Below are 72,089 nucleotides of genomic sequence, written 5' to 3' on the forward strand. Positions count from 1 at the left end.
TAGAACCTTCTAGAAGAAAGGGTATTCTCATTGGTTTTAGTGAAACAATAAAATGATAAAGAGTCTACGTACTTGGATAGAAACAAATAGAACTAAGCTAAGATGTCATCTTTGAGGAGGACATTTCTTTCAGAAGAGCCAAAACCTCCAATGAACTAGATACATTTGATATATCTCCAGAAGAGACTCCTACTCCTGAGATTCAGAGGGAGTTCCCTGAAGAGACTTCAACTGAAACTAAAATACTTCTTGAGACTCGAGAAGAGAGTCTTGATCACTCTAAAAGGCCACTTTGGGCAAGAAAAATAATACAGGAAGGAGATGGATTCGCAGCCCCTTCAGGAACCTTCTGAGAAAGCAAGAGACCTAGAAAACTGACATATAATGCCTTCTTGTGTGAGAGCTTGAATCTTAAACCTTCTAGTACTTCTGAAGCACTTAAACATCAAGCTTGGAAGGATGCCATGGTGGAAGAATACCAGTCTATACTAAAAATAATGTTTGTGACATAGTTCCAAGACCTAAGGAAAAATTTGTGTGTCTTCAAAATAGCTCTTCAAGGTTAAGTATGCTACAAATGGCACATTGAAAAACATAATGCTCGTTTTGTGGCTAGAGGTTTTTGTCAAAAGGAAGGGATTAAATTTGAAGAAATTTTTACACCAATTGCCATGTACAATTTTGTCAGGGCTATAATAGCCATTACAACAACCAAATTTTGGAAAATCCATCAAATGGATGTAAAAATTGCTTTTCTTAATGGGAAAATCAAGGAAGAAGAATGCCTGGAGTAACTCAAAGGGTTTTTGACACATGATGTTGCCTCTTATGTATGTAAACTGAAGAAGGCTCTGTATGGAATCAAATAGGCTCCTTGAGCCTAGTATGAAAAGATTGAAAAATACCTTTTAAGTATTGGATTCACTAAGAATGTGGCTGATCCAAATCTCTATTTCAAGGTAACTAAACGTGATATGCTAATTCTAATTCTTCATGTTGATGATCTTCTTATTACATGGGAAGAACATCTCATTAATCAGTGTAAGAAAGATCTGGCTTCTGAATTTGAAATGGAGGATTTAGGAATTCTCCATTACTTTCTTGGTTTGGAAGTACATCAGAAGTCTAGTAATATCTTTCTACATCAAAAAAGGTATATTATTGATATTTTGAAAAGATTTGGAATGTGAGATTGTCAACCTATGTCTACACCTATGGAAAACAACATTCACAAGATAAAGAAAGCAAGTGCTAAATCTAGACTCGTTGGTCCCACCTTATATAGATAGATAATTGGGTCCTTGATGTATCTTGTAAATACTTAACCTGATATATGTTATGCAGTGAATGCATTAAGTTAGTTCATGTGTGAACCTCTTGAGGTTCATCTTATTGCTTTGAATCATATATTGAGGTATCTTCAAGGTACTATTGGGTATGAACTTAAATATGAGAATACCAGCTTGGAGTTACATGGATATACTAATTTTGATTGGGTTGGAAATGTAAAAGACCAAAAAAGCACATCAGGATGTTGCTTCAATTTAGGATCAACCATGATTTCTTGGATCTGTAGAAAGCAAGCTTCAGTTGCTCAAAGTTCTATTGAGGTAGAGTATATTGCAATAGTATGGGAGCTAGAGAAATAGTGTGGCTTCAGAAGTTGAATTTAACTTGTTTGGTGAACCTATGAAACCTACCACTGTTCACTGTGATAAATAAAGTTGCATCAAGTTATTTGTGAGTCCGATATTTCATGATAGATCTAAGCATATATAAATTCCTTGCCACTACGTAAGAGACATGGTGAAAATAAGAGCTATTCAATTAGAATATATGAATACAAAATATCAAACAACTCACATTCTCACCAAGGCTCTCCCTACAGTGAGAGTTGATCATTTTAGAAAGAAACTTGGCTTGATTGAAATGTAAGTTTATGAGATCAAGTCTCAACTTTAGATCTTTTGAATTAATTTCCCATATACATCTCCACATTCTCTAGGAAATTTCTAATTTGTATAGCATTCTTGAAAACTTTGTGTGTATGATTTTAATTGTATACGAATAGGAAATTAGGATGAGGTAATTGTAATGAAGTTGAAACTACCAAGGAATCAACTCTAGTATTTTTCTCTCTTAGTATGAACTCTGTAGAGAAGGTGTTAAATAACTCTAACTTAGGCCAAATACAACTTTGGTATTGTTTCAATTTTCCATTCCAAACAGTGAACTTATTTCAGACTTATTTAACTATTATCTATGCATCTTCTTTAACCACTAACAAGTTTATATCCTCATTCTAAGCTTCTTGTATTCCAAGTAACATAGCTTCATATTTTGTGGTGTTATTCTACTTTTGAACTCTAACTTGTAACAAAAAGGGCCCTATTCTACTTTAGGTGATATCAATGCTACCCCAACTTCAGAGCAAGAAGTTCCACAACTCCCATCAAATTTCATCATCCACAATTTTAACCTATCTCATTTTAGAATCATCATTATACATCATATAGTTCTTGAACTCGCATTCATCATTGATGGTTTGTGATTTAGGGTCACTAGACGAGAAAACAATATACTTTGCATCTAGGTTCATGCTCCAACCTAACTTAATATTTTCCCACAGGGATGGTAGCCTCTGACCAATCTAGTATGATTTCATTGCCCAAGTCCTTGCAAAAGGTTCTACTCAACAACATGCCATAATTAGCAGGTATATCAGCCCCTAGGACTATTATTTTTTTCCTCTTTTCTGCATAAGCCACCAATACAACTTGGGAATCTTTAATTTGTCCATGTGGTGGTACTTGTTTTTATCAGCCATTAAGTAATACTTACCATAAGTTTTAGTCCAAGTCAAACCTAGGGCTCTAGATCATAGAGAAGGCATTATATTGTCCGAAGCTCCTAAATATATAACACAACTTCTCAATTTGTTGCCATTCAAGAACAAAGATAGATAGAAATAGTTGGGTTTATTTTGGGACTCACTAGCTATGTCCTCTTGAAAAGCATTCACTTGGGAGGTGTTGAGGGTAGAAGGATCATCAAGAGGATTTGAATTAGTTCATAATTGAAAATAATTCAAGTTTATTGACCTTCAAACCACTAGAAGGTTTTGAGAACCATCTCCTTGTGCATGTTTAAAATATTCTCAAGTTCTCTAGGATTCACTTTTAAGTATTGTGTTGAGTCTTGAATCATAAAGGACCATAGAAATTCACAATTTCAAAAGGAGTAGAAGATTTAGACCTATTTTTTTCTTGCATCTCAAGAGGGTTTAGATTATTTTCATTAGATCTAATCGGTTCCTTCAACTTTTGAAAATGTCTTCCTAGGGAAGTACCTTGTGAAGCTTGTGGAGTTCTTTAACTTTTGGTAAGGACTAAGCACACGAGATTGTCTAGTGTTACCAACATATTACCACCCCTGTTTGAGTCTGACTCGTACTCAAGAAAATTAATCATAGAGTTTTCAATATGGTCTTGAGATTTTTCTTCCTTGGTCATTTGTCCTAACATGATTTTGGTGGCATTCATATCATGATATGTTAGCATGTTCAGACAAGTGTTGCCATCATGATCCATTATGTGGTAAAAAACACACATGTTACATCTATCGGGAGGTATTTCATTCAAGGGCTTCTGATTACTAAGGATAGTGACTATTTATTTTCTAGGATTATTAGCAAGATAATACTATCTTCTCTTGACATCTAGATATGGTTGTGGAAAGGAAGTAATTCCTTTGAGAAGTTGTCACTTTAAAGAAATCACATCGTTCACTAATCTTTGAACAACCAGGTTTGAAGGTGTGGAAGCTTGTACACCAGGGTTATGAACATACTTTCTCAATTTGCAAGAGGTGATTAAGCCATCTTCAAGTTCTACTACTTGTGTGCAAAGAACACTCAAGTTGGCTATTATATTTCTCCTTAAATTAAATCTAATGTTAGGTGGCATGGAATTCAGAAAAATGTAATTTTGATTCTCTAGAGTAGGCCCCTTGTTGATAGGAGGTTTGTTAATAATCTTATTATATTTGGAAACAAAATCCCTCATTGGTTCATGAATCTCTTTCTTTATAATGGTGATTTGAGCCAAAACATAAATCTCATCATCTGCACTTTTGAACTTTCCCTTAAAGACTATTCTCATAGACTTCCAATTAGTGATGGATTGGGTTATAAGATGGTAGAACTAGTCTATGGTGTTTTTTTTAAAGGTTGGTGCAAAAATCCTTATAGGTACATCTTCGTGTTGGATGTCCAATATTATAGTTGCAACATAAAATGCATTAAGATGTTCATCAACATAAACTTTTTCATCACCATTAAATTTAGGCAGTATATCCTTGGCTTCTTTTGGTAGAGGGTTATGCACATTTAAATTCAAAGGGCCTATTGCAACTCCCCATGGTTGAGCCATGGTAGGCAGAGGGAGAATTTTAATAGTGATAGGTAATATAATTCTATGTAAGATTAATGCTTGGTAGGTAGGTGATGTAGATTCCTTTGGGGAGACAAAGATATTCTCCTTTCCTTATGTATAGAGGTACAATTAGGGGCAAAAATCAACTTTTTCAATTCTTCAAAAATAGGATCTACAAATACTACTCTTCTTTAATATCAAGTGAAGGGTCTCGAATTCAATCTATTAGTTTAATTCTGCTTAATTCCCCTCAGGTTGTTGGTTCCTTTGGGAAACCAAAGCTTCTCTGGTTGGAAGTTTCTTTCCCACCTTAGTCTTTGCCTAGCTAACAAAATATTCAAATTTTCAACTAATTCTTTTTCTTGTTCAAGTACCTCACTCACCCTGCGATACTCATCAATATTTATTCTAAAGCTCCAAGCACAAGTATTCAACTAAATCACTATATCTTCTTGAGAGTCCTGAAAACTTAAATTCAACTGTAGCATTAGGAATATAAGTTCATGAGGCTTTACCTTTGTTACACATCATATACAAGGTAGTCCACAAGTTTGACTCCCCAGTAGAGTGACCAAAAAACTTTTGGCTAATAGTTTGTCTTCTTTCCTTATAATAGATTAATTTTAAAATAACTATATCTCCCTTTTTGGATGAATGAACCCGTAGCAACAACAATAGGGTGGTCTTAATGATCCTCTCTGAATTTTAAGTGGAAATGACTTTCAATAGATAAGATGTATTCCACAAACCCCCCAATGCACAAATTTTCAAAGGATCAATCTATTCAACATATAAACGATAAGTTTCACTCAAAGATCAAAGTTTTCATTGTTCATCATATATTCATATAGTATGAAAAGGCTAAAAAAAATCTATGCTATGGAATGTATCTGTTTAACTAAAAATCTTGGGAGAAGACTATTGAAGCCCTTGCCAATCAACTGATTGGCTATATATAGTCTTACATAACCTAAATTAAAAGAGATGGGTTAAACTTTAACCCATAGTTTATTTTAAAATATTTAAAATAAATTTGTAAAACCTATATAATTATCTTACAATACCTAACTTATTATACTCCTTAAACTACCCCAAAATTAATCCCTTTCTATCCACGTGCAAGTTATCACTAGGTTGTTTTTTTGGACTATGTGGGTTGAGTTGGTTGATGAGTGGCCTTTAATTCCACATAGTGCACCACAAACTATTAGATCGCCTATAAGTTGGGTATGTTGCTATGTGTTATACATTGTTTCCAAACTTCCCTTTATCTCTTAATTTTTGAGATTTTGGTAAGACGGTTGGGTAGATTACTAGAGAAGACACCCAATAAGCCTTCAATTTGTGCAAGCTTTACCATATCCTCTACAATAATGCTTTTTGATTATTTAACCCTGCCAACTTCCTACCTTAGATCCCACATAATCAATTCCTCATTTTGGTTCACTTCCTCATTCTTTGAAACATACAACACTAGATTGCACATGAGCTCTTCTACCAGCATCTTGATTATTTCATTCAGTTCCTTGATGAAGTTTGAGTATTCTTCCTTCCCTTATTTGATAATTGAGTTTCTCCAATCAATATATTCTCTATGCAAGTACAAATCATATAGTTGTCTACACTCTTCAAAAGTTTCTCAATAAGGAATTTAACAACACCATACCTTTGGACTTCTTGAGTCTAAGCAGTTACCTTGACTCACTTATTCTCTTCTTTTTCCCATATGGAGGCTTTTGTCTTTAGTTTAACTTGGGCAGAAGTCAATTCATAATAGATTTTCTTATATTTATCCGCATAAAAGAGGACTTGATAAATGAAATCATATATAATTCTTCTATACAAAAGCAAGTTGAAGAGTGATGAATGTGGTTATCTACCTAAGGCCTAGATTTTTTTTAAGGGGCATTATGGAATCTTAATGCACTTTTAGTGGATCACAAATTTTATGGAATATAAATCTATGAGTAACTCTTTGTGCTTAATCAAAGTTATGTAATGGCTAGTCAAAGGAACATGTATATTCCATATTTATCGATCAAATAATATTTCCCAAAATATATTACTATGGGATTTTTGTTGTTGTCTAGATTCAATATTTAGAACATGAAGTGCTCATTGCGGGGAGATATTTGAATGCTATCATGTTTATGGTCAATAAAAATGGATACCTTAGGTATTTAGGTTCAGTGCAAATCGACTTCTAAATTTTTTTTATTGGAAGTGGTTTATATGGAGTCTATTTCTCTCATGAGACTTTCATCTGAACAAACATTAAGAAAGGATTCTCTTATATAGATGAAATGTTAGATCATTTATTTTTACTTGGAAAAAGGCGAGAACTTCAAATGGTTTTTGAAGTGGAAATATTCCCTATTATAGGCTTTGATCACTACCTTATAGTGTTGAGATTTGAGGGACAATGTTCCAATTTAATGTCCATTCAAAATTGAAAAAAAAAATGGTTTAGCGATGATTTTATCAAAATTTTGGTATCCATACGGTGTTAAGAATATACCAATTGTATTGGTTTAAGGGCCTTCATTTTTTCCAAAAAAATGGAAGTTCCTAAAATGTCAAATTAAATAGTGGAATAGATCTCAATTTTAAGAATTTCAGATTTCCATAATCCATTTATAATACAATATTTATTTCTAGATTTGATTGTGTGAAAGATTTTTATCAATGTTTCGGATTACACTATGTGATCCACCATTAGGATGAGATAGCAAGAAATGTAGAGAAAGATAGAAATGGATCAATTTTATTTTTATCTTTCTCTGCATTTACTGCTATCTCATCTTGATGATAGATCATAGAGTGCGATCCAAAATGTTGATAAAATGATTGACACACAATCAAATCTAGAAATAAATAGTGTATTAGATCTCAATTTGATATTATCTTTGAACAAATATCAAGTATGAAAAAGAGTTGAAAACATTGAATAATAGAGCAATTCAATATGGTATGGTTAATGTGGAGTTCCATGAGGATATTTTTTAAAGCTAAGTATGTTGAGGTTCTTATAAGAGATTAAAAAAATTGGTGGTAGAAATCCAAAGAATGGTGGCTAAGGAAGAAGGTAGAAACACAATTTTTTTTCCATACTAGATATAATCTATAAGACCAATAAATAATTTTTCTTTGATTAATAATAGTTTTGGACAATAGATTAGGAAAGAGACAAATATTAATTTAGAATTTATTTTGTAGATTAATTTTTTTTCTAATAGTAGTGAGAGGCATTAGATCATGTAATTGTGTTATGAATGTCATGCCTATCGTTGTGAACGAGGAACACAATAAAAAACCACAAAAACCAATTAGTATCAGAGAAATAAAAGATATATTCTTTTAGATGGAAGGGGATAAATCCCATAATCTTAGTGATATTCTTCCAAAACTCTTGGATGTGTTTAGCAATGACCTTCAAGAAGAGGTTAAAGACTGAAGGAGAGAAGGCAAATTTCTTAGAAGTTTCAATAATCAAATATTTGATGACTTGAAGGCTATTTCATCATATAATACAATTTCAAAGGTAACTAACACATTAAAAGGAGATTTGTTTGTTTCCATGTCTAAAGAGAAGAGTGGTTTTACTTTATAAGTAAGGGATAAATTATTGTCCATGAGGCTATTTACTCAATTAGATGTTTAGACAGTGGAATAATATTTCAAATATTGGATATGAGAAAGTCATATGTTTAGGTAGACTTGGAATTACTTTTGAAGGTAGTGGAAACCTTTGGGCTTGATAGGCATTCAATCACTTGGGTTAAAAGTTGCTCACATAATCCCATTTTTTAAATACCGATAAATGGTGGTCCTTAAGGATTCTTCTAGGTTTTATGAGGTTTGCATCAAGTTAACCTTTGTCTCCATTTTTTTTCATTATTATAGATAAAGGTCTCAGATGTCTCACTAGTAGTAAGTGGAAAAAATACTTGTGGCTGAGGGTAAAGATTGCACCTGGAATCAAGTATTTTTATCATCTACAATTTGCTGGCGACACTCTACTAATGGGAGAAGCATATATGAGAGAAAAAATAGCATTAAAATCAACCTTGTGCACTTATTACTAGTACTACAAACAATCTATTTAGTGGGAGAAATAATATATTTTCTTCTTCAACACGTGTCTAGATAAATAAAGAGCAATCTCAAGGATCCTATAAGTAAAGATAGGAACCTTACCATATAAGTTTATTGGCATACCCCTATTTAAAGGGACAAGGAAGTCATTTGTCTATAATAATATTATGGATCAATGTAGGAAAAAGTTATAAGAGTGGAAGAGTAGATGGTTGTCTTCAATAGGGAAAAATCTAATGCTAAAATCTTTTGTTTATGCTATTCAATGTCATGCTTAAATCATCAAGGCTATAGGAATATGAATGAGAAGGCTTACGTGGAATGAAAGCTAAGATTAGGATAAAATCTCACTATTATTGTTGGAAAAACTATCAACACGAGGGGTAGGGGTCACAAGATTCAAGAATTGGTAGCTAATGAATAAAGCTATATGGACAAAGCTGATTTGGAATATGTACTAGAATCCAAGGAAAAAATGGGCAAAAAATCTTATAAAAGCGTATTTGGATATTCAAGAAAGACACATAATTTTAGCTCTTTAGAATTCTCTGAGTGGATTATCTATTTGGAATTTTATGTTTTCATGTAGATCACTAATCATGAATCATATATATTAGCTTATTGGAGATGATAAGAGGGCAATTTTTTGGTGCAACCCATCAGATGCACATAAAATATTGAGTGAAGATGTTATATATAGAGAAATATAATGAATATAGAGCATGATACAGGGAAACGGGGTTAAATCTTTCATGGAAATGAGATGAATGAATGGAGTGAATATTTGGGAGTGCAAATCACCATCTAGTTTATCTTTATCCAAAGAAGATCCAAGTATATTGGTTACAATTTCTAATAAGATACCTATTATATGCTTAGTGTAGAAAGATGATTTGGTTTGGTGTGGCTCTTAGAAGGGGCATTACTTGGTGAAACTTGAATGCTAAATTTTGGAAAATGCTACAAGGGAGGAAGCATGGATAACCAATCTTTATTGGAATATTGTTTTCCAAAGGTGGGGCCCTTATCGTGGTTAGCTTTGAAGTGACACATTTTATCATGGGAAAGGCCCATGAGGCTGGGTTCCAAAAGCACTCTTAAGTGTATATTTTGTGACAATTAGGATAGGGCACTTGATCACATAGTACTTAGCGGTGAATATTCAAATAAGTGCTAGAGGTTTATTCAAGATTTTTTTTTTTTGGATCACTCCAGTGCCTTAGACTATCAAAGTTTTGTTTCAAAGCTGGGGCAAAACTTTTGAAGACTCCACTTTTTCTAGCATATGACAAATTTTTCCTTCTATGGTAGTATGAGAACTTTGGCAAGAACATAATATGAGAGTTTTTTTTTTTTTTTTTTTTTAAATTTAAATTTAAAGGATGAGAGAGAGGTTTTGTAGAGGATTCAAATTCATCTTGATATATGAAAACTAGTAAATGGTGTTGCTCAAAAAAATAATTTGAGAGACCCCCCTTCACTCAAAGAGAGAATCTAATGCAAGTTCATCAGTCTTTGCTAAAATTCAAGGTCGTTAATGGGCTCCATGGGCTTAATTCGTCTATGACAATCACGGATGTGAAGTGGGATCCCTTTGCAGATGTATGGATCAAAGTCAATTTTGATAGTGCTCTCAAGGGGAATCTAAGTCCTTCTAGAGTAGGCTTTGTAACAAGAGATTCTATAAGTAACATCATTACATTTGGGGGCAACAAATTATAGGATGAGACAAACAATATGGAGGAAGCCCAAGCAACATTTGAAGGTGTCTTAATGGTGAACATACACAATTGGATTTGATAAGATCCATTTGGAATGTGACTCAATGATCATTATAAATACTCTAAAGAAGAGAAATACATTACCATGAAACATTAATAAATATATTTTACCCACATATAAACTTTGGACCACATTTAAAAACTTGAGAATTACTTATGTGTAAAGATCGAGTAATGAAACAATTTCAAAATGGGCAACACTATTTAATAATGATAATCCATCATACTCTTGGATAATATTTGATGATCTATTGTGGGATAAAATCCTATAAAAGTACATTAGTTATTCAAGCATCTTAACATTATCTTGTAAAGCAAAAAATGATGTGACATGTGAGACACTGGCCATTTAATTTGGAGTAAGTATTTCCAAGCTCCTCACCTTTAGAGGACTAATGGTGGGCTCATTCTCTCCAAAGTTTTCTATAAAAATAGAATTGTGTGAGTCGATAGAGGTTGGTAACATGGAGGTAAATTTTACTATTCCCACAACCAAGTAGCAATTACCTTTCATAAGGGAGATATCAAAGAGATTGGAAATTGTTAATAAAATTTATGACTTCATTTTTATAGATTTTGGATCTTATGGAATTCTCAAAATGGAGCACAAATATTGGGTTAGTGTCGATATTGTGGCATAATTTTTGGCTCGGGGCTTTGAGTTTGGTACCAAGGCAGAGGTGTAATGGGTGGTTCAAGAATGTGTTGCAAATGAGTGGGTGGAAGGACTAAATGCATTGATGAAATTTGTCTTTCCAAGGAAGGTAATTCAGGATGATGAGGGTTTCTAGTGTGCAATGGAGCCAAGGGGATGACCTTAAACTATTTATAACTTAGACCTCAAAAGGCTCAAGGAAGGACTGCAAGTCAAAAGTGAAGGTTGGGTGGAAATGTTCATTGGAATATTCATAGGAGTGAGACCATGACATATTGAAGGAGAGGCAAAGAAGAGGGAAGAGACTTCTACATCTTCCTTTGAGCTCTCATATTTGTTGATTAATGACCCAATGATAGTGGATGTTATAGACACAAAGAAAACATGCCTAATCTTTCAAATTCAAATTCCAGCTTAGAGGGACATTTCCTATTTGTAATAGGAATGGCATGATAGATAATCCACAACGAAGGTGGTTTTGATAATAATTGTAATGTAAAACTTCATTATACCATATTAATAAAATCATACATTAATAAAAAAAATCTCAATACTTCCATCTAGAGGAGAAAGAAGATGTTAACATCACGAAATGAATAATTTAATGTCTGCAAACTGTTGTCGGAACCCACATCCGTAGGCCCCGCCTTCCCTCAGTACAATTCCTTACAAATTCGAGTATCAAGCATAAAACTTTGGGTTCCGCCAAACACTGTGGAGGAGAAACCAGTCAGTTGTAGTTGTAGTTGCAGCTGCAGCAGAAGGGCAAGACTGTGTATATGCGCTCGTAAATTTCAGATCTCTTCGCCTCTTCTCCTCCAGGTAAAGATCCCACGTTAAATCTATTCGATCCGCATCTCATACGCTAATCTCGGAACCCATTAGTTTAGTTTTCCATGCCAGTTTTTTTGCTGGAAAATGGAGCAAAATTTTATAAGATCTGATATTTAATGATAATTACTGGGAAAGGAAGTGATAGAATATGTTCTGGTGAACTAAATATTTGCTAAATTGGTCTTTTTGTTTCTTTCTACACGAGTTGATTTGTTATGGCAATGGCATTATGTGAAATTCGACCAGGATATGCATTATTTATGAACAGTAAAACTATTGGGTTTTCAGATCTGGACTGTGTAGTAGATATTGAGACGTGGAATAAATTGATGCACATAGATTGTGAAATAGAGGAGCTCAGTCGAGTGTCCTCTCCGTTAATTTCTTATATTATTTCCATAGTGAATCTTGGATGGCCTTTAAAATGCTTTGAGGCAAGCCTTTGCCAGTGACGGCACTTTTAAGATCTATAAAGACGGCTTAATATTTGATTCTGGGTCTACATGTCGCAGATGTAGTTGCATTTGACATGGCGTGGGCTAGTCTCTGATGACATTGTTAGGATGTTGTAACTATGGTTTAACACTTGTAAATATGTGTTACGCTTGAATGCAAGATATAATTGTCACGCGTCAACCTTGCCACAGATTGGCTGCAATTCTGGGCCATCTTCTAAATGTACGAAGAATTATGCTTAATTGCAAGCTGTAATTGTTACAGCAAAAGACGGACTCATGCCGGTTGGAATTCCTGGTCTTCTAATGGAGTTGTGAAGGATTATGCTGGCATGTGAGCTATAAATTTTATACCACAATTTCGTCACATGTTGGCCGGAATTATGGGCCACTTTTAAAAGGTGAGGAGGGTTTTGAACCTTGGTTAGGCTTATACTAATGCCCTTCATAATTATCACACGACAATCTCGTCAACGCTAACGTGCTTCCTCACTATTGCTTAGTCTGATAATGAGTGTGAAATAAAAGGGATGTAGGGGTGCAGATAATTGAAGCCCAAAGGTTGCATTTCTGTTTTTGTGATCTAGAATTATTGTATTCACAGTGGCTCAACGAAGCCTCAGAATTGAACCATTGGCCCCTTAGGACACATTCTTGGAGTTTACCATATGTTTAATAATTTATTTAGCCTAGTGAGTGTCGTGCGATTTCATGAGCTGTTTAGGATTCGTAAACATGCCTCATGCGTAAATATACTAAATGGCAGCTGCAGCACAACTTTGGCACAACACCTGATGAAGTTTTGGGACGTAGGGGGTGTGGCAAGGCGGATGGGGACAAGGGAGGGAGTGCAGGGGCGCGTTTGTTCCAATTCATACTCTTATGAGTGCTCACAGACAATGCCATTACATACCTGGAACTGAGGTTGTACTTCAGTTTTCATGTATTTTTGGTGGCTTAAACATTCTCGGATCCTGTTGCCATGGACTCCATGGTAGACAATAATTTTGATAACGAACTTTCAAATGTCGGGGCTTAAATACCAGCACACCCTTATTAAGAGGAACCTTCGAAGAAAATCTTCAGAAGGAGATACTCATACACACTGGTAACTGTCAGCAACAGTAAAACTCCAATTGTCTTGCGTCTGTAGTCCCAGCTAGATGGTTTGGCAGTGAACTGTTGATTTAGAGCTGCACCCATCTGATGCTACTGTAAACTTAGATCTATATCTTGACTGCTGTTGTTTTTTGCTTTGATTTATATAATACAGGATGATCTCAGTTTGGAGATTTTTTGTTTCCTTTGCTATTTGTGTGAAAAACAAGGTAAAAGGTCCATAAATGAAGAGGGGGGCTCTTTACATCAATTCCTTACTCCTGAGCAGAAGAGCTGACTCATCCTTCAGAATTTTATGTGAAGTCAACTCCTCCACTTCCTTTTAAACTGAGCAGCATTTTGGAAGTGAGCTGCTTATTTATTTGCTGGATCGCTATGGGGATTGATGGTTATGTCTAGAATTGCAGATGTATTCCCACACATTTCAAGTAGATATCTGCTGCTTCAGCTTTGCGTGGTGTAATTATGTTGACATCGACCTATGTTAGCCCAAGCCAATGTATGTGCTATGCCTGTTGGGATTGAATCCAAGTTTGTGGCAAAATGTGTACAACTTACTTTTAGGCCACTACCACTTTCCTTTTCTGTTATTGTTTATGCTGCATGCCATAGACTAAGCATGTAACTCAATACAGAGATTCTTTTTAAAATGAGTCCATATTCAAAATACCGAATGGGGCCATCTTAATGTAATAGACATATACATGCTTTGGATCCTTTTTTAAGAGAGTGTGCTTGATACAGAGAAAGGCAGATTATATATGAAACTATATTAAAATAATCAGAGATTTACAAGATGATGTTCAAACAATACACAGTGCTTTCTGATATAGATGCTAAATATGTATATGTGTGATGGTTTACATCTTTTCAGTATTTACTATTATCTAGATCCTAGGATGTGTAATTCATAATAAATAGGTTCTTAACAGCACCTACCTATAGAAGTAGAGTTCACTCTTAAAATATTTTGAATTAACTCACAAAATGTACTGTTTTAATATTGGACACAAGAAAGAATTCACATAGTTCTTTCTAGCATTTGCTTGCAATTTTGATGATGTTCATTGCAGAGGTGATATCCCTCTATGCAGCACGGGTGTGTATAAATGATCATGGCTACAATAAGGGAAGTATCTTTGTTTTGTATGATTTGGCTGAGAAGCAAATGTTTCAATGCCATCATTCTCTTTAGCTGCTGTTATGATTTCTATTTTTTCTATAATGGATCCCATTTGGTCATATATATCACCCAGGCACAATTAACTTTTATCTGCAGACTTCATCTTATTCATTCTGAGCTTGGTGAAACTCAGAAGATAATCCACATGAACTCAGCAACCATCATTCAAGACCAATAGTTTGACTTATGCATTTGAATGTGACTGCCTCCATACATTCCAAATGGTGTTGATGACCATAGTGCTCAATGCTTCTTACGAATTCACAAAGTGTCTCAAGACAGCTTTTTGTGTGCTGTGAATTAAGTATCAACAACCTAATATGGTGGAAAAATGTTCAAACAAAAAAAAACAATTGATGATATCGTTAAAGTTTTATGGCAAACTCAAAATGAATCAAAAGGCAAACATGAAAATTTATACATTTACCTTTAGCAGCTTCAACTTGGAGTCTCCAAAGATGGGTTGTGGTATGATGATTTATCACAAATATTTCAATCTCCTTTACCCCAATGCAAATTTCTTTGATCTACTTGATTTGAGTGTCAATTATCTAAATGACCAAGTTAAGTGAGTGCATGGCATATGGTTTCCAAAAAATATGCTTGCAGTTTGCCCCCATTAATGAACCTATTGGTTGTGCAATTTTTTTTTTCTGGGTTGTGCATGATGATTTGGACAATGTTTTGAACTCCCACCATCATAGTCACCTTTGAAGATGTTGACATTAAGGTTGCAACTTACACTTGCCTTCTTGCATTCAATTGCCTCAAAATATTTCCATTTTAGTGCACATTGATTGAACTTAATTATTTGCTTTTGTACTCTTTCCATCCTTTGAAAATGATAGGGACTCGCATTTTGTTCTCCGAATATTTGATTAGCTATAGAAAAATGTATTTCCATTAATGTGGTGCACATCTTTTTATTGCAAGGACTTGTATAACTTTTGATGTCTAGCTAATGCCATTTCCATTTCTTGCCATTATTGGGATCTCAGAAGATTCAAAGGAAGCCCATTGACATAATTGTAACACACAATGTGCTCATTTGCAAGATCTCTGGTGCCACTCCTACAATGCCCTTTCTAACAAGCATCTTCTTTGAGAAATAAAGTGGATACTGTCTTGGAAAGACAGTGTTGCAAGGAAAGGATTTTTGGAAACCACTATTGGAGAAGTAGAAGATGGATGGCGTTGCAGTGGGTTTATGTGATCCTTTGTTGGCTAAAGGATGTGATTTCCTTTTTCTCTCATGGTTGCACTATCTACTTATTTTAACTCTTTGATATAAGAAATAATTGAGTCCTTTGACAATCCACGTTTGTTTGGCCCTGATTTTGATTCCTTGGCTGAAATTAGTTTTAAGTTGACTATAGGAGCCTCCATACATGTTATGGCATTGATCACATTACCAAAGATACCCCCACCTTCTTGTTCGTGTGACACGTTGCCAAAGAGATAATGTTGGGTCGAATTTGAAAGTTTTTTTTTTTCTGTTCCTGGACCCTTCAAGTAGGCATAGCAGCCATTATCATGATTTAAAAATCCAATTGTTAATTTTTTTGAAAGAATAGCAACTGTAGGCTAGATTATGTAGAGAATTAAAAAATAACAATATAATTTAGTATACGTTAAAAAATGAATTACTATTTAGAAAACAAAAGTAGAGCACTCTAAAAGAAAGACATAGGAAACTTGGAAGAAAATCTTTAGAAGCTTATGAAAAAATTCAAAACTTACTTGGAACTGTGAATTCGCCATTTTGCATTTGCTCCCATGCAAATTTACATGCTTTTGCAATCCTTCAACGCTTAAAAAATCTAGCAACCCAACAATTTGTTTTGGAAATTTCCAGTGATAGGTACGAGTGTTCAAGATTTGTATTTTTTTAGGATACTTTTAAGGATTTTTTTTTAGTTTTTTCTTGTAGGCAGACTAGAGGAGAAATTGCCCCCTACCTGGGTGGGCTGGGTATGGGGGACGGGACAGGCCAATCTGGCAACATAGGTCATTTTCTTAATATGGATGTGTTTGACCCCTATCCTAATAGTGAAACAAATAAAAATTGAAAGAACAATTTTCCCTGTCATTGCATTGTTTTCCAACTGCCATGTTATCTAGTGTCAGCTATGGCTTTTTATCTATTTATGCTAATTGAGATTCAGGCAACTCTGGTGTGCTGCTTCATTGAATAACTAATGTTCTTTGGCTAATAATATGGTTATGCATTTACAATTATACTGTTTCTAAATACTAAACAGTAAATACCACTATTATGAAAAAAATAAATCAATCATAAAGTAGTGTCAATGAATTTAAGACACCATTTATGATAATTTTGTGGTATAAACTCTTTATATCTTCTTATGCAGTCTGTTAAAACGTCCTTAGCATGGTATATGATGTACATATTTGTCTCAGTAGATGTAAAATTGCAGTCTCCAGTAGTTGAAGAACATACCCTGTGCATAATAAGTTCTTTGGTTCAACCAGGTTTTGGTAATATCTTTTTACAGGCAAACTTCAGTCCAAGAGGATTAAAGCAATGTCTCGCAGGCCTGTAAATCCAATTGCTAGACGTTTTGCTGAGAGTGCAGTTACACCATCAAGCAGCCCTTCTCATCAGAAGGCTCGATCATCACCCATACTTTCACTTGGCTTAGTTATTCTGGTATGTATTTTTCATTATTTCACAGGCATCCAATATTAGATTATTTTATAACAGGATGGAAATTCAAAGAAAATGTCAATTTCTCTCATTCACAGTCTTGAATTCAGTATTTATATAAGAATAATATGTTTTGCTTTCCAGGGTGCATTTCTTCTTTTGGGCTATTCATACAGTGGTTCAGGTGTGGATTTTTCTTAAACCTAAATCATGGTGCTATCCCTTTAAGTATTTGTTGTACATTGTACTTTCTCGTTGTATTTTGGTTTAGCTAAGAGCCGCTTTTTTCTTGTATTCCAAGCTTGAAACACACAGTCAACTGTTAAATATCTTATTTATGAACATGTTGTCTAGAAGATCATGGTGATGAACAGTTAATTACATTACCATTTCATCTGCCTTGGAATTAATCTGATGTGTAAATTTCAGGTTGAATCTATATTGATTATAATTGGTTGTGGATGCCATCATTGAGTTTGAGAATAGTTTTGGAAAAAAAGCATCATGATCTCATTCATGGTTTTTATTTCAGGCTCGGCAAACAAAGGATATTCTAAAGAAGACGGAACTAGGGAAGCTTTGAGTAATGGTAAGCATAGTTGAATGATTAGATTTCTAGATTTTATGGAGTTGAATTTTTGGAAGATAATATTTTTGAAGTGAGCAGTGCTTGAGGTTTCTGACAGCTGGAAGGTTACTATTTAATAAACACTGTTGTTTACATTATTTTAACAATATATTTGCATAAAACTAGTAATTACAGTATTTTCATTGCTTTTCTACTGCTGAACCTTGATCGTATACAGAAAGAATTCAATTACAGAAGAAACAGGGGAAAGGGAAATAGTCCAACCAAACACATATGCCATAAAGATTCAGTTTAAAAAGCTGGGTAAAATTTAGCTTCATACATATTTAGAAAGTAACTATATTTGGGAAGGCTAGAAAATTCCTAGAATGAGAATCTTTCAAAGCATGGACCAACATACAAAGGTGAAGATCTAAACTGCAGAACAAACACCAACAATAAAGCATCCTTCTTTTCTTTTTTCTATAACTAAGGATGCATCTGCTCTCCCTTACCAGATAAATTGTTTGCAACTCTTATTTAAGAAGAATTGTGGCTCTTTGTTAATATTAAGTATCTTGGTATTCATTCTTTGCCATTACTTTTGTAATATGGTATCAAAACTTAGGTTTTGAAAGAATCTCCAGATCAGTGATAGGATTTATTATATGGAGCCATATGTTTATGTACACAGTTCTTTTGGTGAATTTTTATAATAAATTCGTAGTTGTTTTTACCTAAAATTCCCAAAGAATTTTCGGATGTTTTTTGGCAGATTTTCCTATCAAATTCATGGGTTTGTGTCCCATAAAGTTTTCACTGGCTTTGTGCTCAATATTGCATTATTCTTTGAATTAAAAAATGTGGATAATTGTGAATTCATGCAATCAGGTTTTTCCATTGAAATCATGCCAGTTTTATAGCAACTTGTGCATGTATTCTTAAAATCATGTCTTTTTTTCTCCCCTCGCGAGTCATGTGACAGATTACATTGTATTTTTGATGATTTTTATTAAAAATCGTAGTCCTGTGGCATATTTGAAGACATTAAATGATTATAGAGCAAATCACAATAGGTTTGAAGGATTTTTTTCTGCTTGTTTGATGCGTTTTTCCTCCCTTTATAGTACTTTTTGAGCACCATGTGTTTTTCCTCGATTTATAGTATTTTTTGGGCACCATGTGTTTTTTGGCAACCTTTAGGCTGGTGATAAGATTTACATTACTTTATTACCAATTTCTTTTCCAAGTTGTGGGTGTGCATCGGTGGGTAGGGTTTAGCTGATTTTCTAGAAGATATTTCTGCAATATTTGGATAAAATTCTGGTGTTTTTGCACCTAAGATCTAATTGGCTAGGGAACATTTTTTTTTATTTTCTTGAATTTTATCGCTGATGTATATATTTTCTTTTGACAAATTGTGGGTTTTACCTTGCTGGTAGGGTTCTGTTTCTTTTTGTAAGAATTTTTGAAATCTTTCAAAATCGTGAGATATTTGTTTTTTTTAGTGTTTTTTGGAGTATTGGGGTGATGGTGTCTTTGACCAACATCATGATGGAAGGTATCCAAAGGTTCACTATCAAAAGTTTCAACACTTAAAAAACGGAGGATGTGCACAATCATCAAATACCAGTGCCTTGATCATATTGTCCTCAGAATTGAGATTCGGCCAATGGCTGCAAGTGAAGACCAGTATAAGATTGACGAGTGTAATTGTGAAGCTATTATACTCATTAAATATTCCCTATGGAAAATCTTCTCCTAAATTTTGGAATCACCTTCAAGATCTATGTGAGAGATCAAATGAGGGGAGGGCCTCCTTCTTGAAGAATATTTTATTCTCAATCAGGATGGATGAGAAGATGTCTTTCTAAGCTCATATGTTGAAGATCAAAGCATTCATGATCAATTAGTAGCTATTGGTCACAATGGGAGAAGTTATGATCATAGCATTGAAAAACTTACCATGGTCTTATGGGCATTTCATATAAACACTCTAACATCATGTCTATTAGTGTCGATATGCAGTCTAGATGATTTGTGTAACAAACATTTGCAGCAGAATATAAATTTGATAGCAACAATGATTCATTGAGTTTGGAATAAGCCTTTGCAACCAAGGACAAAGGGAAAAATCAAGAGCCCTCAGAATAAAGGTCAAGGACAAAATGTAGATACTTAAAAAGACGTTTAAGACTATTGCATGTCATTATTGTGGTAAACATGGTCACATCAAGAAGCATTGAAGAAAGAGGTTGGCTGATAAAAAAATCAACTAGGGAGGGCTTCCACCAAAAGCCCATGTCATAGAAGATGTTGAGAAAAAGGAGTCCACTTTCTATGTTTTTATGGTCAAATGAGGCACAGATTACTTGAAGTCTTTTGCATGGTATATCAATTCTAGAACAACTAGACATTTTTAACCTAGCAAAGATTGGTTCATTGATTAAATGGCTTGCTTAGATTCAGTGATCTTTGGTGGTGATGAGTAGTACACATCGTACAATTATATATAATCTTTGGTGGTGATGAGGAGTATACATTGTACACAATCTCCTTAAAAGTGTTTCTTTAAGAGAACTTGAATTAACATACAAATCGTATAGTACCATGTAGCCTAAGTCATGGTGGCCACTACGATTCGGATAAAGGGGATGTGAAAAATGCATTTGTGATGTTTGGGATGATGAATGGTTGAACGCAAATCATCTAAAGGCAATAGCAAGTAGAACAAAATTAATTTTGCTCTAATGAATAACATACACAATGTTTATGAGCCACAAAATTTTGCAAAGGTGAAAAGTAAACTTGAATAAGAAATGACCATAGAAACCAAACATCAAAATCTTATGAGGAATAAGACTTGGGCTTTTTTAGATCTTCAACTTGGGAAGAAACCCATTAGTTGCAAATGGGTTAACAAATTCAAGTACAAAGTTGATGGTGTGCTTTAAAAAGTACGAAGCACCATTGTTGGCTAAAGGGTTCTGGTAGAGGACATACATTGATAATGAAGAGTCTTTGCTTCTACGACAAAGATCAACACCATCCATTTGTTTCTGGCCATGGGAATACAATTTTGCTAGAAAGTCCCTCAAATGGACAGCAAGAGCGCCTTCCGCAATGATGGCTTAGAGTAAAAAGTGTACATGAATCAACTTTGAGGATTTTAGGTTGTAGAGCATTAGATATGTAGACTAACAAAGCCTTCTATGGTTTGATACAGGCACCCAAGCAATTGTACATAAGGATCAATAGGTGTTTGGATGAACAAGGCTTTCTGTTGATGTTAGTTTTATACCACTACATAACATATAGCAATTGAATACCTGATATAGAATACCAAACACTCAATCCCTCTCTTGAAAAGTAAATACTCATGAAGAACATTTGAAAACTCCAAGGTTCCTTACACCTGTGGATACCAACTCAGTTATATTAATGTGATTTGCTAGTTAATCATGTAGGCTTGCTTACGTTGTTCTTTCAAGGATGTTAGACTTTTGCTGTGATGATGATGAAATCTAGCCTTGCAATGTATACTAGCGCTAAATGATGTTGATGGCGATGATGGAGGGTATATGTACCAACAATGCTCAAATTTTCTAACTCTCTTCTTGAATGAACTCCAACTACTAAACTACTTTCTGCTTTACTTCTCCTATGAATGGAAATTAGATTAGAAAATGGACGGGGATCAAATCTTATGAAAGCTTACCAGTGGCGCTGCCTCCATAGATGCAATGATTCAAGGGAAAAAATACTAGATTACCATGTAAGGCTTCTTAACAAGCCGCTAGGATGCTAGTGGCCTAGTTTATGGATCCCTATCATACATTCACTAATATCATGATACAACTATCCATCTATTCTTACTCTTGCTTAACAACTTCCTTGAAATAAAATCTACTTTAACAACTTCAATGGAATTTAACTTTAACTATTAGAAGTAGAAATCATGCAATAACACCAAGTGTTCTTAATCACCATGCAAGACACAACAATGATAAGAGAAGCAATATTGGTATTATCTAAGCAACAATTTTCTTCAACCCTTTACAAATGAGGGCAAATGGCCTTATATAGGGGCCAAAAATATAACCAACGATAGAGATTAAGAGGCAAAATCAACGATCCAGATCAAATCCCATAAACCCTAACTAGGGTTGCCACCCTATCGACCAATGAGAAGATGCCACCTCATCAATGGACCAATGAAAAAGAAAGAAAAGTGGCAACCAATGAGAAGGCACCAAAATGGTAGCCAATCATAATCAGACACCTATCCGACCCAAGAAGAAAGGAGAATTTGCCACTTGGGCTTACATCAAATGATCCTCTAATATAATTCTATCCTTTTCTTTCATCTTCTTAGCCAAGGCAATGAACTTGGCTAGCCTATCGTTAACTTCCTTTATGGGAAGGCAAGGCGCGTGCTTCATCTTGAGCTTAGTTGAATTCATCATGTTGCTCGCTGCTTGTAGTGTCTTCTCATGATCCTTCTCATATTCGATGAAGTTACTGAGGGAGGCAAGGATGCCCAAAAGCTTCTTCCTGATGGCAACCTTCCCCAACTCATCCAATCTCAACCCAAACTCTGTCTCACTGACATTCTCCTCTTTGATATCTTCAAAATCAAGTGCAATCCCAACATCGCTCATCATGGTTGAAATGGAAGTGTCAACGCTTGGGCTGTGCTGTGCAATCTCATTTCGTATCTCTTCGAGTATCCTCAATTTGATGGTCAAGGCAACATACCAAGACTCCACTGTACTCATTCCTCCATCCACCAACTTGTTTCTCTCCAAATATCTCTCTGGTAGCCCAATAACTACTCGTAGCTTGGGAATGGCTAAGTCCTTGATTGGAAGGAAATCCTTCCACTCCCCTTCAAATGTTTTGAATTTGTCTCTAATAGCCATCCATGACTTGAATGTTGAGATAAAGGAAGGCAAGAAATTTTGCCCATCTTGAATTATATCATTGATCCAATCTTTGATTTTGTGCAATTGAGCCGATATCTCTTCTATGTTGCTCCCACTGTCTTGCAGAAGGGCTACTTGATGCAATTGTTGGATAGGCTGGCAATCTCTCCAATTCTTGTTTTCGGCCTCCAACTTAACAATCCTCTTGTTTGTCATCCTCAACCTTTCTCTAATTGAAACCATGCTTTCTCGGATCTCCTCACACTCCATGTCATCCGTGATTCTTCCCATGTTATGCTTTACTATCTCATACTCCTAGGCCACAATCTCATCCATTCCCTTGCTAACCTTTGGTATAGCTATCTGAACTTTTCGGCGGCCCTCATTATCACTCCTGATTACCTTTGCCACCGTTTTTGCAATTTGTTTATGTTTATCACTATCTTCCTTTTCCACTAACTCTTGAATATCTTCAATTGTTTGGACAATCACCATCTTGCCTCTTGGCATAAGCATTTGCCTTAACCATAGTGGTGTAGTGCATCTCCCCAAATTTGGATTCGGTTTGACTAGCAAAGCATCACCAATGGCCTCAGGCACTTGGCTTATTTCCTCAGTAGCAATTGGCCTATCCTCTTCTTCACTAGTGATTGTCATATCATCTCCATGTTGGTTCTCCAAGAGACGAGAGTATTTGGTACTGTCCCTGTAACCACTTGATTCAGAATCAGAGCTCACCTCTATCGTGACCCTTTGTCCACTTGTATTAACCTCTTGGCTCCTAGCCTCAATTATGCTCTCCCTTGATGGTGCTACATATTGTCTCTTTGTTGGAGGCTCCCGATGTTCTTTGCTTTTCTCAACCTCCAAATTTCTCTTCTTGGTCTTAACTGCTCTTTGTTGCTGGCTACTGCCCCCACCTTTCTGTACGAATGACTCCGCTAGACCCTCTTCCTTCGGTTTCATCTTCTCATAAGCAAGGTGTACCTTCCGACTATGTAATTGCCTTAACTTCTCATTGTACAATGACTCAGTGTGTAGATCAACTGTCCCTGTAACTGCCTCTAAGGAAGGATCCTGATGATCATCCCAATCCATTGGACCCAATTCTGTTCCATCCATTGTATCGTAATCTTCTCTTAGCACATTTTCATAATCTTCCAGCTGATCGGGAATATCAAGGCCTTTCCATTTGATTGCCATCATCATGCCCACTGACAACCTCGAGAAAGCTAGCTTCCTCACATGAAAGTCATCTTGTGCATTGGCCCAAAAATCTTCTATAGTAGGAATATGTTTGAATGTGTTTTCGTGAGGTGCCTTGATAAGACCATTAGGATCGAATCCTTGTTTTGCTCTATACCATCCTAGATAATACCGTTCTAACTCCTTTACAACTGCAAAGGCGACAGGATTGGGGCAAGTATCATTGCCTATTCCAAATGAGAAGGTAATCCCTGTCTTACCTTTAAGTTTCATCATCTTGTCATAATGCTCAAGTTGCTCGACAAACTCTATCAAAATTATTCTATCGGGTGGGAACCTTGGAAGTCTCTTGGGACAAACTGTACTTCCTGCCACTCTAATATATGTGAACTGCGGAAATTGGATGAACCAACTCCCATACTTCTTAACTTTTGCTTTTGCTTTCGATGAGAGCCTTCTAGCAGGTGTCCCTTGTAATATCCTTACCATCTTCATGGCAAAGGCGTCTTAAAACATCTTATAATCTTTGGTGTTGTGCAAATGAAGTTGTGGATAATACTCATGTACCGAACATTGCCCCAGCCCATTGCCAGTTACTCCTAAGGCTTTAAGTCTAGGATTTTCATATAGTCTTGCAATTAGATAGAAAAGGTAGGACCCCATGTAGAATTGCTTTTGAACTTGTATTGTCCTTAGTTGCAACTCTAAATTTTCACTTATAATTCTAGCCCAATCAAATTTTCTCTTTCCATTTTCAATTTCATCAATAAAATAGTACATCCAATTCTCGAATTGCATACCTTGAGCCACGCCCATGATTTGGCTGAGAAGCACAATAAGGTTGCCATACTCTGATTTGAGATTTGACTTGGTGAGCTTTGACGACTTGGTAACTCCCTTCTTGCCTTCGTGTAACCAATTTTGCTTTAGATGAATGAAGTAGGCATCCTAATTATCCTAAAAGAACTTGGTTGTTTGATCCATCATTACCACTGTCATGCCTTTATGTTGGGGAATATTGAATACTTCTTCGACCACTTGTTCGCTGACATTAGCCAATGCTCTCTTCCCTTCATAAAAAACGATAGACTTGGTCACAATATCAAATCGGGATGCACACTCCATCACCAATTCCGGACAAGGCAAGGTAGGAGGGAAATCCGCCGTGTGCACAATTCCGCTTTTGTAGATCTTCTTCACCATGGGGGATTGTCCTTCCTTCAATCTATCCTTCAACTGTACCATGTTCATAGTGCCGATATTGGTATCACTTATTCGCCTCATTTTCGCGAAGAAGGTTGTCTTAGGTATCATGTCTTCCTTGTCTTTTTTGGTATTCATTCCCTTTGGGTTCTTGCTTGTACTAACATCCACCATCCTAAACACTTATTTCTGCCTCTTCATTTTAAATGAGATGGACTACATTTATCAATCTCCAAACTTCTTTCTATCAATGGACTCTAGCGTATTTTTGCCTCTCCAAATGTTCTATCATGAAATCTACACTTATATGTCCCAACTTCAGCCTATCAATGGAGATGATGAAGGGGTGGATGAATAGTGCAAGAAGAAGATAAGGGAGACAAACCAAGCAAAAACAAGAAATTAAAACCAATCTTCACCTCTAAAAATGAATAAGAATCTTACCCTAAATCTGCCTTCTACCAACACTCGGGCCTCTTCAAGTTCAGATCTGATCTCAGAAAATGCAGTCCTCCTTGCAAATAATGAATCTCTATGAAAATCACAATTCACCAACCTTGTCTCTCTTGAAAATTCTTCAATATGCAAAACCAGATCTCATGCAAATTCTACCTCCTTTTGAAATTGAGACTTTCCAAGACAACCTTGCTGCCCTTTAACCAATTTCAGACCTTCAAAATCGCCCAACTAGGGCAAAAAAATAATCATCGCCCTGGGAAGAAATCACAATCCCCCCAAGCAAAAATCGCCAACCTCCAAAATTCTGCCCTCAAAATTGCACCTCTACTGCAAATTTGGGTCTGCACTTTAAAACTCTGCCATACTGCAAATTTCGGCCAACTAGGGCAGAAAATTGCCCTCTAAAAATCAGAATTGCTGCCTCCAAAATTCGCCCAGCTAGGGCAGAAAATTGCTCCTCTAAATCAGACCTGCTGCAAATTTGGGCCTTCAAACAAATTCATGTGCTCCACAAAATGGAAGAAGTTGGAATGAGAAATGAAAAGGAGCCTCTTCTTATACCGAACTTTTGCCTCCTTGAATAGGGCCTACCTGCATTGGAGGGAAATAAAATTAAATAAGGGGTTTAAATTAGCCAAATCCGAAATTACCCTAAGCCCTAAAATTGAAATTTAAAAAATAAGTCGTGTATGCCTCTAATATAGCTTTAAATCTTCTCCATTGTGGACCCAATAATTTACCTTGAATTACACACCTCGTAGGCCTTAAAATACATTGAATTTAACACACAAAGGGGGCCAAATTAAATTTCCAAATTATGAACACTCAGCCCAAAAATATGATTTTAATTTCAAATTCACCTCCTTTTAGAATTTTGAAATCTTCCTCTAGGCAATTTAATATCAACTTAATCAAATTTTACATTTCGATCCAATTTCAATTTTTTGCTATACAAGTTCAATTTGTAATTAAAATAAATTCTTATTTGGCAATTCATTTTCATTCAAAATTCAATTTCACCATCAAAAAAAATTCTTTTCACCATCAAAGTTTCTTTTAGATTTTCAAAACAACTAAGTCCACAAATTCATTTTGAAAATGCTCAAGCTTATACAATTATACCAAATTTTCAAAAATTCATTTAAGTCCAAAATTTGCAAATTTGTCCTGCCAGATATTATTTTAAACATCGAAAAAATGTTGTTGAATTCTGTTTGGCCCAAGGACAAAATTACATGTATTGGAAAATTAAGTTTAGCATCAGGTGAAGATAAACCGAATCCCTCCTAGAGACCAAGACGTCCAAGGTGTAAAATTACCAATTCGAAACCTCTAGACAATTCCAAAAATTCACTAAGGCAAACAAAGACTTACAACACCCGCGAAAATTGCCAAGGCCTACCTGAAAAAGGGGGGGTCCCCAATGTTTTGGGGCGATGGTGTGAAAACCTCACAACACTTTCAAAGAAGTCCTTTGTTTCCTCAACCTATATGTCAAAAGTGTAGGCAATGACACCATCCTTTTGGTTATTTATGTGGATGATATCATCATAACACGAAGTGAGGCACAATTGATTGAGAAAATCAAATGGAATTTGAGCAAGGCTTTTGACATGACAAACTTAGGCCTCCTACAGCATTGCCTAGGTGTAGAGGTTTAGCAAATAGGTGGTGGCATTTTCATTTCAGTCCAAATATGCTAGGAGTTTGCTAGGCAAGTTTAGAATGACAGATTGCAAGATCTCATCTACACCCATAGAGAAAGGGCTGAAGCTTTCGGAGAAAACAAACTCAAAGGTCATCAAGGAGTCAACATTTTAGGTAACTAGTGGGCAACCTTATCTATCTTACAACCACTGGACTCAACTTCAGCTAAACTGTGAGTTAGATTTCCAGATTCATGCCAACATCTGAGGTAGAAAATTGGATTGCAGTGAAAAGGATGTCAAAACTGCATAAATATTAAAAGTTATTTGTCCATAAAAATTTGACCTCCATGTCTTTTTCTTTTTATTGTTTCAAGCATCTTTGTAACTTGAAATGAGCTTTGAAGGTACAGTCTTTGAAAAAAAGAGATGTAGATAGAACAATGTTTTTGTTGAAGGGCAACATATTAAGTTTAAAATCCATCCTGCAGACCAGAAGACAAGACCATAAACTATGCACTGCTTTTATTGTTTTTCTTTGCCATAGTATGTGTATATCTGCTATGCCTCTAGGTCAAATTTCACTTCATCGAACTCAGAAAATTGGAAGCACATTTGATGTTTGTCTTTTTTTCTACACAACATAATTAATCATGCTGGTAATTCTTATCTTATGCTTTTCCTCTGAATCAATTTGAGTTGATGAAGGCCATTGCTACTAAAACATTTGTATTGGTGAATGCACAGTCACATAAACTCGTTTGGTGTTAAACTTGGTGGTAACATCTTTATGATATGATGAGTGTTGTTCTTAGAGGAGTTTTTCTTACATTGATGTGGTTTCTTTGTTAGAATCTGGGTTCGTGCTGGTTGATTGGATGTCCAATAAATACTTTGGGACTTAATTGTTTTTCATGGTAGTTGATTCCTTAGCATACCCCATCTTCTGAAGGTTTCAACTCTTCTCATCAAACAAAAATTGTGAAAAAATCAGACTTTTTTGTGCATAAATTGACTTCTGTATTTTTTTCTATTTTACTTTTAGAGGAACTGTATAACTTAAAATGACCTTTGAAGGCTGAGTAATTTTGGAGAAATGTAGATTGAATAGTGTTTTTTGTAAGGGCTGATGAACTTTTAGTGTCTAGAAGATAGTTTTCTTACATTCTCTCTGCATCTTAATATAAAGGCTTTTGTATATCCAGTTTTAAATGTGAAATAGTCTTAGAATGTCCAAGTTCTGACATTTCTTCCATGAAAGTTAGGACATTTGGTATGACATCAGACAACACATGCGACAGGAGTCTTATATATGTTAGTTACACAAGCATTTGACCATAGTTCCTTTTCAAAGTTTGTTTGTTTGTTTCTATTTTCTCGATTTTTATTTTTATTAATTGTCATTATTCTGCACTGATGGGAGTTATAATTTCTAAAAGATAATTTTCTTGTATTTTCCATGCATTATAAAAATGGTCCGAGGGCTGAAATTTCACAAATATAAAATTACATTTATGAAGTGATGCAGCTCAATTCAAAATACAAAAATGAAATACTTCAAAATGAAGAGAAGTATGTGAATATGTTTGTGATGTTCCTTAGGCCAAAAGTTTGTTAATGAAAGATATGAGAGGGCAGATGAATCCTGATGCCCCTAGGCACTGAAGCTTTGGAGTTTGAATAATGAAATGATCAATAAGTGAATTGGATGGATGGATGGATGAAATGGTGAGAAGAATGCCCTCTTTCAATACAATTTTTGCACATGTGAAAATAGGATAGGCTTCTTAGTCAATGGATACATTTGAAATAATATAATACATAACTGTGCACATGGAGTTTACTTAATGAGAGTGGTCTTACAGTTTACTAACACAAGTAGGCCCTATGTAAGGTTCACAATAAGAAAAAAGTAGCTCAAAAATGTATCACGTGCTAGTAATTCAGTAGAACCTATAGGAAAAGGTACAAGTAAGAATTCAGAATTACAATCTCCAACATAATAGAAGGGAGTATAAGTGTTAATTGCACTAGCATTTGTATAATGTCTCTTTTTGTGATTTGCTTGTTTCATTCAATTTTAAATTTATAAGCTATATGTTTGTACTAATTTGGTGAGATTGTTAATATTTTCTGTTCTACTGAAATTCTACATTCTTATAATTGTGTGCAGAGGAAGACATATCCTGTGGTTCAGAAGTCATAAAGGCTTTACCAATTCTGCGAGAAGTTTACGGGGAGAGTGCACACAAGGTGCTGCATGTAGGTCCTGAATCATGTGCTGTCACATCCAGACTGTTGAAGGAAGAGGACATTGAAGCTTGGGGAATTGACCCATTTGATATAATACCCCCACTAGACCATTCCTGCAAAAGTTTGATTCGCAAAGGTATTGTTCGAGTGGCTGATATCAAGTTTCCACTACCTTATAAAGCACAATCATTCTCCATTGTTCTTGTTTCGGATGCTCCAGACAGCTTGTCTCCAAAATACCTGAATAAGACACTTCCAGATCTTGCGCGAGTCTCAATAGATGGACTTGTTATGTTTGTTGGTAAGCATTTTAAACTCTGTAATGTGTAGGCTAGATATGAAATCCTTTCAAAATTATCTCCTGTTTATTTTATGTTTGTCATTTTAGTCATAATAGCATAATACTCAAAAAGCTTCCAGTTGATCGCAAATAACAGTGATTTGCTAGATTTTCTGTGCCATTTCTAGTGTTGCTCCTGACTATTTTAAAAAAGTGGTTTTGAGATTCTTTTATTCTTTGGACATATTTTAAATATACTTCTCATAAATTTTTACAAGTTCAATTTTTGACCTTAGGAAGGGTTTTTTTTTCAAAATAATAAAGGTTTAGTTAAAAGTTACAGTGCTGCTTCTCAAATGAAAGGCCATATTCCATGACAGAATGCCATACTATCTTTTAGAATCAACTTTTTATCATTACATAAACTCTCTTAGTTGAATAAACTAAAATATCTAGTCCTACTCACTTTTGTTTAGTTAGCCTTTTTTTCACTATGACTTCTTGTCTAATGTAATTATGTAAACTATTTTTGACATGAATAGCAAAAATAGTTTTTGTAATATTTATCTATTTTATTACCTTTTTAGGTTCTGAATTTCAGTTATGGTTTTCCTAGATTAAACCCAAGGAACTGAATTCTATTTACATATTTGCTGTTCTGTCAATGCCGTGTAAATGGAATCCTACTATGGTACCAGCTAATAGTTAACTAGTTGGAGTTTCATTTGGAAGTAAGGTTTTGTTCCAGTTGAATTTAATCTCTTCATATAGGCATGTTTTGGGCTTAACCATAGACTGCTTTGGGGTTTACTCATTTATGCATACAACTCCATTTATGTTGACAATTTAAAGGTCCTAAATGTGCATCTTTTATGAACCAAAATATAAAACTAGTAATAAGCAAGAACTCCAGCAGAAATTAAAACATAATTCTGAGAAAGCAATTCAAAATCTATTCTTGGCACAGAGGACTATGGAGTTGGCGCAAAACAGGTCAAACTCAATGCAAAAGGGGAAATGAAATGATTTTACAAGAGGGATCCAACAACCAGTTCATCTTGTTAACTAGGTGATAACCAACCATGGTATCAAAGAAAACCTTCATGGAGACCATGCAAAATCAATTGAACAACTTACTTGATGGCATTTTCTGCATCAGAGGACATATATCAATAAATTACACCACTTGGCAACAATCCTGATCAAAGATCAATAATAGTTCCGTCACAAGGCACACCTAGGCTATAGTAGCCCTCCTAATTGGGTTTTTGGCCAATAACTCTCTAACATTTGATCACTGACACAAAAGGAGAACTGATCTAGATACCCATTGGGAGTTATGTAACATATCTCTGGCTGACCCTAGGGTGTTTTGGAATGTCTTGACCAATAATTGACTAGTAATGCACTTGAGGCCTAATTAGCCCTGTTTGACAAAGCATCCTGTTGTGGGCTTTTCACACCATCGCCCCATTGCAAATAGGGGGCCCCCTTTTGTCTCTTGGTCTTGTCCTTTTGGCTTTAGTTCTTGGTAGTGTTGGGCTCAATCTTCTAAAGTTCCCTCTTTCAAATGAGAGTTGGTAAAATTGGCCAGATGTGGAAAGTGTTGTCCATGTGGCTTTGAGAATGGAAGTTATTTGCTTGTTTGAGAATTGAATGTCTTGACTTACTATTTTTAGAAACTCTATTTTTAGTAAGTCTATTTTTAGTAAATTTCATTGCCTCTCAGATTGACCTTATTTTGCCTTTGGGACAACTTACTATTTTTAGAAAGTCTATTTTTAGTAAGTCTATTTTTAGTAAATTTCACTGCCTCTCGAATTGACCTTATTTTGCCTTTGGGACAACTTACTATGTTTAGAAAGTCTATATTTAGTAAATTTCACTGCCTCTCAGATTGACCTTATTTTGATTTTGGGATAACTTACTATTTTTAGAATGTCTATTTTTGGCAGGGCTATTTCGACAACAAGTGAGCTATGGTTGATAAAGAGCCAAATGGGTACATGTTTCTATATCCAAAAGAATGAGCAAGCATGACAGTAAATCAAGAAAAAAATGGTTAAGTCTGGAATCACCCATGAAATATCCAAAAGTGGAAAGGCATGAAAATATAGGGAAGAATGCTTGTTGTGGAATTCTTCCATCATGGACAAAATCCACGATCTCTCAAAAAATCCAGCCTTGGAGAAAAATGGTTGTTGCGGAATTCTTCCATCATGGACAAAATCCATGATCTCTCAAAATATCCTACCATGGAGAAAAATGGTTGTTGCGAAATTCTTCCATCGTGGACAAAATCCATGATCTCTCAAAAAATCCCGCCATGGAGAAAAATGGTTGTTGTAGAATTCTTCCATCGTGGACAAAATCCACGATCTCTCAAAATATCCTACCATGGAGAAAAATGGTTGTTGTGGAATTCTTCCGTCATGGACAAAATCCACGATCTGTCAAAAAATCCCGCATTGGAGAAAAATGGTTGTTGCGAAATTCTTCCATCATGGACAAAATTCACGATCACTCAAAAAATCCCACCTTGGAGAAAAATGGTTGTTGCAGAATTCTTCCATCATGGACAAAATCCATGACCACTCAAAATTTCCACGAGCAAGAGAATTAGAAATCATGGAAGCGAAAATGGCTAAGTGTTGGAAAGTTCTCCTTCGTAGAAGCAAAAATGGCAAAGTGTTAGAAATTCCTCCTTCATGGAAGAAAAAATGCTAGTGTTTGAAATTTCTCCTTCATGGAAGCGAAAATGGCCAAGTGTTGGAGATTTGTCCTTCATAGAAGCAAAAATGGCGAAGTGTTAGAAATTCCTCCTTCATGGAAGAAAAAATGCTAGTGTTGGAAATTTCTCCTTCATGGAAGAATAAATGGCTAAGTGTTGAAAAATTTCTCCTTCATCGAAAAATGAAAAAGGATTAAGTGCTGGAAATTTCTCCTCCAGAGCTTAAATTTCACCCTCTTCAAGTGTGTACCCAAGACTAGAAAAATGATTGATGATGATTAAAAAAGGGGGAATTCTTCAAAATGTAAGAAAAGGCATAACAATGAATTGAAAGCATTTGAAGAAAAAGGAGGAGAAAGCTCTAGTTCTAGAAATTCAAGAAAGACTCTCAAATCCAAAATTCTAGTACCAAGGTCAAAGTACTAAGTGATCCGGTCTCAGACATTCAAGGTTCAAACATCAAAGTTCAAATCCAAAAATCCAAGAACATGGCGAAGGAAGTTCAATATGAAGGAATTCTAGAGTAACATAATCATCTGCGAGGGATTCCAATCCATTTTAGGGAGATAAATTTCCAAGCAATTACATGGAAGATGAGAATGTTCGAAGAGAGATTTTCAAAAAAGTCAGTCAAAGTTGGATCTTAGTTAAAATGATGCAGTTGGAAAAGACTCGAGCTTATATGGCCTCCATCATCGTTTCATGGCATCTAATTATCTTTGATGAAGAACTGAGGTCTCCAAGTCAAACTTCTATGCATTCAGAGAATGGAATCAAGAATAATTTATTCAAGGAAGACTGAGCATTTATTGAGTAATGGACATGCATGGTGGATATTTATTGTACCCCACTCCTTCCTAAACGAGCATGCATAATGGGCATTTATTACCCACTACAGTAATGGATTCCTTGTTGCATTAATGTAGATTCATTTCCTTTGCCCTAACCCTAATTAGGGCTGATGTGGCACAATCTTGGCCATCGGTTATTGTGATCATCCGGGCCACCTATTGTAATTGAGGACCTATATAAAGGCCTCATTTCTCATTTGTAAAGGGGAGACTTTTATGAGATTGTTGCTATGAGCTACTGAGATAATAAAGTTTTCATTGGAGTTTGGTGAATACTTGATGTGTCTTAGTGCTTGCTTGTTCTCCTAAATTTCTTCAATTAGATTAAGTTTAGCATAGTCAATGTGTGGTGATTACAATGAAGAATATGATGGTATATTGATGAGTTCCTTTGGTTCATACTTTTGATGTTTTAGTGATTCTAACTCGTTGAGTAAAGTTAGCCTGAACCCCTTCCATGCATATGCTCAACTTCTATCATTCATATACATTGTTCTTTATGATGGTGTATAAGGTGATATGAAAATCTTTGGCATAACCCTTGAAGATTGCACCAGTTCACGCTTAGTTGTAGTATAACTTGGCGAAGCAAAATTCGGTAAATTGAGGAATTTGTCCACTAGAATACTATTTGTTGTTATCACTACCCTTAGGATTAGAATAGAATTCCTGAACCCCATCTTATTTAATTTTTGCATATTTTGTGAAAATTCCAAAAAGCACTTCATTGCAAAACCTTAAGATAGCTCCCACATCCAGTATGGCTTGAAATGAATCTAAATACACACGTAAGGCCCCTTGTGATCATCAGCAAATCACATCAACCATCGATCTTATCCACAGTCAAGACCTGGCATTAAAGGAACCTTGAAGTCATTGTATGATCTTTTAGCAATCTTAGCATACACAAGACTTTATTCAAGAGAGGATAAGATATTTCGGTATTTTGTTCTACTGTTTGGTGAGTCATAAAACACACATCAACACATCCTAAACCTACCCTCCGCAGCTCTACCAATGCCATCAATAGGTGTCCTTCAACTCTAAACTAACCAAACAACTAGTCATGGGTGCCTGATCTTCATAAATTTCAATAAGTTTGCAAATTAGACAATGTAGACAACATTTTAGGCCTGTCACATAGGTATGCCAGACCTAGGGCTTCGTTATTTCCCTCCAAACTTGATCTTCCTCTCTAAAACCAACTGGTCCATTGAAAGAACTTGGAAAACTATCATTCCCCAAGATTTAGAATTTTCCCATGGTGGAATGAGGATAAATCATCATTTTTTGTGTCAAAACCCTTGTTTGCTAGGGTTTCAGACCCACTTCTAGTAAATTGCTTATATCTCCTTGATCTTTGACGAAATGGCTTCAAATCAACACCAAAACAAAGTTAACTCGTCCCTCTCTCCTTTCACATGACTTTCATATCCATATCCATACAATACAGTGGCAATCCACACAAAACACAAAATTTGAGAGAAATCAGGGCAAATCAGAGTTTGTATTATTTCTTTAGCATAGCCATCAACAACCTTGCTGTGACCACAAGGAGGCTTTTTGACATGTATCAACCAATTTCCAACGATCCCCAACCAATTTACAAATGGGTGACTATTGGGTTACAAAATTGCACTTTTTTGCATTTCAAACTTGCAAAAGTGCAAAGTTGATAGGCAATTTTTGCAATTTTTTGATGACTATTTCAAACTTACTGAAATGACACCAAACAATGTGATTTCATCCTAAACATGCTAAAAGAGGCCATATAAGCCCTGATACATCTTTATACATCATTTTTGACACTTTCACATAATTTGGCCTTTACATGACTGTTGGCATAATGACGACGTTTGGAGAGCTTCAAACGTAAAATAAATAACCAAGGGCATCATGCTTAATCAATTGGCACTTTCACATAATTTGGCATTTACATGACTATTGGCATAATGATGACATTTGGAAAGCTTCAAGCGTAAAATAAATAACCTAGGGCACCATGCTTAGTCAATTAGAACTCTCCTAGGGACCATGATTGAGGGCACACGATGGGTTTTTGAGAATGCAAAGTAAAATAAGCTTCACTGCATTTATTAAATCACTTGTGTATTCTTAATTAGAGTAGGATCTATTTCTATTACTTATTGTTATTTTATACATTCTTTTGCTTCTTTAAGAAGATAAGTATTTTAGATTTCCAATCAAAATTATTGTATGAAATAAGAAGAATTGAACTTTGATCCTTGATGTAGAAATCAAAGTGTAGAAAAGAATAAGAAAAGCACAACCCCCTTGTAATTGGTTACCGAATGAACCCTCTACAATTATAATGCTTGAACTTCATAATTAGTGTGTTGTATGATGTGATTCTAAATTTACAAGCCAAAAGTGACCACAATAGCAACACTATATCTCATGTACAATATGGGAGGAATAAGAGCACTGTTGTGGGGTATGTAGAAAAATATACACTCTAAACAAAATGGGACTTAAAAAGGAGTTTGTTTGTAGAAGTTGTGGCCCTCAGAAGGTCTTAGAACAAGAATTGTGTGACAAAACCTATAAGAAAATGCAATTAATAAAAGATTGGAGTGTCAAATCAATAGACCAAGTAGACTATTGCAAAGAGCATGAAATTGTGTTCTTAAAAAAATCTACTAAAAAAAAGAACTTTAAATAGTAAAGGAAAATTATTTGAACTTGCACTATCAAATTTAAAAGCTCATTGGAAAGGAGTTGTAGGTATTCGTGGTTGGAGGGTGGCACCATTGGTATTGGCATGGACAAGTAGTTTGGGAGCAAGTGTTGCAAGGGTGGCTAGGTGGGTGGAGCGTTGTTGGTGTGTTAGATGGGTTAAGAACTAGAGGTGTTGGGGGGAGTAGTGACAATGACGACCAAGTTGAATCGAGGAATTACAAAGGCAACAAAGTGGTGGACCCTTTGTGGGTGGTGGTGGTCATTGAGCGGATAAGCTATGCAATGTTTGCTAGGTGCAATGGTTTATAAGTTGTCGTGCCCAAGCTACTAGCAGTTTAGTTTGTGGCATGGATAATGGATAATGCCACAGGCCTTTATCTTTATATATGTATTTTTATTTTTTGATGCTTTGCAAGGTATGCAACATAATTGTCTAGGCTAGGATTTTATGTTTTCTTTTGTCATGAATTCTTTTGGTGTTGAGTGTAGAGAAATTTTATATCAAAATAGGGGGTTTTTGGCTTTTTGGATGCAATGTCAAGGTTTGTTTGGCTTTGAGAATCCTCCGAAAAATTGATGTGTGCTAGATCATTGTTGAATGCCCTCATTTTGTAATGTGGCAAGGTTTGTTTGGCTTTGAGAATCCTCCGAAAAATTGATGTATGCTAGATCGTTGTTGAATGCCCTCATTTTGTAATGTTCACATTTTTAGCAGGATCCTGCAGTGGGTTTGGTTAGTTCATCATTGTGACCCTCGTGAGCTGATAGTTGGATTGGAGGGTCTCTGTTGTAGAGTTATTAGGCTTTCTAGTGGCCTATGGGGAGTTTTGGCCCCGTTTTGAGGGACTTACTATTTATAGTAAATCAACAGTTGGTTCCGATGAGCTCAGTTGAGTTAGAGGAGTTGACTGATGCTCTGAGTTTTTATTTCTAGTTTCTAGTTTGTGCTCCAAGAATCTTGGAGGGAGTGTCTATTCTTAGTAAGTCACCACATCAAGTTCATTCATTCTTTTTCTTCGTCAGGATCACTTTGGTGTTGTCAGATTTCGAATCTGATGCCTCTTTAGTCATTTTCTCAAGAGGAGTGAATTATTATTATTCAACTGAATATGCTAAGGTTGCTATTTTTGCTGGTATTGTATGTTGGTCACCTTAGTGTCAGCTCATTGGAACCGGGTTGAAAAGTTTTAAATCTTGGGCACAAGAAACAATGATGTCGTGTGTCATAATATCATGATATGGTTGAAAAGGTTATTTTTGGGAGCCAAAAGAAAATTAAGAAATTATATCATGTGCCTAAGTATAATGCAAAAAGGCTTTTAAGTGAAAGGTGTGTAGTTGAATATAAGTTGCACAATGGAGATTATAAACATGGCTTCCATTAAGAGAATTCATCATTGAATTGTCTAATTTTCTTTTGTTGTCTTGTTGAGAATTTTTAAGTTTTCATATTTGTGTATTCAATTCCCTTGTAGAAGGGTTTGAATCTGACTTATCTGAGTATAGTGGAGTTCAGCATTGTGAATTCTGAGAATTTCATTTTGGCATCTCCTTCTGATTTTACTGTACCCGAGAAGTTAATCATTTGGTAGCAATGGCTGAGGGTTCGATCTGATTGAGGGTCTGTTATTGCATAAGCTGGCATTTGATTGGGAGCTTGTTTGGTGTCTGTAGGTGCTGCCATTCTTCATAGTGGGTAGCATTGGCATTTCCACTGGCTTCTGTACTTGTTCGGGCAGCAATTCCTCTTCCAGATAGGCTATGTTTACAACAGAAGGACCTGCGACACATTTGAAGGCTTGTGTTGCAACTTTTTAGGCCTGCGTTTGATTCACAGGCCCTACCTTTATTTGCTGAAGCCTGCATTAAACATTTTGAGGTCTGCGTTGAGATTTAAGACCTGCGATTTGACTAAAGGGACTTGCAATCAAGTTTTGAGGTCCTGAGTGGAGGCTGGAAGCCTGCGTTCAATTCTGAGTGGTCTGTGATTCATGTGAGGGGCCTGCATTTATTGTTTGCATCCAGCGTTGAAGTATTATTGTGCAAAATGATTTGATGCTGGAGTTATCATAGGTTCCATAATTTGTAATTTTCATATAGAATGTCTATTGGATTCATATAAATAAAATTGTACTAGCATTTTAATTGTATATTTTGTGGTCTGTGTTTGAGATTTAAGACCTGCGATTTGACTGAAGGGGCTTGCAATCAAGTTTTGAGGTCCTGCGCAGAGGCTGGAAGCCTGTGTTCAATTCTGAGTGGTCTGTGATTCATGTGAGGGGCCTGCATTTATTGTTTGCAGCCAGCATTGAAGTATTATTGTGCAAAATGATTTGATGCTGGAGTTATCATAGGTTCCATACTTTGTAATTTTCGTATAGAATGTCTATTGGATTCATATAAATAAAATTGCAATAGCATTTTAATTTTTTGAACTATTTAAATAGTAATTTGTTAGTATTCAGCATTTTCATTCTCTTTGCCATTATATGTATTCAAAATCCAAAAAACGAAGGAAGCATTAAGAACCAAAAAACAAAGGAAAATATATTATCACTATAGATCAGAGGGAGTGGTTTAAAGTTTGAGGGCACCACTGATTAGTTAAAAAAATTGATGATTATTAAAGGGATAACTAGCTGGGGTCATTACACATTTGTAAACTAGCTCCTGAATTTTAATTTTGGTGAAATGAAAGTTAATTTTGTCTTATTTGATCCTCCTGGACACGATGGAACAACTGAAATTACTACTAGGATAACTGAAAGGCTGTAGCAACCTTTATTTTAGAAATTACATGTGCAAACCTCAGATAAGTTTTTTTTGTCAACTTTCATGATCTCTAGATTATTTGAAATCACAAGAGAATAGTGTATTGAGTTTTCAAGAAACTTGCATGCAAAGTTATTAGCTGCCCCAAATGTACCGAATATGAAAATTTAAAAGGTCTAACTTTACACCAAATGAACTAAGAGCATGTCAGAATGTATACAATAAGTGAAGATCAAAGATGTACTGCAGGAAAAAGAAACTATACAACTCCAACTACAAATGATCAGAGATCAAAATAACATTTTAAGAGTTAGAATTCAACCAGAGAAATCCAAATGCTCCAAAGGACAAAATAGGATTAAGAGGGCTCAGATGCATGAATCTAAATAAATGAAAATACAAGCTGGGAGAGTGAGTATATATATTAAATGAGAGAGAGTCGGTGGCAAATATGTTCAATAGGGAGAGTGCACCTATGGTATCTGAAAATAGAAAATTGCAACTCCCATGGAAGATTCTGACAATTTTTACCCCACTCACACTAATATCCTGATGCAAGAGGGTACTCCCTTGTGGCCTTCAAACACTCAGAAACACAAAACACTACAAAGCAGACTCTCTTTATAATCAACACAAGATTGCAACAAACAGTGATGATGTTTTTAATCAAATATGCAAGCAATTTAACATTATTGGCCTGTCAATTGCCTCTCTTTCCACACTGCCCCCTATAATGATTTTCTACACATTCACAACTGCATTTGCCCTCTCACAAGCTTCCACTGTTTCTCTTTGTTCTTGATCACCTCTATTTGTGATGCCCCTTTTCTTTTCTAACTCTGCAAATAGTTTCACCTCCATTTGTAACGATCTTCCTGTACACATTGCCCCACAACATTCCTTTTGCTCTTGTGGTTAGGTATTAATATTAATCAACTTCTCCACACTGTCCTTTCTATTCCCTTCTCACATGCCCATATCTCTTCTTGGCTTTTCCCTTCCAGTACTTTTCCCTTGGGCAGTTTTTTTGTATTTGCTTCTCATTCACACAGCTCTCCCAATGCACAAGTTTTTCTCTTTCTACCTTTCCCTCTGTCTTTATATATGCAGCTTATAATGAAACCGAATTTTGGCGTTATGCTTGCCAATTTTGTTTAGCTTGAGAGTATTTAAAACCTATTGACAAATTCACTGTTTGCATATCCTGCAATTATTGCCATCTGCGAGGCAGCATATCTTTCAGACAGGCTGTCACAGAGTTCAGTGCTTGTAACACTTCCACAATTCGCATAATTGTGTACCAAATCATTTCCAGCTATTATATCTGAGAAAATCTCCTTTCATCACATTTTAATGGATGTCTAAGTGTTATACCAAAGCACCTATTTAGCATGTTGATGTTTGGTAGCTTTAGTAGGATAAACCTGTGAGATATATATATAGACACAGACAATTATAATTAAGATTATCATTAAGGGACATGTCTCCTCTTGGTTTATTCCTCATACATACAAATACAAAGAGATCACTGCCATGTGAAACACTCATACCAAATATGGCAGAGCTATTACATCTACAAGCGATCCTCCAAAAAGCAACATGGTATCAGAGCTAGGTTGCAGATGTAAAGAAGTTTGAGAGATTTATTCTTCAGATATTAATCTCAACAGTTCGTCCAAATGAGAATTAATCAATGTAGAAGGAGGGTGTGTGTCCAGACGAGCTAGTTTATGCTCAGGATTGCCTTCAAGTTTGGTTGTTGGATGTCTGTACTTCCAGAAGAATGAATTGCTCAGCTACTGTGATCGTATTGGATCAACACCAGAATCTCGTGCTCGGAACTTGTCATGCTTGAGACGATGGTCAGAAGATGAAAGGGTTGGATCAGAGTTGTGTGATACTGTTGAGATCCTATGGTCTTCTTCACACACCTAGGTAAGGCTCACTGAGGATTTTCTGATCGGGCCAAATCAGATCAGGCATGGACAAACTTGGATCATGTGGTCATTGTTTGACAATATCGATCTGAAAAAATCCGCAGTTGGGAGCAAGCTTGATGATCTATTTATGCAAACAAAGACATGTAATCACCCAAAAGGGCACAAAAACTTTTAAAAGTAATCTGCAAGAAATATGGAAGGGAAACTAAGACGAATCGCTTCTCCCACTCTTTGGAAATGAGATCTTTTCAAATAAACGGGCAAGCTCATATAAACATGAACTGATAACCGTGGACTTTATTCAAAATTTATTTGTCAAATTTTGTGAAATTCAGTTCAAAATGCAATTAAAATAAATAAGATAGTCGTATGCACAGCATACAATACAAATTTTATTGACCTCCATGCAATTGCAAATGGACATTCTTTTTTCAAAGTTCTTCTAATTTCTGATTTGAGAGATTATTACTGGATATGTCATAGCTTTGAGCATCTTATAGTTGCAGGATGTCTATAACTGGTTCCAAATCTTCCATTTTTGTATTCAATGGCATTTGATTCAGATATTCTGAACGCTTTCCAAGAAATGTATTTTGTGCATATCCTACAATTCAGCACTTCATGCTATTCCAGCTATTTGAGGCATTTTTTCAAACAGTTGATGTTACCTCTATATGATTCCACATTTTGCTTAAGAGTGTACAGGAGTATCTCCCACAGTAAGATCTGGCAGCAATCCATTTTATTTATTCTTCGATGGATGCCTATACATTGTTCCAAAATGCTCATTTTTATGAGCTGTATAGTCGGAATGATGTGTGGGGCTGTAAAAATCGCTAATGTAAATCAAGAAAGGCCCTGAAACTACCTCAGAGGCAATCTAGCAATAATAATATTTTTGGCAGCAGCAAATGCTCTTCAGTCAAAAGAGTGAGGTGGATGGGAGTGCCCACTCATCTTTAATGCCATCGAATGCTTTCAAAATTATAAGCAGGAACAATTTGAATTCAAAACTTAACGGTTTGGACCAAATGGACGACAACGTATGGATGTTCGACGAAAGAAACAGAGAAAAAGAAGAAATCACATAATGGCAATGGAATATGTTGGGTTATAGGCCAAGAGTGGGCCTGACCACTGAAGCTTCAAACACTTCAAGTGTGCTGGTTAAGCCCAGCCGTTAAAAATAATAGTATGTATCAATCACTATCAATAAGTTATCGTCACAATAAGGAATCTTCAATATCACCGATATATCATACATAGAAAACCAAGGTTGCACGGATACGTGGGTACGGGAACGGGAATGGGAATGGGTACGGGTACACATATTTTTCAAAATAGGGGACGGGGGTACGTGTGTATGCCTAATTTTTCCTATGTAATTAATATTTTATAGAAAATATAAAAATCAAAATATATGTCATGCGTCATGACATAGAGCATTCAAAACAAGAAATTTGAAAATATGAGCCATAAGTCAAATTATTATACACACACACACACACACACATGCTATTGCTGAATCTTTAATGTTTAAAGTATTTTTCATAATAGGGGACGGAGGTACTTGGGTATGTCAAACTTATTTAAAAATTATACTTTTATATTTATAAAAAATCTGAAATTATGAGTCATGACAATGGTTTTTCAAAACAAGAACAGTGATAAAGTTTGCAAATGTAATGTATTATTATCAGTTTCAGATTTTCTATATGTTTGAAATAATAATACATGATAAATGCTTAGATGCATAACAAAGAAGGCAGACTTTAAACATGAACAAGAAGATCCTAAATCATATGACAATGACATATTGCAAATGATAAACTTATGACTTGAACAGTGATAAAGTTTATTGTTAATGAGTATCAAAGTTTCAAACTGATTTGGTATTGAATTAAGTTTGATAAACAACAAGCTAATACAAAAATAAAAAACTAAAAAAAAAATCAGAATCTTAATCAAGGTCCTTAGCTATGATGCTCTCCACCGAGTACCCGGTACGTGGGATACGTGTACCCGGTACTTGGGTACGTGGGTACGAGTACTAGGGGTATGGGTACAAGTACCCATGCAACCTTGTATAAAACAGAATAAACTTGAACAGATATAGAACAAGAGAGTTTAGATTTAAATCAAGTAATTTCTACTTTCCTAATGCAATGATCATAATTTAAGAATAATATTGTGTAGCATGTACATTTTCTATCTCAGATTAATAAAACTTAATCAAACAAATATTTTCTTATGTCAAAAGTGAGTTGTCGACTTCTTACTGTGTGGGCTTACACGTTTTCTAATACGTTCCCTATCACTACTTTCCAAACACTGCAGCTTCATCTAATACAACACTCATTCCCCATCCGCAACCAAATTGTGACCACGAACATATTTAAAATCCTCACCCGCCAGATAAAGAGCAGCCTCCGCAACATCCTCCACTTGAAGCCTCGCCTCCATTAATGGAGCTTGTACATGAAGCGCTACCTCAAGCTTGGCCTTTGCCTCTCCTTACTCAGATATAAAAGAAGTCTTACCAACATATGATGGGTGTCATGTGTAATAACTTAATCTGCGGGAGTGTCAGTCACGTGAATTGCACATTGTTATAATCACTGAGGGTGGAGGTCGGGTCAATAATAAGGCATTCAACAGAGGTCATGTCCATTGGTCTCTTTAGTATTTGCATTGAAGATAATAAAGAAGTGATTGCACCAGGTAACGGGCAATCACTGTTGATTCATGTAAATTCCTACTGGTCAACCAAGCAAAGATATAGTTGAGGTGGAATATAAATATCCTGCAAAGTCAATATCTCTGCAAATTGTTGCGGAAGGAGTATTGAAATGGCATTGGAGATCAATATTACTGTGAACTTGATTTCGTATTACCATGATTACAGTCAATCACCTTTGTCTCATAATACACAAAATAAAGAAATCTGAAAACCTTTATGTGATAATTGCGTTAATATTGAAGAATCAAAATGCACCACTTGTCGTTAGGGTGAAACCTTCTTGTCAAATTTAACTCATTTCTAAATCATTGTAATTAAATTCTTGCTATTTGCAATTTCATCTGAATAGACCTCAATTATAAATCTGGAAAAGTTAGATTTTTATTTTTCATCCCCTCTTGGATGCCTCGCCTTGCCATCTTTCCCATCAATTCATTAATCTATGAGACAAGATCATCAGCTTACAAAAAGTAGTTTGCGAATATTTAATAGAGATGAATCTATTTTGCCTTGTGATGAAATGAGCTGCGTTTGCTTCCCCTACATATTTGACATTACAATGGGGAGGCTTGTCCTTATATAGGCCAACTTAGTCTCCTTTGTCCCCTATTGGGATATCCAAGGAATCACTAAGGGCCCATTTGGTTGCAGGCAAAGGAATGGAGAATAGGAATGCATATTGGGAATAGGAATGGCTATTCCAATAGCAACTATTTTTTGGAATGGGTATAGGCTCATTTTAGAGGCAAAATGGGAATATCAATTCCTATTCCCTAATCCAATTGATGAACCAAACGGAAAATAGAAAATGTATTCCAAATTTTCTATTCCTTTTCCAGCAACCAAACGGGCCCTAAAGTCTGTCGATACTAAAATATACGAGGAATGGAAGGAAACAAATATTGCGAGTTCCAAGAATGGGACGGGTCGTGTGGATGAGAAGATCGATGGAAATGGTAAATACCCTGCCTCGTGGGTTCTTAGAGAGTCACAAGGAATGGAACATGGGTAGTCAAGCTATATATGCATTAAGGTGGTCAACTAAGGTATGTGGGACTATGTGAATCTCTATCGTTATTTAATAATTTAAATTGTTAGTGATATTGTGAATTTCTAATTTTCTCACGAGAAATATAAATGGAATGAAATATTATAAATATTGGAATACAATTATTTCATCATGAATTAAATATAGAATTAAAATTCTAATGCTCTTGTAATAATAATAGTAATAATATTATTATTGAGAATCATTTGGATATTACTAATATTATAATACACATATTTCTGAGAATAATTAGTAAAGGTGATTTTTATACACTAGAAGAGCTATTTGCCTTGCTCTCCTTTGAGAATGTTCTTGTAGGAAAAAAGAGGGACCGGACACTTCATTAGAGGCAACATTGGATGAGGAGCTCAAAAGATTGATGTTTCGAGGGAGTTTGACACATCCATTTGAAGTAGCGAATAGAGGATATGCTTCAACTAATCTTTGAAGATCTTGATTATATTAGAATTAGAGGAAGTTTTTACCTCATGTAAACTTTTGGTGCATGTGACTCCATGATTTAATGGGCCTACCCCCTGTGTATATCGAGGAAGTGGCGACTTCCAAACGATTATCACTTGTATTTGCAGAAGTTATTGAAAGGTGATGATCTTACAATAACTTAATTTTCTATTATGATGGATATCTTACAATGTCTATGCAAATCATGAAAAATTGTACTTCACATGGTGGATGTTTTTATGTTAAGTACTATGAGAATGCGTGTGCACATATCTTATAAACATTTTTTGAGTACACGGTGAATGTAATTGATGTTCTGGAGGGCCATTACACAGAGTACTTGGTGAATATCATGCAACTTGGTGTTCAAGAAGGCCATTACTCACAATACTTGGTGAATATTTTGCACCTCAACATTCTGGAAGGCCATTACACAAATAGTATTTGGTGAATATCATTGATATTCTTGAAAACCGATACTCATTATCAGATGTGATATCAAACATTTTTGAGTAATTCATGAAAATCATGTATTCAGGGAGACCAATACTCATGATATTAGAGGTGATATCAAAACTTTTGAGTACTTGGTGAATATTGAATATCAATATTCTGGGAGACCAATACTCATTATATCAGATTTGATGTCAATTTTTTTGAGTATAGTACTATTTGGTGAATATCATGTATTGATATTCTGGAAGACCAATACTAACGGTATCAAATGTGATATCAAAATGGTGGATATCTTCTGATCGGAGATATCTTTAAAATTTGTCATACCTAATATTACCAATGGTGTAATACGTGTCCTAGGTTTATCCTCCCTAGCTAAGAGGGAGCGTTGATGTTTGGTAGCTTTAGTAGGATAAGCCTGTGAGATTAATTAAAATTTAATATAATAAATATGATATATATGTGTATATATATATACTTAAGATTATCATTATATTAATTATATAAATGAATTGACATGTCCCATCTCCTTTTGGTTTATTCCTCATACAAATACAAAGAGATCACTGCCATTTAAAACACACATACCAAATATGGCAGTGTTGTTACATCTGTGAGCGATCCTCTAAAAAACGAAATTGCACACACAGACAAGGATGATGATGGCAACAGTTATGGAGATTGACTTTACACCAGCCAAGTGCAGTTGCTGAAAAGATTTACTCTTCATGAGACAATATTGTAGAGACATTATGTTGAACAGTTATATGTTTCCACATATTACTTCATCATGGATTCAACAATCTTTGTGCTTCTTGAAATGAAACTTCTGCATACTGACAGAGAGATTCCAAACAAAGTTAGGATAAACCAAAATTGAAGCAAACAAACGGAAAATATTTTTTGGTTGATGCAGGTTCAAAGGCACTGATGACTTCATATTTCTATTCTTGTTTTGCAATTTGTAGGTTCAGGTCATTTACCTCGAGTGATAATTGATGGCTAACAAATGACTTTATTCTGACATAAATAACTCTTTAAGTGACATATTCTTGCTTATGCATCATGGATCTTTCCCTACATGACTGATTTATATTTTATTCCCACTTAATACATTTGTTCCTGTACTAGTATATAAAAAATTCTCAGCTTTATGTAAGAATTTTTGTAGTTTATAATATTTTAAGGCATGATAAGAATTATTAACGGCTAATATTATGTGCATTTGAATTTTCAAATTCTTGCCTGCATTTTTTTGTTGTTTTATTAAAACTTTGAAGTAGATTGTAGAACACTACAATCCTTATTGCAACAATTTTTTCTATCTTGAGCACAAAAATTGTGAACAAACACTTGAGCAAATTTGAATTTATTACTAAAACTAATATGTTATTCTTTAGTACTCACTAATGCTGAGAGGCAGTTTACAAGGCAGCAAGGGTGAAGTGTAATGGTAACCATGTTAACAAGAGCTTACCTTTTACTGTAAATTGGACAGCCATTTGTGTCAAAATAATAATATTTTATTATGCTGAACATTATATATATGTGTGTGTGTGTGTGTGAAAGGAAAGACCTATAATTTTTTCAAGTTTAAATTAAAAGATTAATCAACTTGAAAAATTAAATCAAGAAAGATTTTTTATTTTGGTTAATTTGAGATTTTTTTTAATTTGTTAAAGTTGATTTATGCAGTTTTAGTGAAGATATAAAGTTTAAATAATCAACCAAACTGTAAATGTAGAATTATCGACGTCAAATTTTGAACTTCATATAGATGCAATAATTTTTTTGAATCCCCATATATAGTAATAATACATTTTAACATTAAGTAAAATAACCATCAAGTAAATAAAATGGCTTCAAATTGGTACCTCAGCATTTTTTATGATAGTTGTATCTATGATATCTACGGTTGTTTTATAAAGAAAGCTTGTTTATATAGAAAGCAACATAAGAGAATAAAGATTACTAAATTCAGTTTTATACAAGTACTTTTGATGGTTATAAACAAACTAAAATTTATACTTCATGTACATTGTTTGAAGACGATGTCTAAACTTAGGCATCTATTCTTTTCAAAGTATTCATTTTGCAGAAAAAAGATATTTCAAAATACAAACATCACATTTTCATTAAGCATATTATTTTGATTATCTACTTACTATTGCTGTTACTGTTCATTTGGGAAGGCCAACCAGGTCATCGATCGTCAACAAAAACAGCCCAAATTATTCAACAGAGCGTTGGGAGGCCTGTAAGTTCTAGTTATTTAATTTTGTGTCTTTTTTGCTTGTGCATTTTTTTAACATGTCTACAGAAGGACAATTGTAATGTAGTTTCTCAAACATTTCTTGACTGTCTTGATATTCAGAGTGTTAGTAAATGGAGCAGTTACATGCTATCTACCAATGACCTATTAAAGTATTGCAAACCTGATTTTTGGCAAGTAAATTATCAAATAACCATTAGGTATTCTATTAGATCTGCATAAATGAGTTCGACTTAATTCTTCAAAATCTTTGTGTGTAATAATCTTTCTGTAGCCTCAATCAGCTGAGTTTCTCACTTTCTTCTGCACCTGTATTAGACTTTGTAATCTTGCATACCTTTGGGACCTTTGTGTGCTTTTGTATGGGCATATATACATTGGGCATAGTAGCTGTGTACCGCAGCATCCTGTAATGAAATTCGATCTTTCACCAAGCTACTAGTCTAGAATAAATCAGCTTTTAAGCTCTTCACATTCCTCATGTATGAAAGTGATCTTTCTCCATCTAAGAGGGGTTCTGTGTAACATATTCTTCTTATAGTGTTTCTGTTTGTGCAAAAATAAGAGAAAATCATTGGAAGTGGATCAGAAAATGGATAACTTGTTTTAACCAAAAAAATTTAGGTTATAACTTATTTTCAATTTATTGTGGAATATTTGTTTTGTATAGTTAGTTTTCAAGGATATATTATATACAATATAAACCATAATTGGATTTGAAGCAACAAAGTGCCCTAGAATCGGAACACCACAGAAATGGCCTGACGTAGAGAACATCGTTACTCGTGCTTTAGAAATGATTTATTTGCACAGAACTAGCTCTTCTTTGAGCATTTCCTCTGGTTTTTCCAATTTTTCTTTTGAAGTGTCTTTAAAGAAAACTATGTATTTATATTTTCTAACAATATCTAAAGAATTATGCTGTTTCTTGTCATATGTTTCCAAAATATCAAACTGTGTTTGTCTAGGAATTGACAGTTGAATTTTTTTTTTTCAGCCAAAGTTGCGAGGTAAAGCATGGTGGCAAAGGTCCTTTGAGGCTATGGGTTTGCAGGAAAATGAAAGTATGTCTAAAAAGTTTGAGGAACTCAAGATGAAAAAGTCTTACAATTTTAACTGCCAAATATTTCACCTGAGCTCTGATCTTCCACTCTGAGCAACCTTGAACAGGATCACGCACATGCTTCTCTCTGTAAGAGTGGGGAGGACATGAGAGCTATTATGACTTTATACATGATATTATAGAGTTTTTGTTTAGTAAATTGAGTTCTGTCATCGAGGAGAATTCTATAAGCTTCTGTTCAATTCATTCATTAATGCCTTCCATTTTTATTTTCTCAAGTTCAATACAGTGAAATTCTTGTTGCCACATTTTTAGAAACTATTAGCTTTCCTGTAATTTAGTAACGGTTCGAATATGAAAATTATCCCCAGAGAAATAAATGGTGCTCTAGTGCAAGTAACGAGAATATGTGGATGTCACTAATGATCAGTTTTCTTGAGTCTATTTGTATAATTTTTGTATCCATGTTAACATCGGTACACGATATCATTTTTCAACAGTAAATAGACTTTACTATGACCATCAACTAGGTTGGAAAATCTATTCTCACTAGAAATAACCAATATTCTCACTACTAATAACCAAATTAAATTGCTTCCCATCACTTATGCTTGTAGCCGCAAATAAAAAAATACATATCTTGGAAATTTCTGTACTCTTTATCTTCTTCTGTATTTTATTGTTAGTCACTTGCATTTAAATGATTTATAAGTTGCAATCATAAATGAATTGTAACGGAGAAAATAATTGGTATCCCATATAGTTTTAAATGAGGCAATGGAGCTTCATACAAACCTTATAAAATTTGTACTAAAAAATTTGAAAATATATTAGTTAGCAGATGGCCGTAAAAAACTTACAAGTTACCAAGACTGAGTGCATGAAATGATTTTTGAGGGCCAAAAAGTCTGTTTCTAATATCTAATATACTTAATATACTAGGTTTTGAATGAGGATAAAACATGTTTTGAAGGGACCTTGAAACCATTAAGAAAATGACCAACAATAGACCACATTTTTGCATCAAACCATCAACTAGATATTTGAAGGCACCTTGGCATCCAATACATAGTGAGATGACAATCAAACTGCAACGAAATAGAAGTACTGAACCTCATGTCCACAAACCATAGAAAGTACACCATAGAGATAGACAAATGACCAATGTTACCTTGGCGCAGGGGGACGTTGGGACAAGTTTCGGGTGTGGGAAAAAAAGGGCCTCAATTTGGGGATGGTGGGGGTGTGGCGGCAAAGGGGGGAGTGGGGCGAGGGGCTTGCATAGTATATATATAATATATATGACTGGAAATGCTAATTATGAAATGATATTTCAATATATTATATGACATTAACATACCAGGAGGAATGCTGCGATGCCTGCGTCTCCTTCTGCGATGCGAAAGTTGTACCTGTGAGGGTGGTTGATGCTTCTGCTATTACGTTGGGTTTTGGGCGGGCTTCCTCCTTGGGTGTGGGGACCGCTGGGTTTGGCTCGACGTCTCCTTCCTCTGCTCAAGACCCATCCTCTCGCGGTGCCCTAGATGGGATTCAAATCTTGACCTCTCCTGCCCTTGCCTCTGTGGTTGGATTTGGCGGCCCCTCTGCAATGGTTTTTGCTGGGAAGGCTTTTTCGCCTCGAGTTGTAGTAGGCTGTTCAGCTATTTCTTATGTTGATGTTGCTGCATATGAGGCCGGCATTGGAGGTGGTTTTGGCAGCCAGGATGTGTGTTCGGGGCTTTGTGATGCTGTGGCTGTTGCTGTAAGTTAGTCGATTATGATTGATTTAGAGTCTGAAACTATTGATGAGATCTCCACCTATGTGGATGACTTCTCTTCCACTGCTGCTATTTTTTGATTCAAGGGTTTTTTGCCCTTTGTCGGATCTACACGCCTGAATAACCCGAGTTTGGGAGCCCCTCATTTCGGAAATAGCTTAAATTTACCCTGCGGCAAGGGGTTTTTTCATTGTGAAATTTGCTACTATAAAAGACAGAAATGCCATCTTGCACCATGGTTTCTCATGGGGGGAGAAGCTCCCCTTGATGGCCAAACCTTGATATAAGGATTTTGACCCATTGATGGAATCTTTCAATAAAATCCCATTGTGGGTTAGGTTGTTGAATCTCCCCCTTCACCTATGGTTGGATTCAGTCTTGGAGGAGGTGGGGGAGGCCCTTGGGGATTTCTTGTTGGTTGATACGATGTCTTCTAATGTGTTTTGCATGACGTATGCTCACATTCTTGTGGAGATTGATGTCTCTAAGGGACTCCCTAAAAATATTAAGTTGGTCTTCCATTTGGGCTTTTGGATTCAACTACTTGATTATGAGGGTATCCCCTTCCAATGCAGGAAATGCCACAAGACTGGCCACCTTGTTGCTCGTTGCTCCTTTGAAAAATCTAGATCGAAATTAGTTGACATCTCGACACTTCTCCCGATCCTCAAACCTATATAGCTGATGAGTAAACAAGTCCTAATATGGAACCATAGTTTCCGACCTTGCGCTTCGCACCTGCCCTGAGGCCGTAGGGTGGTGGCGGAGCCCAAGGCATGGACACTCGAATTCTAAAAAGTAGTGGTGGGAAGCAATAGAAAACTATCTTGGGTAGTTCTTATTTCGATATTCGGTCGTATCGAGATAACAAATAAGTCTCCCTCTTGGTGGAAGGGGGTTTTAGACGATCACTAAACAGTTCCGAAAATCCCATCCGTTGGGGATTGCGGCTTGTCTCAGGATTCTTCGGCGATGGATTCAATTGCGAGTGATGGTTCAAATGTTGCCCCTTCGGTTGCTCTTGTTCTTCCTTCGGATGCTGCGATGGTGAACTCTCCTGTTCTCCCTCCTTCAGATTTTGTCATTGGTGTTGCGACTGCTGCCTTTCTTGTGGCTATTCCTTCTGCTGTGGTCCAGAGTTCTTCTCGGGTTGCGGAGGATCTGGGGGTTGGATGTGGTACTGATGACTTTGCTTGGCAGAAGGTTGCTGGTTTGGTGGAGGATGGATGGACAATTATAAAAGGTTAACAGGTCAAGCCCTCCACTTCAACTTTTGATATGGCATTACGTTCTCAAAAGGCGGGACGGAAAGGGAAATCTTGAGTCCTTGTCCCGTTGCGGCTCTCTTGGCTTTTTTTTTGCTTGATATCCATTGTTGTTTTACATGGTTAGGGACTTTTTGTCTATTTTTTTTAACCATGGGGTTTTAGGTGCCCATCCAAAACTTGTTTTTGTGGCTGAGTAGTATTGTGTTATCTGTGTAGCCACCCTAGTCACCTTGTTCTAGTTGGTGACTTGTTTCAACTATGGTTTGTAGTGCTGTTTGGATTGGACTCCATTGAAAATCTTTCGTTTTGTTAAAGGGTTTCAAGCACCCTTCAAAACCTTTTTTCCTTAATAAAAAACATTAACATACCAAATATAGTTGAATACAATGAAAATAGAAAATTGAAATGCGATTCACAAACCATAAGTTCAAACTTGAAACTTCATAACCATTACCAATGACCATTTAACAAATTAACTTAGTTCAAGATGCAAAATTCAAAATTCATTGATCAAATATGATTCTATGAATATCATATATCATAAAGATGTTCATGATGACAATAAGCTGAATAGCATGAAACAATGAAATAATAATAATGTATCATAGCCATATTAAAGTGAGTACAAACAACAAAATGACAAAATGCCAGTATTGAGAATGGAATCATCTCAAGTGCTCTCTAATCATCCTCTATATTGAAGTCCTCATCACCGAAACTGCTAGTCTCCTTGTGGGTAAGATCCCGATCCTCTAAAGTAACATCAACTAGCTCTAGATTGGCTTTTGCTACATCGCCATCCTCATCAATCTAAGCTGGATCCTCTGGCTCCACATCCCATTGTGTTGCAGGGCTCTCCTTGTACTCGCGTGTCTTGCGATCTTTGAGCCACAAGTAACCATCTACAACAACCAACTTCTCTGCTTTCTTAGAGGTAAGTCTGTTCCTCTTAACAGAGTGAATGAAGCTATAGGTGGACCAATTCCTCTCTGCAGCTAAGGAGTTAGACACCTAAGATAACAAAGTTGAAAGTTACAACTTACAAGTTACAAACAAATGTTCATATAATTTGTAACAAATGATAAATGGTAAATCAATGATTATTAAATCAATGAATCATAAATTAAAATCAGCAAACTAAAACTCTTAAAGTTAAAATCATAAAGGGTTGGAATTAGTAATTAGTATTACAAACTTGAGAAAGCAGTCAGATGGCTAGTGAGATGATCTTTGATTTCTGTGACCCATGACATTTCCACCACAAAATGGGATTCTTTTGTGCCATGGTTTTGAGATCCACCTTTGCAATATCTGAGTATCCTACAAGTTACAAGTTTTAAAGTTTATAATATAATATTAAAATAACTTAAATAAAGTTATAAGTAAAGTAACAATTAATTATTAAAAGAACTTATAATTATAAAGAGTTTAGAGCACTAAATTAAGATTTAAGGATTACTTGAAAGACTAGCAAGTTTGGACCACTAAGTGCGAATCTCACTAGCAATCTCAATATCATACATCCTGACATTGCATTGAAAGAACCCATTCTTCACCTCATCATCCCGAAGTGGTGTGACTCTACTAGGCCTAGGTATGTACCACTTTGGGTTCAATGCATAGGTAGCCATGTGCAAAGGAGTGTTCAACTTCTCCCACCTACGGTGAATGATAGGCTCAATGTGCTCCGTATAGAATGCTAGAGTGGGGTCTTTCTCACGCAGAACAACCCTCATCTTCCCAAGCATGGAATCAATGCACTCATAAACCTCTCCAAGGCTAGGTGAATTTGCATCTCTAAATCTGATCACCTGAAACACTGGAGTAATGATGGAGATTGCATTTTGTGTCACTCCAAAACTGATCACTCTTCACTATCTCCTTTACCCTCTTCTCTTGCTCTGTTCTGAACTCAGGCCATCGATTCCATTCTTGTGTCATAAACATGAGTTGCAATGACTCTTGCAACTCAATCATTCTCTCCAAGAGAATAATATGATGCGTACTTGGTCTTTATTGGTTTCAGGAATTGTTTCTTTGTGAAGCTCTTGAAAAGTGCATGTGATGTATGGTGATTACAGATAAACATCTGCACCTCTCTCCCATCATTAGCCACCTTTCTAATCTACTTTATTTTTCCCATGTCTTTGAGTGCATTGTTCATGGCATGCACACAACATGGAGTCCACCAAATATGCCTATAGACTGCCTCAACAAGCCTCCTTGCAACTTTACACACGTGCTACATCTGTCACAACTTGGACCACATTTTGTGGCCCAACCTCCTCAGTGGCTTCCCTAAGAGCATGAAATTAAAAATCAACATCTTTACGATGCCCTGAACAATCAACTACTTTCAAAAAATATGAGCCTTTGGTGCGTGTAACCATAATGTTGATGAGTGAACGATGACTAATGTCCGTCCACCCATCCATGATAATGCTACAACTTGAATCCATCCAACATGCTTTCATTTGCTCCATCAAGATCCCAACCTTGTCATAGGCTCTATCCAACACTATGGTCCTCAACTTGTGGTCACCTGATGGCACATATGATGGCTCTCCCTCGTTCACTTCCATGGACATCATCATCACAAAATAGGGAGATCAAGTCACATGTGTAGAGATGTCATTGGCAAAGAAGAAATCACCAGCAACATCAGCTAACCGGTCCCTTGCGTGTATGTTAAATAAATGAGCAATGGGGTTACTACCACTACGACTTGTAGTTGCTTTCCATTTTTGCCTACTGCTATCCTCTGCTGAACTGTATGTAGGTGAGGAAAATGATGGTGTAGGTGACATAGTCATTGCTTTCTAATGCAAGATACGAGTAGATGTATCTTGCTGCCTCTGTAACTGTTGTATATTATGTACCTGTTGCCTAGCAGACAAAGATCTAGGCAGTGGAACATCACTATCATCAGGAACACCCCATAGTTTGTTCACTTCAATTCTGTATTTCACATTCTCAAAATTTGGCAAGAATATGCATGGGTTCACGCCATAGCCACTTCAAAAAAGAAGATGTGAACTAACTCTTGTAATGCTGCCAAACCATTCTGTGCCACATATATTACACTTCCATTTACGTGTGCAACCCCCTAAAGGTGTAGGGCATGTAATTTTTGTAGCAAACTATTTTAGAGGGGACTTTGGATCATAAGGACCCCCTAGCATACTTTGCCAAAATATCTGAAGGGCAATCAATAGAAGGCACCCCTGGTGCAACATATGGAGGCTCTTCCTCAGATTGACCATGTACATTAGCCCCATGATCACTTCCTTCGGGCTCAGGCTCATAATCAAATGCACTTGCCTCATTAATTTCTATGTCTTCTGCACTTTGGCCAGATCTAGATGCCATTTATAAAATTGCATTTCACAAAATGAAAATAATATTATAAAAATGATCATGATACATTTCAGCCCAAGTAAAAATAAGTTATACAAACTAGTTTTAGCCTACTTAAAACTTTACTATTTAAAAATATTAAAAAAGGAAGATAAATACTAAATAGTAAATACATTTCAGCATATGCCATATTGTCATATTTTTATTTTAAGAACAATGAAAAAATTAATATAGATAATAAAAATCATAGAATTATCAACTATCAACAAGATTCAAGAATGAAACATTCAAAAATTTAAGTTGAAACTTGAGAGTAAAATTAAATACTAAATTTAAAAATTATAAATTGATTTCTAAAACAAAAAAAGTTGTAAAATAAAAAAAAACCTACCTTGAACTTGAAGAGACACTTGCCAAATCAAATCTTCTTGCTCCTCTTGATCTTGCAATCCCTTGCAAAATCACCCACTAAGCTCTCAAAAACTCCTCCAAACTCTTTTGCTCACTTAGCTCTTTGCTGCTCCACAATAATGAAATGAAATGGTGAAATGAAAATGAGGTCTATTGGTCTTATTAAACCTTCAAATAAAGCACATGAGACCCACACCCAATTAGGGTTAGCATGCCTAAAAAACAAAAATAAAATGCAAATTTTTATTTTATTTTTGACTTTCTTGGCCATCTACCTCGAAGCACCCTGCGAGCACCCCCACACCCAAGCACCCGCCACACACCCTAGCATCGTGTCCCACCCAAGTGCTTGACTGGTGCGGTGGCAAAAATTCTCCCGACAGGGGTACTCAGCTGCGTGACGCAACTGCATCGGGTGCACCGGGGTTTTGACTCAGGTACACGCACCCAGGTTACATTGCAAATGACTAACTTTTTCCTATCAATCCTCAACCCCTTGACCTTGGGTGAGTGTTTGAAACTGATTGACGAAGACCTTACTTTCTTCTTTGAATATTTGTCCAAGAAATATCTTCATCCCCATTGTCCTCCCTACCTCCAAGCTCCATGTGAAGTAGACTAAGGCAATCCGACAGAAAGCTCCATCAACTTGGTAGCTTCACTAGACTTATTGAAGTCCCTCAGCAAGGTCACATGAATAGAAGAAGATCGAAACCCAAAAGAGAAGACACAAAAGGATGAGCAACGACATTTGATGAGAGAGAATATTCCTCAGCTCTTAACGATGGCGGTTCTATAGGTAAGTCCAATATGTTGTTCACTTTTGAAGCCATCTTGGAGTTGTTAAAGATGATTAATGCAAACAACTAGTTAAAGATGATTAATGCAAACAACTAGCAATGTTGTCTTATTTTGTACTTTCAACATGTAGTCATTGACCACCTTATTTTTCCACTTATTTTCGATTCTTTTTGCTTTTATTATTTCATTTAACACTTAGTATACATAAAGTATCAAGATAATTCTAGAGGCAAATAATTCAAGAGGATGAGGTAGGTTCTCAGCGGATCAAGACAAGTTAACAACAATAGAGGGGGAGGATATTACCGTTTTAGAGAAAATGGTAGATGACATAGGTTCTTAGGTAAATAAGAAAGTAAACAACAATAGAGGAAAAGATAGATGGTTTATATGAAAAGGAGAAGTAGGTCATAGGGCTTTTGAAGATATCCAACCTAATTAAGCAAAAAATCAAAATGCTTCTCATCTCATGGTAGAAAAGACAATAAATATGCTTATCATCTCATGGTAGAAAAGACAATAAATAAGCTCTTATGAAGAGACTATTGGTGGAGCTAATCATCAAGTTAGGAAATTAAGTAATAATTACAACTTCATTTTCTTCCAATTACATGGGGTTGTTTTATAAGACTAGAATTATACTTTACAAACTAAATAGTATGCATCAATGTTGTTTTCTTTTTCTATTTTATGATTTTGAGATGATAACATTGAAAACACCTTTGATTGAGATCATTTCATGTATATTTGTAGAATGGTTAACAAACATGATAATAAAGCATGTATTCAAATATTTGAGTATCAATAAAGTGTTTAATATCAATATCACACATACCAAAGATGGCGAGGGAAACCAATGTACTTTATTGATTGCCAAAAATAACAAGTACATCATTAACGTTTCAATGTTCTTAAATAGAAGTCAATTGCTTAGGAAGACCAACTGACACGTCCCCTCACTTCCAACTACCCAACTCTAACACTAACTATTTTTAATCACGTCATTGTATTATCACGCTCTACATTTATCCCCCCTAAAAAAGTTGTCTTTTAGATGACTATCCAACCAAAAATAAAAGAAAACTATACTTCAAGAAGTAGGGTAGGAGGAAGTCCTTGGACTGAATACCCGTTCGGGAATACACAGTAGATTGCACTCCACAACCATATGCAATTGGAAGGGGCATTGCATTTGGTTTTTGATGTCTCAAGCTTTAGGTGAAGAAATTTTGTGAACATACGGGTAGTTGGGGTTTGCTAGTCAACTGTTTGACGAAATGAATCCCCCACTTGATTTAGTCACATTCCAATAGATTGTTGACTGTTTAGCAAAACTGGAGAAGGATAATGTAGCACTAAAAGATATAATTGTCTCTCTACCCGACCTCTCTAAAAAATTAATCTATCAGGTGTTTAAAGCTACCGACATAGTGCTCACACTCATTGAAACCGTTGTTGCATTGAACACCCAGGTTGACTCATTCTCGACCACTCTCATTTCGGACACTACTGTCATTAAGACTCAGTTCGACACGGTCATAGAAAAACTTGGGGACCTGGACACCTTCAGGGAACAATAGAGCAAACTAGTGGCTAAACACACTTCTATTTGAGACTAAGAAAAAGGTTGAGTCATGGGTGTTAGTTTTGCACCACTCACAATTCTACCCCTCTTGCAGGGGTGGAAAAGATTGTTAGGGAGCAGCTCACCGAGGAGTGTTGGAGACGGGCTTGCAAACTTAACCCCATGGTTCATGGTCTCCCTATTTTTACCACTGATTCGTTGACAATCGGGCAATCTTTTCTCATGGAGTAGCTAGGCATCGTAGATATCACCTTGGATAGTTGTTGGGCGGGATTAGATGGGTCTCTTTATCTATGATTCCTCTCACTCAGATAGATTACAGGATCTTTGATCGAAAATGAGGCTTTTTATTCTCCCTTCGAAGATCTATTTGGATGAGGATCTTACTAGAGCACAGATGACAGAGCTAAGCTATTCTAGGGGTTAGTTGCAGAGGCCGGACGAGCTGGGAAGTGGTTGGTGATCTGAAACCTCAAGGCTATCATTTAGGATCCCTCCCTAGCGGATGGGAATAGAGATAAGCTTCTCTAGCCAAATGATGGTCATGCCATTAGTCACATGGGAGAGAACCTCCCCTGCTTCTCTTTATGTCAACTTCTGGAATGGTAATGGTACTCTTTGGTCATTACCTGGCCTACTCTCAGATGTGGTTGGCTCAACAGATATTTTGGTGGTTATGGAGACTCATGAGAGTTTGGTCTGCCCTCTCCCTGGGCTCTTAGGCTTTCCATGGCTATCTGCTCATAGAGAGGAGGTTCAGATGTTAGGTGGTGTCCGAGGATCCGAGGGTGTTGCCTGTCTGATTAGAGATGACATTTCCAGTGTCATGACAATGGTCCATTCCGATACTGCAGCTAGGTTTATGTGGATCTAGATCAACCATACGGGTCATATTGGTCACTGTCTTAGAGACATGTTTATTGTAGTTTGCTATTTTCCTACGATCACCTCTCCTTATGCCACATAGAGCCTGATTGATGGAGACTCCTCTGATTTGCACGAGTACATCACCAAGTTTTTTGGGCTTCAGTGAAATAATCATCCTGGGAGATTTCAATGTACGGACTAGAGATTTTCAAACCCCTCTCCATGATCATTCTTTGGACTTGACTTGTACTCGGGAAACTGATTCAGCCACCATTGGTCTTGAGAGACACTCTTAGGATTCGCTTGGACCTCTCTCATGCTATGGCCGCATCCTCTAGCTTTGTGAGTCAAGTGATTTGCTGATCCTAAATGCTCTCTCCTGCTTCCTAGATTCTAAGCTCTTCACCTCTTGGCCTCATTGTGGGGGTGCAACAAGGCAAGATGAGCTGGGAAGTGGGTGGTGATCTAAAACCTCAGGCCTATCATTCAAGATCCCCCCTCACAGATGGGAACAGAGACAGGCTCCTCTGGCCAAATGACGGTCATGCCAGCAGTCACATGGGAGAGAACCTCCCTTTCTTCTCTCTATGTCAACTTCTGGAATGGTAATGGTACTCTGTGGTCATTAAATAGCTTGCTCTCAGATGTGGTTGGCTCAATAGATATTTTGGTGGTTATAGAGACTCATGAGAGTTCGATCCGCCCTCTCCCTAGGTTCTCAGGCTATCTGTGAGTATCTGCTTGTAGAGAGGAGGTTCAAATGTCAGGTGGTGTCTGGGGATCTAGGGGTGTTTCTTTTCTGATGAGAGATGACCTTGCCAGTGTCATGATAATGGTCATTCTGACACTACAACTAGGTTTATGTGGATCCAGATCAACCATACTGGTCATATTGGTCACTGTCTTAGAGACATGTTTATTGTAGTTTTCTATTTTCCTCTAAACACCTCTCCTTATGCCATACATAGCCTGATTGATGGAGACCCCTTCTCTAATTTGCACGAGTATATCACCAAGTTTTTGGACTTTGGTTACATCATCATCCTGGGAGATTTCAATGCATGAACTAGAGATCTTCAAACTCCTCTCCATGATTGTTCCTCAGACTTGACTTCTACTCGGGAAACTGATTCAGCCATCATTGGTCTTGAGAGACACTCTCAGGACTCGCTTGGGCATCTCTCATGCTATGGCCGCCATCTCCTCTAGCTTTGTGAGTCGACCGATTTGCTGATCCTAAATGACCTCTCTTGCTTTCCAGAGTTTGAGCTCTTCACCTGCTGGCCTCATTTTGGGGGTGTGATTGTGGTCGACTATGCTCTTGCGCTGACTTCCCTGGTTCCCTTGATCAAAAACTTCACTGTCAGGACCTCCCTTTGGCTGGCCACTTTGTCCTTAGTCTCTTGGTCTACTTCGCCCCCTGCCCCACCCCCCACTTTACCCCTAATCCTTATCCTTAGGCTCTTGTACCACTTTTCGCTTCTTAGATTGCGACTACTACCTCTTCACTCTCCACCTTAGATGACTTCTCTGCTTCGACCACTTGTTGATTATCTCCCACGCTCCTCCTCTTTTCGACCTCATTGCCTCTGCTTTATGGGAACCTGCCCTTCTTTCTATCCCCCATCACACTTCCTCCCAAAACATCCCTGCTAGCTAGAAATCTTGTCCCATGAATCAATGGTTCAATGAGGACTACAAATCTTTCCACCGCTCTATGCGTGCTTCCTTCATGACACACTCCCCCTCTTGCACTCAGTTGCATTGTTCTTACTACCGCCTTCTTTTCTTCAAGAAGCATATTTTTGTGGCCTCACAGTGTAGATCTCTTTATGACACTCTCACTCATGACCCAAAAGAATTCTAGCGTACCTTGTTCCCCCACCACCCTCCCCCACCTTCTACCCTCGACTGATGCTCATTAGTTTCCCATACCTCCACCCTCTATGATATCCTTGGCCAGTTGCCCACTCACCCTCCCATCCCCCCCCCCCCATTGCCATCTTTTCACCTCCTCCACCATTGGTGAGGCCATTAGACTCATGAGATGCAACATGAATGCTGATGAGGAAGGTTTTCAGAAAGAGCTCTTCAAGTTTGGTACTCCAATCCTTTATTATTTTCTTTTGACACTCTTCAACATAGTGGTTTGCACTGGGTTTCCTAACTCCTGGTCGAGCTATAAGTCCGGGATGGTTTTAGACCCTGCCAACTATAGGACAATCATGATTGGACATACCTTTGCCAAGCTCTATGTCACAATTTTGAATACTATCTTGTTTGGATACCTTGATAGGGGGTGGTGCCATGCTAGAGGACAACTTAGGTTTCATACCGATTATCAGACTATGGATCACATCTTGACATTGCGGGTTGTCATTATGGAGGCTCGACATTTTGCTATGAAAGTCTATTGCTCTTTCGTGGACTTTCGTAAGGCTTTCGATTCTATTCCTCGTAGAGTCGTTTTCGAAAGGCTTAGACATTGGTATTTTGGACATTCTTTTGACAATGATCATGAGATTATATGAGACAATGGTGGGCATTTCAGACTCCTAAGAGTTTCTCCGATCTGATTCATAGTACCATTGGGGTGAAGCAGGGCTGCCCTCTTTCCCCCACTTTACTTGGTATATACATTGATGAGCTTGAGACCTTCCTTAGGGAGACCATGCTCCCTAAAGATGGTTGGTACTTACACTAGGTTCTTATCTCCATTCTCCTCTTTGTTGATGATGTGGTTCTCCTTGCCTCCTCTCATGAGAAGCTCCAGAGACTTATTGATGGATTAGCCTCTTTCTGTGTCTGTCACTAGCTCGTTGTGAACTTGGGCAAGACTTGGGTCATGGTCTTCAATTTCTTGAAAACCTCTAATCTTCATTTTACCTTTTAGGATCAAGAGATTGAGATTGTCTCATCATACACTTACCTTGGGGTTAAGTTCTCTAGCCCTAGGTTCAACATGAGGCCAACTTGCCTGTCCAGGGTTGCCAAGGGGATGGGCTCCCTCGCCCTTTTGGGGAGACAATGATTCTGTCATCACTTTCAAGACATCGAGTCCAAGTTATTTCTTTTGGACTCTCTAGTCAGACCAACAATTCTTTACGACTCGGTGGTTTAGGGACCTTTGCTTCTGGACTTTGACTAGGTATCAATTGAGTGGGTCTAGACTCTTCTCCACCAGATCATCAGATGTCACTAGTACACTCATACAATATTATCTTGGCTGAGTTCGGGGCCCATTCCTTCAGGCTTACTTCTATCTTTGACTTGATCTAGTTTCTCCACTGTCTCTGGGACTTTGCTGACTCTGCAAACAATTTCCACAAATACTCCTACCTCACCTATTGCTCCTCTATTGATATCAACAGCTCCGATTGGAGACCTAGAGCTTTTGGTTGGTATGCCTAGGCCACTACCTTACATAGCTCAATAGGGATCAACATTAATTGTATCCCTCCTTACCATTTCTCACTGGATGCTCCCACTCATTATCTCCCCTCACAGGATGAGTTGAATGGGGATGTCGGATTCGATATTTACAGACAATACACCACCACAACATGGGTTAACCCATACGAGGATTTGCACCCACGAATGGCCTTCTAATTGGAGCATTTTATTGAGATCCATGAGGGGATTATTGTTTGCCCTTTCTACTTGAGCCGACGCTAGAGCCACACCCTTCGTATCTCCCTAGGGTCCTTCAGAGTGGGTTCACACAAGCTACGTTGTTAGACAAATCATCACTTGGTTAGAGACAATCAGATCTACCACCTTTGTACTGTATCTGAGATGGAGACCGAGATCCATTTCATCTTTAGATGCCCTATATACTATGAGATCATAGGCATGTTTCATTACCTATTCAAAAACTATAGATCTCTATCGGCCTTCTTTAGCTATGTCGACTAACAGTGTTTAGCTCTCTACCTTCGTGAGACTTCATAGCTTCATGACCACACTTTATAGCTCATATTTCCTCAAAGTTAGGCCTTAGATCAGTTCATCACTGCATTCTCCCCCTTTTTCACCCTCTAGGGGTAGGAAGTGATCGCTAGATACACCTGCATCGGGACACCAAATCTATTTGACCATGTTACAAATTCATCAGGCAGAGACATTCTACTACTAGTGCTACTCAGATTCGGGCTTAGGCTCTTGGTCTCCCTAGGTCTTATCCCTCAGTGATGGATTGCTTTGTATCGAGAAAGGATATCTAGTCCTTCTCTCATCTATTCATTCTCATTTTCTCTCTTTGTTTTGTTGCTCATTCTTTTTTGGACATTGTTTGGTGCTCTCGCTGGGTTGCTTTTCTGCCTTGTTGTATCTTCTTATCCTTGGAACCTTCGTTGGCCTTTTGTCAGACATTAATATAATTATCTTATCTTATCTTGAATCAATAATGGTTCCTTTTCTTGGGTTGTTGATGTTGTTCTTCACCATTTTATTATGTTTTTGGAGTTTCTAGGCATCTTTTGATGTGTTAATTTCCCAACTACCTCTCCCTTCTACGTGTCTGAATCTAGCAATTTTTGTACCCTTTAACCTCTACCTCCTTTATTGCATACATACATGTACACTCTAGCCTCCTTTTCTATACCTCACATGGTATTGAGTTGTTATGTGTACCTTCTTGTCTCTTTATTGTGTGCCATTGCCTCCCTCCTATACGTTGCTGCCTTTCTCTTATATGTGATTGCCCTTATTTCGTAAGTGTACATTGAGTGTTGTTGGATTCCTCATATGAGGTCCCAACCCTCGTTTCATTTTTCCTTTTTCATATGAGAACTCTCTCTTTGTTATCCGCACACCAATTTTCTCTCCTATTACTGGTCGTATGATAGTCCTTTGTACTCCAACTTTGTGTATTGCACTTGGTTGTGCCAGACGTATGTTGACCTTCCTATGCAATGCTTTAATATGTACTTTTATGCTTTGTGCTCCACATACTCCTTGAACCCCTCTTATCCACATCCCTCTTGGTTCACGTACTCTTTGTGTTCATACGCCTATAGTTTCATGTACACATGCTCCAATCCTTCATACTTCCTCCTTGTCTATGCAAGCATTGTTGCGTATGGAAACTCTGTGTGTTTTGATGTTGCATATGGTGATTGCTTTCCATATGGTTATTTCTTTACGTCTCCAAGTTGACTTATATATTGAGGCAATGTTAGGGTTTGATGTTAGTATGATCCCTTTAGTATTTTCTTTTATCTTCCCCTTCTTTTCTTTTTCTATTATTTCTTCTTTCATTTCCTCCCCATACCTTTCTCCTTTTATATGTATATATATAAAAAAGATTCATTCCTTTCCTTAAAAGATTTCAATTTAGATCCATTGACTAGGTCTTTTAAGGGATTATTATCTAAAGTTGACAACTTTATTGCTCCATTTTTCCTTCTATTATTTTGTATGGTCCCAACTATCGTATTTTGAATTTTCCCAGCTTTATTTCATTCTTCCCATTATATTTGAGTACTAACTGCTTTAGTTTAAAATTTATTTTCCTCAAATATTTTATCATGCCAATTTTTTTCATCTCCATTGTGCCACTTTAGTAGCCCATTAAGCTAATGTCCTTTTGTCTATTTTATTAAAGAATTGTGTTGTTCACTTAATCTCTCCATATCCCCTAACTTGTGTTCAACTACCACTCGTAGACTGGGTATTGTATATTCCACTAGCTTCATGACCTCCTACCTATACATTAAGTGAAACAAGTTCTGCCCAATGGTGGTCTTGCAAGTAGTCTTGTATGCCCATAAGACTTATGTAAGCCTTTCCTCCCAGTCTTCTTTTTCTACTCCACAAGTCTTGTACAAAATGGTTACCAATACTTGATTCATGGCCTCCTCTTGACCATTGGCCTTGGGGTAGTACGGACCGAAAAAGCAATGAAAATTTTTGTACTCACTTGTCATTTTCCTAATTGCTTGGTTTATAAAGTGCACTCCTCTATCATTTTTTATTTTCAGGGGTATGCCAAACTGAGTCACTATTAGTTCACAAAGGAATTTGGCTGTACTTATTGTCGCGTTGTCTGAAAGTGCCCTTGGCTCCATCCATTTTGTGAGATACTCCATTTCAACCACTATGTATCTGTATTTGTGAGTATTGTTAGTAGATAGAGGGCCCACAAAGTCTAAACCCTAGTGCTCAAATAGCTCCTATGGATGCAAGGGAAATAGCAACATGAAGTCTCTTTTGAGGGATTATCCTACCCTCTAGCATGTATCACAACTGAGGACCCATTTTTGGGCATCTGCATGAAGTGTAGAGTCACTAGAGTCCCACCAAGAGTACCTTCTGAGTTATTGCATCCGGTCCCATATGCCCTCCTACAAAGCCTTCATGGGATTCCCCTAGATTCCTAGGGATCTCTTCTTCCATCACACATCTCTTTAACACCTCATCTGACCCCATTTTATACAACAATTCATTAATAAGCTAGAATGTCTTTCTTTTCAATACAATCTTTCTCCTTTCTACCACTGACATTTCTTCGAGAAAGTAGTAGTTGATAAGTATTTCCCAGTCCCTTCATACCACTATTTGAGTATGACAATTTGAAATAAATGGGCATATGGAAAGTCTTCGTTTACTCCATTTCCAATAGGTTCTCCTAACTTTATTCAAGATAATTGATCTGCAATCACATGACTTTTCCATGGTTCGACTAAATGGAAGTAAATTCTTGAAGGAGGATTAGCCACCCACTTACTCTTAATTGGATAATGGACTTGTTAACCAAGTACATGAGAGCTTGATGTTCAACACAAAATGTAAAATGAGTGGTTAATAAGTAATGGCTAATTTTTTAAATTCCGTCGACCATACCTAATGCTTCTCACTTGTGGTGCTATAATTTCGTTCCACTTTTGAAAGTACCTGCTAGCAAAGTACACCAGATGATCCAATCCTTCCTTACAAGATTGTGCCAGGGTGATGCCTATTGAATAGTTCGATGCATTCATATGGATGTGAAACTCATAGTTCTAGTCTAGATATATGAGGATTGAGGCTTCCACCAACATCCTCTTTAATTCTTGAAATGCTTCCTCTTGGTTCTTTCCCCATGTAGATTTCTCCCATTTTTTAGTTAATTTATCTAAGGGTAGGGATACTTATGTAAATCCCTTTATGAATCTCCTATAATATCCCACATTTCCTAAAAATGATTTGACTCCAGTCACATCCATGGGACCCTCCATGTTAACAATGACTCTGATTTTGCCAAGATCCATTTTCAACCCTTCTTTGTACGCTATATGTTCGAGGAGCTTGCCTTGGGGGACCACAAATCTACATTTCTTTGGGTTTAATGCCAACCTATCCCTTTGACATCATTTCATACATTCTACAACCTTCAAGTGATGTTCCTTCCTGCTATAGATAGACCACTCGTCCAGAAAGGCCTTGAAATTCCTATTAGAAAGGCTAGTTTTTTCGTTGCACCAAAAAATTGACATGTTAGTGCCCAACACAACCAATAGTCTTATAGAACCATAGGAGGCAGTTAAGCCATGTCGTAAATCCTGTGAGGGATGTTGGTCAACTGCCAACAATCCCCCTCCCAACATCACTTGCCGTGGTCTACGAGATTTGAACTTGTGACCAAGCTTTGATACCAATTGTTAGAAAGACTAGGGTTGGCGTTGCACCAAAAGATCGACCTATCAATATTCGATACAACCAATAGCCTTATAGAACCACAAGAGGCGGTTAAGCCATGTCACAAATCTTGCAAGGGATGCTGACCCACTATCAACAATTCCCTACTGATATCCCATCAAAGATGTGAACAATAACTCTTTGAAATGTGGTCGGTGCATTATACAACCCAAATGACATCCCATTGTAAGTATATACCCCATCCTCCAATATGAAGGTGGTTTTTAGTTTTTCCTCTTCGACAATGCTGATTTTTTTGTACCTTGAAAGCTCGTCCATGAAGGAGTACATTTCATGTCTGGCCACTTCTTCCAAAATATTGTCTGTAAAGGGGTCTTTTATTGTTATTGCATTTAGGTACTTGAAATCTACATAGATCTAGATTTTATTTTCATCTTTTTTTAATAATATAACTATGAGTTACTCCCACTCATTGGTCTATACTTTGAATATTATGTCTGCAACCAACATCTTAATGATCTCCTCCTAAACTTTAGTTGCACAATTCTTATTTACTTGATAAGGCCTCCTACATACTGGTCTTTCTCCTGGTACTAAAGGTATTTGAAGGACACACAATTTTGGTGACTCCTTTTAAGTCCATGTACATCCATGCAAACATGTCCTTATACTCAAGAAATATTCTAAATGTTGCTATTTTTGATACAGGATCCCAATTGTTTTCTATATAAATCTCTTTAGGTCGGTCCCCTTCGTTTGAATTGAATTTTTCCAACTTAGCATCCTCATACTCTATTCTTTTATCCTTATGGAATGTGTGTGCTGGAGTGTTATCAATTGAGGCCATGCCTTCTATGTGCTCCTTGTAACACCCTAGATAACCTTCCTTAGGTTCCATCTCTTGAATGTGTAACATATTATACTTTGGTTGAAACACTTCATAATCCCCCTTTCGTTGATGGAACAAGCTATTGAGGGAACTTGTTTCATCTTCTGAACATTCTCCCAGTTGTAGAATGCCTTCTTCATTTGGCTCGATTCCATTGCCATCCTCTCCCTCAGCTTTTGAATTAGAATTCGTAGACCGACTCCTCAAGTCGGTTATGTATTTTCAACTGTCTACTTTGATGGAAAGGGTATTTTTCTTCCACTTGTGATTTTTTTTTGAGATTAACTATCCTCTCCCCAGTAATGCATCATATGTCTTCTTCCTTGGGAAAATCACTACAAAATCTAGGAAGAACTACAGAGTCCCAATCACCACTTTTAGTCCCATTAAGGTTCCAATGGGCTTGATCCCAAGTTGATCCACTCCTACTAACTGGAAAGTGGGTGGCCAAAGGGTGAGTTTCTTGAGAGCCTTCCAAGTTTCTTCAGGGAGAGCATTAACACCCAAGCCTCCATCTACAATATTATTAGTCAATTTGCACCCATAATCTCCATCTCAATCACCGCCAGTGTTCTTCCCATCCCTATGATAAATACAAAGTGATTGTTTTTCCTTACTTTTACTTCCTCCTTTAGTGATTCATCCTTAGTACTGTTTCCCTATGCTATTGCCACCATTAAATGCAGTAGGTTCTCCAAAAAATCCTCAATCTTTACTAGTACAATATTCTCTAGGACTTGCTTCATGATGTTAGTTTTGAGGATGGACTTGGTGGAGGAAGTTTTAGGAGTACTTACCTTTCCTTCCTTATCCATTAAATCTTGGATGTCCAACCTCCCCTTTTCCATGCCTACATCCAAATATGTAAGTTTTCTACCCTGTATTTGTGTGATGTCTAATATTTCCTCCTTTGGTTTTGCCACCTCCAACATGTTCACACTTCTCTATTTGAGGTATTTCACATACTCATGATTACCCAACCACACCATTTGTAGAGCATGCCCCTACTTTGTCCTCCACTCTGACAATCATGGGTAAAGTGTCCCCATTTGTTAGGTCTACATTGTATCAAGGGCCATCCCTTGGAGTCGTACTGAATTTGACTCCTTGGTTTATTGTTATTACTATTGTTGTTGCTACCCGTCCTATTATTTTGGTACCCTCTAGGTGATGCTTCCATGTTTGTGTTGTGTGGAGAGTAGAGGGAGTTGTGGATGGTTTTCCTTAAGTAAAAAATACCTGGACGTTGCGTTCTTTCAAATTGTAGGGACAATCCTTGATGTAGTGCCCTATTACCTGACATATGTCACAAAATGCCTTTTGGGGCAAGTGTCTCTCATGTGTCCTTCCTTTTCAAAATCTGTACATCATAGTTCTTTTCCTTCTCTTTTCTCCTCCTTGCTTCTTGTTATTTACTTCATCATCCCTATCATGTCTCTTCACAATGCTTGGATGGTTTTAGATTTATCCTCACTTTCTTTAGAACTCTCGCTTCCACCTCCATGCCTCCTTCTTTTAGAGGTTTTGCTTTCACTCTCTATATCCATTGTGTGAGTACATATGTCAAAAAATGATGATAGTGAGATGATTTTCATTTTCCTTCATAAGGATGGGGTTAACCCTTCCATATTCCACCTTTTCTTTAGCCCATATGCGGGTTTCTAATCTAATTTCCCTATCAACTCCTTCACTCTCCTACTACATGCTCTTACAAATTCTTTTTTCCCTTGTCTTGTGTTGTATATCTCCATTATGATCTCATCATCATCCCTTAAGCATTTTAATTCCTTGTCAAAGGCTATGGGAAGATCCTTCCATGTGGCCTTCTTCCTTGCCTCCAAGTCTGTGTACCAATCAATAGCCATGCCTCGTAGAGTGGCAGGACATGATTTTAACCATTCATCAGTGTCATTTTCTCCATTTGCTTGCCATATAGTTATGTAGGTTTTACAATTTCTTGCAGGGTCTTTCATTCCTTCTCTTGTGAACCTTAGAAGTCTTTTATTTTCTATGGCCATGCTTTTCCCACTCCTCCTTTGACTGTTCCTTCCTAGGGTTGTGTTCCCTCCTGTCGAGAGGATTTCTTGGGTTCTTGGTCTGGAGATTTCTCCTTCTCTCCCTAGTTCCCTCTTTTCATCACTAGAGCTTTGTTCTTAAGTATAACAATGTTCCCTATTTGTCAAGGTTCTATGGTTTGTCCACCCCTCCTTTCCTCCTCATTCTGGGATTGCAAAATTAGCAATGCCCTTTATTGTATTTTCAATTAAATTCTCTTCAAGTTGATTTGAATCTTGGGATTGATTAACAAGTTTCCTTAAGTGGTGACGTCTTTATTCCTGTTCCCTATTTTGTAGGAGCCATCGCAAGGCAGTTTCCCCCTTAGTTTCTTCTTCTCGTAGTTGCCTTCGGTCCTTATTTGGAAGTAGGGACATGAATACCACCACTAAATGGATTTCTCATCTCTAAACCATATTTTATCAAGTTTCAAAGGGAAACAAATAGGAATGAAATTAATTTCTAGTATCAATGAAATAGGATAATGATATAATCTAGCGATGGGAAGAACTTTAGCTTTAAAGACTACAATTAGCTTTGCCCACTTCCCTCAGCGAAAAAATGTCCAACCTTTCTAGAATTTTGAGAAAGCCCTATCTTCAATTAGTCCATTTATAAGACCTATAGGAGAATTACACTTCCAAAAGATTATTTATAGTTATGAAGTTCTAAAAATATGATTGGATAGAAACCCGAAATCTTGAACACTTCTTTCTTATCTATTGCAAAGAGTGTTGCATTATAGCCCCAAACCTAGGATTATCACTTCATTACAAATTTATTGAATCTTACTAGAAAGAGTTTTCCATAACCTTCAATTCTAATTAAAATTGGTTGGGCCATATATAATCAAAATGAACATATCCTTTTGAAAAGCCAAAAATGACACCTTTAAGAGTTGCCAGATTCTATCCTAGCCACTTACTCTACTGTATTGTGTTCAAATTCTAAATTATTCCCAAAATGCTAGAGGCACCTTTTCCTTTGATAAAGGAACCTTTCCAAAGTTCCCAAATTCCCATCAAATGTTCTATCTTTGACTGAATCAATTTTGTTTCTTGAGGCATTATTGCATGTGGTTTTTTCTAATCAAAATCTATCTTGATCAAACACCTCTTGTTAGCCCAAGCATTATAACCCTAACCTTCTACGAAATGATTTTCATGCCATTCAACAAAGGTAAAATCCCTTCCTCGATATAATTTTACTCCACCCCTTGGTGCTCCCTACTATTTATGATTTTATTTTGACCCTTTCTTTTGCTTCTCTTCATTTTTGATCTTTACTAAAATAGCGTGTTATTCACTAATAGTTTGCATTTCTAGAACTCCTTTTTCATTTCCCAAACCAATAAAATTGTTATTGACTCTAGAGAAGGAATACAAAAGTCCTCTCAAAGCTTGAATCTAGAAGAGTGATTCCTAACCAATTTCTTCTATCACAAACTTATTCTCACACGAAGAATATGCATGAATATCTTAAAATACACCCTTTGTTGGTCCCCATTTTCTCATTCTTCCACTATCTCCTATGCACGACGAAGGGACACACCACCCATACCAACTCATACCCAAAAACTTAACAACATGAGATACCGAGAAGACTAAATGCTTCACAAAGAAAATAATCATAATACTTGAAAAACCTAACAACATCAACAAGATGATATCATTGCCACAACTTATTCAAGAAGAGAGCTTACAAATCTCTAAGATGAGAAAAATTCAACTTTTGATAATATGAGAGAGCTTGCAAACTAAGACCTTACAGATTAAGATCTAACAAAATACGAGCTTCAAGTGCAAGATCTTAGTTTGGAAGCTCTCTCATTGTAAGCTCTCATATTGGAATCTCTCTCATATTGTAAGAATTTGAAGTTTTCTCATCTTGGAGAATTTGTAAGCTCTCTTCTTAAAGAAGTTATATCAATGATATCATCTTGTTGATGTTTTAAGGATTTTCAAGTATTATCAATGTATGCTTTGTGAAGCATTTGGTCTTCTCTTTATCTCTTTATTGTCAATTCTTTGGTCATGAGTTGGTAAGGGTGGTGTGGTCCTTTGTCAATGGTATCAAAGTAGGAGTTCTTGAGTATGTTGACAGATTGTTGATAGTGAAACAACTTGCACTAGGACCTTAAGTTGGCTGAAGTTTGCCTTACAAGACTTATGCATGGAAAATAGAAAGAAGAAAATGAATTTTGTGATTGGATGGACTCTTAGAATTCCTAGGTTTGAGAAATCAGAAAGAGAAAGTGAGAAGCAATAAAATTTGGAATGCAAGATACTGAAAAAGCATGCATCAAGAAATGCCTATGAAGTAGAATTTCTTGGTGAATTGAATAGTTTGCCAATGTTTAACATTTTAGATCATATGTAATACCATGAAGGAAGTGTTGAAGATGAGGTCATAGAAGCACAATGGAATATTCAAGCAAATACTTTATCTATGGAAGAGATTGGAGATATTTTGGATAGTCATATTGGCAGATGTAGTGCCTCTCGTCTTTGCATTCTGTACCTTTTCTAGTTTGATTTGAGAGATACTTGATACTCTTATTGTATGTACTATGAGATGACTTGAGGGTCGAATGTTATACTTTGATTTAGTACCATAGATGTTTTACTGCTATGCTATTCGGT

At 36.5% G+C, this 72,089-nt stretch overlaps 1 protein-coding gene across 2 annotated transcripts; it reads left to right on the forward strand.

The window, feature by feature from the left end:
* Nucleotides 1–11,661: 11,661 nt before the first annotated feature.
* On the forward strand, nt 11,662–48,997 carry LOC149564975 (putative pectin methylesterase CGR3). 2 transcript variants are annotated; one of them, XM_089818515.1, is made up of 7 exons: nt 11,662–11,786; nt 17,049–17,226; nt 17,368–17,407; nt 17,756–17,812; nt 29,404–29,784; nt 47,656–47,720; nt 48,733–48,997. In XM_089818515.1, the coding sequence occupies exons 2-7, from the start codon at nt 17,101–17,103 to the stop codon at nt 48,889–48,891; spliced, it is 828 nt and encodes a 275-aa protein (XP_089674641.1). In that variant the 5' UTR covers nt 11,662–11,786; nt 17,049–17,100; the 3' UTR covers nt 48,892–48,997. The 2 variants fall into 2 exon arrangements, with proteins under 2 accessions (XP_089674641.1, XP_089674642.1); XM_089818516.1 differs by having other exon boundaries at nt 17,072–17,226.
* The last annotated feature ends 23,092 nt before the right edge of the window (nt 48,998–72,089 follow it).

The sequence above is a fragment of the Cupressus sempervirens genome, chromosome 3 (assembly GCF_028749045.1).
Source record: "Cupressus sempervirens isolate cs-2001-9-10 chromosome 3, ASM2874904v1, whole genome shotgun sequence".
In the NCBI taxonomy this organism is placed as follows: domain Eukaryota; kingdom Viridiplantae; phylum Streptophyta; class Pinopsida; order Cupressales; family Cupressaceae; genus Cupressus; species Cupressus sempervirens.

What these genes read in the sequence shown, in the direction of transcription:
- LOC149564975 (XM_089818515.1), top strand. Translation starts at nt 17,101, where the DNA reads ATGTCTCGCAGGCCTGTAAATCCAATTGCTAGACGTTTTGCTGAGAGT. An exon ending in CTATTCATACAGTGGTTCAG is followed by an intron (nt 17,408 to 17,755) that starts GTGTGGATTTTT and finishes TTTTTATTTCAG; the next exon opens with GCTCGGCAAACAAAGGATAT. An exon ending in AACAGAGCGTTGGGAGGCCT is followed by an intron (nt 47,721 to 48,732) that starts GTAAGTTCTAGT and finishes TTTTTTTTTCAG; the next exon opens with CCAAAGTTGCGAGGTAAAGC.